The 72,089-nt window shown below is 34.6% G+C and overlaps 1 protein-coding gene and 1 long non-coding RNA gene across 3 annotated transcripts; both read right to left on the bottom strand.

The window, feature by feature from the left end:
* Nucleotides 1-14,794: 14,794 nt before the first annotated feature.
* LOC150032570 (putative F-box protein At1g44080) lies at nucleotides 14,795-33,988 on the bottom strand. The gene is made up of 2 exons (XM_090306946.1): nucleotides 33,188-33,988; nucleotides 14,795-15,028 (listed from the first exon to the last, which is right to left on the bottom strand). The coding sequence occupies exons 1-2, from the start codon at nucleotides 33,956-33,958 to the stop codon at nucleotides 14,795-14,797; spliced, it is 1,005 nt and encodes a 334-aa protein (XP_090163072.1). The 5' UTR covers nucleotides 33,959-33,988.
* Nucleotides 33,989-35,766: 1,778 nt separating this feature from the next.
* On the bottom strand, nucleotides 35,767-38,476 carry LOC120091779 (uncharacterized). 2 transcript variants are annotated; one of them, XR_005485832.2, is made up of 4 exons: nucleotides 38,383-38,476; nucleotides 36,353-38,261; nucleotides 36,169-36,268; nucleotides 35,767-36,014 (listed from the first exon to the last, which is right to left on the bottom strand). It is a non-coding gene; the product is annotated as an uncharacterized LOC120091779 (long non-coding RNA). The 2 variants fall into 2 exon arrangements; XR_005485831.2 differs by lacking the exon at nucleotides 38,383-38,476 and having other exon boundaries at nucleotides 36,353-38,349.
* Nucleotides 38,477-72,089: the final 33,613 nt, after the last annotated feature.

Below are 72,089 nucleotides of genomic sequence, written 5' to 3'. Positions count from 1 at the left end.
AACACTTATAAATTTCCTTCACTTCAACATAGGATTTAACTTTTACTTAGTTAATTCTTTTAATCAACTGCTTAAGTAGAAAAAATGGAAATCTGTATTTTACAAGGGTAACAAAACCTAAAACAAAGCCTACAAGATAAGATCATAACAAAACCAACACAAAAAACAAACTCGCAGACCACTAGAGAGAAAGCCAGAGAAAAGAAACCAAAATCCCACAAACAAGGGACAACAACAGAACAATGTCCTTCTACTAATTTTAAACCTTGACGGGATAAATATAGATTAAAACTAATTCTCCTCAATTGGCAGTATATATTCACAAATTTAAGGGAAAATAAATATAAATGATCTAAACATTAATCTAATAATATTTTAGGACTTCCATTACCTCACGATCACAACTGTGGCCGACATCTTTTCAACCGCTTCATTCTCTTCCTTTTAGATCCTTCTCCTCCACCAAATCATCAAATCCTTACTACCATCAAAAACAACAACATCACTATTTCCAAACATCAACCTCTCCCTCTTCAATTGAGAGGATTTTATCCAAAAACCTCCTTGTATTTCATGAAATTTTTACCAATGATTCTTGTCATCCTTCCCGTTGAACTCATCATCAGAAACCCTAATCTACTACTTGATATTAAGATACTGGTCGCACATGTTCTGAACCTTGAATGATACATTCTGTCATGTCCAACAGAGAGGGAAGGTAAGAAGATCCTGAAGATGGTGAACAAAATTGACATAGTCGACAATGGGCTTGAACTTCTTCTAGTAATTTTTGAGCTTCGCTAGGGTTCCATAGTTGAGATGCTCTACATTTTTGGAAAGAATGGTTTCTTCTTCCTAGTATGAAAATGAGTGACCGGGAGAGGAAGATGACTGAGAGGGAAAACGAGAGAACGAAAATGAAATAATGAGAACATGAAGATTAAGAGGGAAAATGTAAAAACATCGTGATTCTTTTTTGGGAGACACTTTTCGTGCTTCCAATATTTAATCTCCCCGCTTTTCTCTTTTCTTTTTTTATAGCATGTTTTAAGAAATTTTATGCTCACATTTTATTGAAAGGTATATTTGTTGTAGTGGTTAAATGTTTATTATTTATAAAGTTTCGTACTAATTATCTATTTCATCGTGAAGATCTTATTGCACATGTACTCTTCATGAGATCGATGGTTGAAATGAAATTGAAGAACTCAAGCAACAAAACAATTATGAAGAGATATGTTTTTCTTATAGACTATTGGGGAGGAAATAATGCAAATGTTATCTTTACAAACTTATGAAATTTTGTAATAATTGTTGTTTTCTTCTTTTTTTTTTTCCACATGCTATCATCTATTTTGTGATTCCAAAACAACAAAATTGACATTATGGAATGAGCACCGAACGAAGGTTCATACTTAGAAAGCTTGATCCATTCCAAACCAATCGTTTTTGTATCAAACATTAAAGTTGACAGGTATGAACGTAGGTGTTTTATACATGGACATATATTTCAAGAGAAGGAAAAAGTAGTTACTAAAATTTGTTTTCTTCTTATTTCAAAAGAACTAAGCATGGGACAATAATGATAAGTTCCATCTTCATTGAACCTGATTTCGTAGATTGAATAGAGCTACAAAGAAGGTATATATAATAAATCATATTGTTTACTTTAATTGTATTATGACTTTTATATTACTAATAATAATAATTGAAAATTATGTATATGTAGGAGGCATTTCAAATTTTATGTCTCCATCTAGAAAGATGTAATATGCAAAATTAGTAAGAATTTGAGATATTATTCAAGAGTCGGCTGATGAATTGTATTATTATATTATTGCTACCAATATTGAGATAATTAACAAAGACAACCCATGATTTGAAAAATGCAAAATTCGTCTTCAACGTGTGCACCCTAATGGAAGTGAGAATACCATTGATTGTGCCATTTGCAATGATGTTGTTCAATTCACTAGAAAATATATGTTAAAGCTATAATTTCTTATGCTCAAATGACTGCACGTGCAATAGCTTTTGAAGTTACAGAAGTTATGGTTGGATGTAGTGTTTTGAATATGTAGCCGAAATTTTATAGGTAATACTAAAAAGTCAATACATGATTTTTAGTTTATATTCTCTTATAGATTGTTTTGTTTTTCATAGACAATTTTAGGCAAGGAATGGGAAATCTAAGGTGCTGTTTGGGACTCTGAGTTGAGATATGAACTCTAAATAATATACTATTATGATAACTATTTTTTAAAACTTATTTATTAAACAATTCTACCAGTCTTTGTGTTGAATAAAGTATGGATTGTAATTTTTGTTCTTTTAAATTTTTAAAGCTTTGTCTTTCTTTCTTTCTTTCCTTCTTTTTTTTTCGGGTAATGAATGACAATTAACCCACTACATTCTTGTAGGAATATAATTAAATCAAATGGAATACGAAAGAGAAATCTAAATATTTTATTCCTAATTTTTTCCATGAATTCTATCGTCATCTACTTCTTTTTCTTCTTCTTCCTATTGTTGTTCTGTATTCTTACTTTATCATGATTCTTTTAATTGAATCTCCCATATCATCTTAGTAGCCAATGGAAGGCCACTACATTTATTCAATAGTTTCACTTTCAATTATTCCAAACTTGGAGGGTCATCAGAGAAAAAAATCTCTTTTTTCGGAGCCAAAAGTTGGCCATCAAAATGGGTCGCATGAAAGTAGACGTTGAAGATAATTTTCACTGAAGCTGGTAGGCATTGTAACTTTCACTATCTAAAATTTTCTCCCTTAACCTATTTTATTGTGATGCCTCTCCAATTTATCGCTTCTTTTATTGCCTTTTTTTTTTCACATCTTCAGAATTAAAGGGATAGATTGTTCCATTGTTCTAGGTGGAAGAACTATTTGAAAGGCAAAAGGAACCTTCAAGGTAATAGTTTTTCTTAGCTTTGAATTGGTTATAAAAATGTAATTATATTTTCAATCTCATAAATCCCCTAGCATCTGCTAAGGCTTTTAAACTTTTAGATGGAATAAAAGAGGATTGATGTAGTAGTAATTTTGGTGTTTAGTAATTTTCCTGTGTATTGTTTGTTTTCACTTGAAGGAGCAGTTTGTATTAAGTTCTTCTTGATACTAAGACTTCTGCAAATGTTTGATAATCATTTGGTGTTAAAAAGTTGTTAAGTATTTGATTTTAGTTGTATGGATTAGATAAATGGAGTGGGTAAAACTTAATAGAAGAAGCAATCTTTATGTCTCATTGTTGGCTCTAATTGTTCAAAGTACTTAGGTGCCATGGAAAGGTTGGCTGAAATGAAGTTGGGGACTTTAGAAAGCCTATTGATTTCTTGTTCTACTTTTTGATGCTTCCTTTTGTAATTTTAGTGATGTAAATTTTTAGTGTTGTAAATTTTTATGTTTATTTTGGTTATTTATTACTGAAAAGGGTTGGTATCTTTCAAACTTGAAGTAATTCTTAAAGTGAAGGAAATCCAACAAGTGGATTTCCATAAGCAGTGGAATGATCTTTCCAAATTTCAATCGTATATGAACATTACAATTACAATCACAAACAAAAAACATACGGTTATGCGAAACACATAAATTACAACATGCTATACAAAAGTCAAGGACAAGAATCAACACATTTTTGTAGACTAATCTTCAAGCTTCTTGATCACAAACGCTCGATCACAGCAATACACGACTGCTACACTGCACGATCACCAAGCACTCGAACTAAGTGATCGCCAAGGTCACAAAATCCTCGAACACCGCGAATGGCCTCCACAGAACCTCGATAGTATCGAGTTAAGTATGACACCACCAAGAAGGTTACCTTGGTATTCTCGGTGTAAGAATCCAAAGGGTGGGCTCTGTGTGAACTTGGTTTGAGATAGAAAAATGGACGAACCACAATTGTGTAAATGATTGAGCAAGTGGGAGATGGAACAGCCTATCGTATAGGTCGATGCCCAATCTTTCAGGAAAAACTAAGTGTTCGTCTAGCAAAAGTTATGCGATCGTTTAGCTCATCGCTTAGCTGACTGTCTATCGTGTAAGAACACTCCACGATCATTTAGCTAACTCCAAGCTGTCGCTTAGTAAATCTTATTTACTTGATAACTATATGTGAGTAATTTTTCGAGAGTTGAAATCTCAAATCTTTTCTTTGCAAATCTTTTTCTTTTTTCTTACTAAAAATAGGAAAACATTTTTTCTTTTATCTCACGGTTACCATGAAAACCACCAATAACCTTCACTTAATTGGTTATTAGAGAAAAAGAGATAATTATCTAATAATTAATATTATTATAAATATAAATGATAACTAACTTACCATAACATATTTATAACCTATAGTTTTAATATTTCATCTCATGAAACATATAAACCATAGACATTAATTTTTATTTTGTTAATACTTTATACTAATTTCAAATATACAAATATATCTCTCGTTAAATCAACAATATATTTCTTTTAATAAGAAATGTATCGTATTTTACTTTTATTTTAATTTTTTTAGCTTTCATTCTATATTTTAAAATATTTGAAAATTTATTTTTTAACATCACAAAACATAAAATACTTTCCATGTTTATGAGATACTTAAATCATGGACTGATGTGTTTTTTTTTAGTACGAAATTTGAATTTTCAATCCCAAGCAAAAAAGAAAAATGTATTCATGTTATGATAAAATTTGAAAACGAAATTGTATTAGGCCTCTTTGCAATTTTCAAAAGAGTATTATTTTGGTAGCAAGTGGATATTAATGGGAAAAAAATCTGTTTCCCACAAATTATAAATAAAGAGATTCAAAATCTTCAACAAACAAATACTTTAGAAAAATGATTTTTCTAAAGGATAAAGCTAGAGAATATATAAAATAAATATTTTAAAAACATTTAGATATTATTCATAAATATTTTAGTTGATATGCATAATTTCATCCCAAAAAAACGTAGTAAAAAAAAGAAGAAAAGAAAAGAAACATAACACTACTTTTTAACAATATTTCTCACATACTGATGTTTTCTTCTTTTCAATTGTTGAGTTTCGATAATATGATTTACAAAAATAGGAATCTATTTACATAATATAAATATAAACATAGTTTTCAAAATTCTAAAAAAAGAAAAAAAGAAGAAGTAGGTGTGAACACACGAGGAGAAACTTGTTTCGTGGAGTTAAACTTGAGTGGGTATTGATGTTGAAGTTGATTTGATGCGATGATTCGATCTCTAATACTTGATTGATTCCTCTGATTCTCTCTTAGTTGGTGAATGCGCTTGACTTGAAGAAGAAAAGTACCGAACATTCTTCAAGGGTCTTCTTAGGTTCCTCAAAGGACTCTCCAGAATGCTTGTATGAGAATTTTCTATAAGCTTAGAATTGTTACCCCCTAAATGAGGAGAGTTCTCTATTTATAGAGTTCACAGATGGACTTGGACTTGGACTTGATTGATCCATGGGTCTAGCCTTTGGGCTCAATAAGTTGAACATGGGCTTGTGGGCTTGGTTGGTCCATGGGTCTGGCCTTTGGGCCCAATTAATTGAATTTAGGTGAGGTGACATTTGGATCAAATTCAGCCTATTTTTGGGCTTAGTTGGACTTTGGCCCAAGTAATAATATCAAATTAAGTCAAATTAATCATACCTGATTCAACAGTCATGATAAAACTACGTGACGATATCGAAATTTGTCCTTCAACTTCAATTCAGGACATATGTCAACTCCTAATTGAGCCCAAATTTAATGATTTGGAATTTCGTAAATGACGTGGCAACTTGTGATTGATCCAAAATTTCTCATTCAACAAATGCCCCTTTCCAGATTTATGCACATATGGGTGGATGAATCTCCAAAAATATAAAGTTGGAATCAAAATCCAAATATATTTATTCTTGAATTTGACCTCAATTGATGTGATAAAATTTGGAGTATCGCCAAATTTACCAAAAATTTTGAGATTTGTCCCAATTTAATTTGATTTGGATTTAAGATAAAATTTGGGATATGCCCAAATTTGAATAAAAGATCAATTGAGATTTTTTTTTTCTTATCCGCAATTTATTTTGATTGAAGATAAAAACTCAATAGGATACTTGAATTTGGAATATGGCCAAATTTTAATTTAGGATGAATTTTAGATCTTTCTCACAACTTGATTTAGAACCTAAATTTAGATGAATTTGATATAAAATTTGGAAGCTGCCCAAATTTTAATTTGAGATTTTATCCTTAATAATTTGGCTCGAGGATAAAAGTCTAATGATTTGTATTTGGGATAAAATTTACAATATGCCCAAATTTTAATTTGAGATTTTATCCTTAATAATTTGGCTGAGGATAAAAGTCTAATGATTTGGATTTGGGATAAAATTTACAATATGCCCAAATTTTAATTTGAGATTTTATTTACAATTTAATCTTAATGTTGAATAATTTGATTTTGAATAAAATTTGAAATATGGCCAAATTTTAATTTGTAATTTTGTCCACCATTTAAATTTGATTTTGAATAAAATTTGGAATATGTCCAAATCTTAATTAAAGGTAAATTTGAGGACAAAATATAATAAAATAAAATTAGATAGGGAATTTGTTTAATTTAATTTGACATTAGGATAGAATCAAATTAGGAAAAAAAATCTAATATTTTGAATCGAATCTTTATTTGATTTGGATTTCCTAATTTGTTATGGAACCTAGGAACCTCTCTAAATAGGACTCCAAGTCCTTCCATTATCCTCATTCCTTCCTCTTCTTCTAATCTTTTCTTTCTCTCCTTTTCCTCTTCTTCTTTCATTTTTTTAAGAAAATTTTGTATTTTTTTTTCCTTTTTTTCCTTCTTCTTTTCTTTCTTTTTTTTTTTTACTTGCCCACTTACTTTTTCTTTTTCTTTTTCATTTTTTTCTTTTTTTGTGTAGGTTTACTAACTTGTCCCCCTTACTCTTTTGTAGGAGCTAAAGCGTAACTCAAGGGAGTACAACCGCTTCTTATGTAGGATGACCTGGTCTATCTACTATATGCATGTTCGTGCTTCCTGATCGTCATAGGAGGGGCCCTGCAAGGCTTACAACTCTCCCATGCTTTCACCCTAGGGAGGATCCCGATAAAGTCTACTTTGTAGCACTATTCGCATATCCTAATCGTCATGGGAGGGGTCCCGCAAGGCTTACAGCTCTCCCATGCTTTCACCTAGGGAGGATCCCGATAAGGTCTACCTTGTATCACCATTCGCATATCCTGATCGTCATGGGAGGGGTCCTGCAAGGCTTACAACTCTCTCATACTTTCACCCTAGGGAGGATCCCGATAAGGTCTACCTTGTAGCACTGTTCGCATATCCTGATCGTCATGAGAGGGGCCCTGCAAGGCTTACAACTCTCACATGCTTTCACCCTAGGGAGGATCCCGATAAGATCTACCTTGTAGCACCGTTCGCATATCCTAATCGTTATGGGAGGGGCACTGCAAGGCTTACAAGTCTCACATGTTTCCACCTTGGGGAAGATCCCTATAAGGTCTATCTTGTGGCACTGTTCATATATCCTGATCGTCATGGGAGGGGCCCTGCAAGGCTTACAACTCTCCCATACTTTCACCCTGGAGAGGATCCCGATAAGGTCTACCTTATGATACCGTTCGCATATCCTAATCGTCATGGGAGGAGCCTTGCAAGGCTTACAACTCTCTCATGCTTTCACCCTAGGGAGGATCCCAATAAGGTCTACCTTGTAGCACCGTTTGCATATCCTGATCGTCATGGGAGGGACCCTGCAAGGTTTATAACTCTCCCATGCTTTCACCCTAGGGAGGATCCCGATAAGGTCTACCTTGTAGCACCGTTCGCAGATCCTGATCGTCATGGGAAGGGCCCTATAAGGCTTATAACTCTACTATGCCTTCAGCCTAGGGAGGATCCCAATAAGGTCTACCTCGTTATGTTACTCCTTGATCAAAATTTGAAGATAAGGGAAATATACCATCGATTATTGAAGATGAGGCGGATATGCCATCAAACTTTGAAGATGAGAAGAATATGCCATCAAGATTTTGAGCGGAGTCAGGTTGGCTAGAGTCGATCTCGCGTATAAGGCGGAGCCAGACAGACAAGAGTTGTCCTCGCATATGAGGTAGAGTTAGGCAAACCAAACTTGATCTCGCATATGAGGTGGAACTACACCCACATTTTTTTAGAGGAAGCGAAACTACACCAATTTTGGAGAAGGGGTGAAGTTGTACCAATATTTTGGAGAGGAAACGAAACTGCACCACGACTTTGAAGATGGAGTGAAGTCACGTCATCAGTTTGGAGATGAAGTGAAACCGCGCCATTAGTTCGGAGATGAAACGAAGCCACACCACAAGTTTGGAGATGAAATGAAGTCGCGCCAACATTTTGGAAAGGAAACGAAACCGAAACATGACTTTGTAGATGAAGCGAAGTTGCACCATTACTTTGGAGATGAAGCGAAGCCATGCCACAACTTTAGAGATGAAGTGAACCACGCCAGACTTTAAAGATAAAGTGAAACTATGCCAACTTTTGGAGATGAAGTGAAGCCACGTTATCAGTTTGGAGATGAAATGAAGCCATGCCATGACTTTGAAGATGAAGTGAAGCCACGTTATTATTTTGGAGATGAAGCGAACCACACCAGACTTTGGAGATGAAGCGAAACTGCGCCAACATTTTGGAGAGGAAACAAAACTGCACCATGACTTTTGAGATGAAGCGAAGTCGTGCCATTAGTTTGAAGATGAAGCGAAGCCATGCCACAACTTTGGAGATGAAGCGAACCATGTCAGACTTTGGAGATAAAGCAAAACTGCACCAACATTTTTTAGATGAAGCGAAGCCGCGCTATCAGTTCGGAGATGAAACGAAGCCACGCCACGACTTTGAAGATGAAGTGAAGTTGCATCATCAGTTTGGAGATGAAGCAAATCACGCCAGACTTTGGAGATGAAGCGAAGCTGCGACATGATTTTGTAGACCGAGTCATTGAAGATGGAGCCGAGCCATGTACACCGACCTTGAAATTGAAGATGGAGCGGAGTCATGCACACCGACCTTGAACTTGAAGATGGAAGTGGGGCCATGCACACCAATCTTGAACTTGAAGATGGAACAGCTTCGATGGAGTCTCTGAACTTGAAGATGGAGAAGCATCGACGGGACCTTTACGTTTGAGTTTGACAATGCATCGGCAAATCCTCTGAATTTAAGTTTGACGAAGCATCAATGAATCTTCATATTGAGCCCGACTTCGCGACTTTGAGCATTAAGATGGCATCGTAAAATCTCTAGACTTGAGCATGAAGGTGAAGCATCGATGAAGCCTCTAAACTTGAAGATGGAAGAGCATCGATGAACCCTCTGAACTTAAATTTCTTTAAGTTTCCTTCGTACCTTTAAAGAAAGCGATCAAATCATGACGTAGTTCAAGTTTTTTTTTTTTTTTTTTTTTTAACTGGACTGAACTTGAATTTTCTTTCAAGCTGCCTACATACCCTTCTTAATGATAGGGATCATGTTATAATGTAGTTCAAAAAGAATTTTTTTTATGCACGACTGAACTTAAATTTCTTTAAGATGTCTACGTACCCTTTATAATGACAGGGATCAAGTCGTAACGTAGTTCGTACAAAGGTTTTTTTTTTTTAAGCGTAAAACTTCTTGAAAAACTTGCCATTGATTGGGCCAATTCTTAGCCCACCTTGATCAACTATCTTGTATGCTCCGTTTGTGTAGACTTCTTTGACGACGTAGGGCCCATCCCATTTAGGTGTAAACTTATTCCTCGTAGTAAATGAAATGCGTGGCCCTCCTTCAAACCTCGGTTTTACAGCGGGGGTCATCTTGGAGCCTTCCATGTTCAAGGAAATCTATGATGGGTTGTCGTTAGTCTTCCTTGTCAGCTAGGTAGACTGATATCACATTCGTTTCCCCATATGCAGTCCCAACAAGAGGTATAACCCATCTCCGCCAAAGCGATATATTAAGGGCACATTATCCAAGTCCATTAAGGCAGTGGCTAGGTTTGCCAAGGCACCTGCTTTCTTGTTCTTTGTCCTCAAGACATGTTCCAACGTCACACTTTCAAACTTTTCCATCAACTAGCAAGCATAAGTGAAGTAGGGTTTCAAGTCGTCATGCTTCACCTCATACTAGCATAAGAGTTGACTGATTATCAACTTTGAGTCACCGAAGATCTCTATATAAGCTACTCCAATCTCTAAGGTCATTTGGAGACCAATTATCAAGGTTTGGTATTTAGCGACGTTGTTTGAGCATAACTCGGCAAGTGCGAAACTATAAGGGAGCATGTGATTTTTTGGCAAAATGAGGACGATACCTGCCCTTGCACCACTTTTCCATGTTGCACCATCAAAGAACATGACCCATCGCCCTGAGGTTTCTATGAAAAGAACTTCGTCATCGGGCAAGTCTTCACTTAACTCCCAATCCGATGGAACTGGGTGATCTGCCAGGAAGTCAACCAATGTTTTCCCTTTAACTACCCTTTGCGGTACATAAACAATGTCGTACTGTTGAAGCATGAATTCCCATTTGGCTAAACGTCCCGAGATGATCGGCCTGGACAGGACGTACTTGATGGAGTCGGCTTTCGCAATTAAGGGGACTGTGAAGGCCTGTATGTAGTGCCTCAACTTATTTATGGCGAAGAAGAGCGCAAGGCACGTCTTCTCTATAGGGGAATAATTGATCTCAACTCCATTTAAGGTTCTACTCAAGTAATAGAGAGCGCGTTCTTTTCCCTTTTCTCTTTCTTGTGCCAATAGTGCCCCCAGTGATTTCTCTTGCACTACAATGTATAGTATCAACGGCTTGCCCGCTACTGGGGCTCCTAAGACAGGAGGGCTAATCAGGTACCTCTTTATGCTATCGAAATCATTCTGGCAGGCCTCATCCCATTCGAATTTCTCTCCCTTTTTCATCAGTCTTTGAAAGGGTTGACACCGCTTTGCCAGGTTAGAAATAAACCTCCAGATGTAGGCCAGACGTTCCTGCAAAATTCTCAACTCATGTAGATTTCTTGGTCTTGGCATCTTTAGGATGGCATAAATCTTGGATTGGTCTATCTCTATCCCTCGTGTCTCACAATATAGCCCAGAAACTTTCCTGAAGTTACGCAAAATGTGCATTTGAGGGGGTTCATCTTTAACTGGTACTTTCGCAGGCGAACGAACACGGTTCTTAGATCATTCAAATGGTCCTGTCGTCTCTTGGTCTTGACCACAAGGTCATCCACGTAGCACTCAACGTGTTTATGCAACATATCGTAAAATACCTTTTGCATGCCACATTGATAAGTAACGTCGACATTCTTTAACCCGAAGGGCAATACCTTTATCAATATATCACTTTTGGGGTTCGAAATGTTGTCATTTCCTTGTCTGCGAGGGCCATTCGTATCTGGTTATACCCGAAAGATCCTTCCATGAAGGATAAGGCTTCATGTCCCATTGTCGCATCATCGACCATGATCTTTATGATGGGCAATGGAAAATCATCTTTTGGACATGCGCTGTTTAGGTCGCGAAAGTCTATGCAGACACGAAGTTTTCCATTCCTTTTTCAAACCGGGACAATGTTGGCTATCCATGTTGGATATTTAACTTCATGAATGAACCCAGCCTCGATCAACTTATTGATCTCAACCTCAATCTGGGGGATAAGTTTTGGCCGAAAGCGTCATTGAGCCTGCTTAATGGATACCCCTGTTTGATCGCGAGTGGTGGACTACTACTTTTAGATCTAGTCCCAACATCTCTTTGTATGACCAGGTGAAAACATCCCTGCATTCGGTGAGCAAACTCATGTATTTGTTCTCATCCCCTTCTGAGAGGGAAGCACTGATGAAAGTCGGACGCGGTTCTTCTACGGTGCCTAGATTCACCTCTTTTAGCTCATACACCGTGGATTGACCACCGTCCTCTAGACCTTGCGAAGTGTCCTCCACTTCCTCTTCGGTCATACCTTCTTCGGATTATTTGGTGATGGTGATGTGGTGGCATGAAGTTTTGCCTTCCTCCTACTCTAAATTTCCATTCTGAGGATTGGTGAAAATGACGTCGCGCCTCTTTACTTTGAGTGTGCCCTCACTTGTGTTTAGAGTAACGAACTTCATGCGTAAGGGGACGGTACTACGGATTTCTCCATCACTTCTTGCCTCTCCTGATGGCTTCTGGTCCGATAATGCTTCAGCGTTCTTAAGGTCGATTCACTACCAGATGGACGCTCGGGGTATTGGCCCCCTCTTTCTTATAATCATTTCGGGGGTGTCAGTGCAGGCTTTTCCCTTCCACTTTGTCTTACTAGGGACATATTGGTCGAGGGGATCTTTAGCCCTCTCGTGCTTCAGGCGATCAAAAACACGAGCGCGGGTTTTCCTTTGCTCTCATTTGGAACTGCGACTAGTCTCCCGAAGGCGTAGTCACTCCACCATTGGCGATTGACAGATGATTTCCTCATTTCCTTCATTCGACTGAGTCAACCTTCGAAAATCTGAACGTCGAGTAACTCTGGGAATAGTATGTGGGCTTCCCCTTTCTTCTTCTATCATGCTTAAGCTCTCGAAGACCAAGGCACGTGCGGCCGACGATCTAATACGATCGAAGGCTGAGGCTCTTTTATCTTTGCCCTTCTTTTCTCCTGCATCATCGACTTCTTCTGCAGTGATATGATTGTTGTTGGCCATTTTCCCCTTCGCCTTTCCAATTATACGAATTGGCTCTGACGGCTCATATCCAAGTCCTGCCCTCGACGTGGGTATAGCGTGTCCTTCTTGCAAAAGCTTCTTTGGGGTCAGGAGAGTTGGGGTTGCTCATAAATCTTCAAACTCTTGAACTCAGTGTGAGTTGTGAAGTCATAGCCCGCATTCGCCAACAGCTTGTAAGTCTTGGGATCGAATCCATCTTTAGTTCACCTCTCGGGCAGCTTTAACCTCGTCACTTCCACCTTCGGCTTGTGGATTTCTTGCTTCATTATCAGCGTGAGAGGTGTGACCTTTAGAATTTCTATATCACCGACCTACAAGCCTTTTGAGAATTCCATACAAGGCGACTCACCCTTTTTTCGTCTCGACAAAGGGACATAGTGCAAAATCAGAGGTTTTTAGGTTTTTTTGCCCCTCACCTCGGGTGTTTCTCCAACGCCGAGGGATGTTCTACTCTCTTTTGTGTTAGAGGCTTGTACCTTGCTACCCGCCCCTTTATCTATGTCTATTGGCAACCTCGACTAGGATCCACCCGCTTTCTTTGCCAGCAAGTTCTCTGCCGGCATAGTCTCACTGAAATTCTCGCTCTTTAGGTAAAACTTTGCATCTGCGAAGTGAGACTTGGCTTCGAAAAACGGATTAGAATTTGCTTCAACCTTCTTAATCCTGTCTTGGTAAAACTTGAAACACTGATGTAGTGTCGATGTAATCACACCATTCCAATGAATCCAAGGGCATCCCAATAGCAGCTTATAGGTGTTCTTTGAGTCTATCACATGAAACAATGCATCAACCTTCAGATCGCCAATAAGGAGCTCCAAGCGTAACATGCCTATCGCCCTTTAGCTGCCTTGATTGAAACCCTGAATTACTAATTTGCTATTTAATAGCTCTTCCATAAGTATACTCAACTGTTTCATAGTCGTCTTAGGCATTATATTGACGGCAAATCCATTGTCGATGAGGATTCGACCCACTCTCTGTTCTCGAATGTATCCAGATATGTACAAAAGCCTATTATGCAGTTTAGATCCCAGTGGTAGATCTTCATCTGAGAAGCCTATGGATGTGCAATATGAGACATAAGCACGTGCTGCGGAGGTTGATGACATAAGCACGTGCTGCGGAGGTTGATGCACCAGATGTGTTGGATTTTAACAGTGCCTCAATGAGGGTCGTCTTAGCTTCTTGTGGGAGTGAGAGCAGGTCGTCTATGTTGAATGGTGACGAACCCTTTGGTTCTCCTGTCGACTTTAATGGACTTGGAATGGTATCTTCTTCTTCTATGGTACTCACAGCATGACATGCAGCAGCCTCTGGCATCTTCTTTAAACCCCAATTGTAGAAGTTCTTCGGGAGAAAATCTACGCACGTCATTTGTCATCTGAGATGAGCAACATCATCGTCTCTCTCGTCAACAGCTTTGGGCCTCCAAGCCTTCTTTCTACCCTTCCTTTTTTGTGTCTTTCTCCCTCTCTTGTAGCTTCTATGAGAGCGTAGCTCTTTTTGGGTAAAGTTCAGTCTTTCCTTCTTACGGCGGGCCATAAGAATCTAACCTTTGTTATCGTCATCGTGAGCACGCTCTCCTTCATTTTGAGGATCTATAGCTTGAAGGTCCCAAACTGGGTCGAGCTCTCCCTTTCTTCATACTATATGATTGGTGCCACCACACTTGGAGTTACCGTCACCGTAGCATGGTTCGTTTGGACCACCTCGTCTAGATCCAGCTCTATTTTCCTCTCACGGGATAATTTGAGGATCAATTCCTTCAGTACAAAACATTTTTCAACTGGGTGGCTAACGATCCTGTGATACTTGCAATAGTTGGGATCATCCACTTTGCCGGCCTGTTCCGGTCGTGTACATACTGGTAGCTGGATAAGATGGTTCTCTAGTAGTTGCTCAAGCATATCCGCAACATTAGAGTTAGGGAATGGGTAGACTTTTTCTTGTCATTCTTTCAGGGTTAGGCGACATTTTTTGTCTCCTTCGTCTTTCTTTTCTATCTTCTTCTCTTTCCTTTTCGAGGAGAACTTCACGGGGTCGTATTAACAACTATTGATTCCTTTGTGGCACCTTTCTCAATTTTCTCGGTGCTCTTCACCTTCTTCTTGTCTTTATTCGATTCGTGGCTTAGGAAGTCCCTCATTCCTCTGTTGGCAATACTTAGCTCCATGTCATGAGTGCGGGTTGCCAATTCTTCAAAGGTACGGGGCTTTTCCTTGCAGGATGTAGAGGAGTACCCAGTGTATACCCTGTGTGCACCTTTCTATAGCAGATAATTCGGTGAGTCAATCTTTGCAATTCAGACTCAGAGCTCTCCATCGGTTGATATAGTCGACGACCGGCTCTCTTTTCCGTTGTTTGGCATTTGTCAGCTCCATCATGATAACGGTGCGCCTAGTATTGTAGAAGCGATTCAAGAATTCTCTTTCAAGTTGTTCACAGCTGTCAATCACCTCAGGTTCTAAGTCTGTGTACCAGTCAAAAGTATTTCCTTTGAGTGTTCTGACGAACTGTTTGACTAGTAGATCTCCCCTTATTCCCGCATTCTCGCATTTTTCTGTGAAATAGGTGATATGTTACTTTGGGTTGCCCTTTCCGTCGAATTGTTGGAACTTTGGGGGTTGGTACCCTGCACGCATTCTTATCGATCCTCTAGGTGTATGGCTTAGAATACTTGAAGGAAGTTTGAGCTGGCCCTCCATATTAAGCTCTTATGAAGGTCATGATCATGTCTTGCTATTGTTGGACCAATAAAGAGGCCATCGAGTCTGACTGTTGTCGTTGGTTTTCTTGTAGCACGGTCTTCCCCTTGTCAGTTGCTTTGACCGTGGGTGCTTGGCTTGATTTAGTAACCTTTCGAGACTGCATTTGTTCTCTCAGGCCAGCGATCTCATGGTCTCACTCCTCGACGACTTTCATCAAAAAGTTTATCTTCCTTTCCATTTCTTCCATGGCTGCTTCTGCCATCACATCTGCCACATGACAGAGATCACATTTGTCGATGAATCTCTTTTCGGTTTGCTGAAGGTGGAAATAGAGTTGTCAAACAGGGGGTTTTCCTTGATGACAACCCTCCCTTGTAGGGATTCTATCATTTGCCTCAAGATGTTGTGGGCGATAAGGGAGCTCTACTCTTACTCCTGCATGACTTCTCTTGAGCGGTTGCGGGTGATATGTCCCATGTATGAGTCGTTTGTGGAGGAAGCCTTGGATGCAATCTTCTTTGGTTCTATCTGCCTTGTTTGGATACTGAGAGAGAGATGGGAGGTAGAGATGTCCCACTGAGTGCAACTTCAGAAGTCTTGGGAGTCTTCTGCTTGTTGATGAATTCTCTGGGCTCTCTGAATGTAGGCCTGATTTGGACCCAACTTGATTCCTCTAATCCATGGGTCTGACCTTTGGGCCCAACTAGTTGGACTTGGGCTTGGTTGGTCCATGGGTCCGCCCTTTGGACCCAATTAATCGGATTTAGGCCGGTCAAATTCAGTCTATTTTTGGGCTTAGTTGGACTTTGACCAAAGTAATAATATCAAATTGGGCCAAATTAATCTTATCTGATTCAATGGTCATGATAAAACCACGTGGCGTCATCGAAATTTGTCTTCAACTTCAATTCAAGACATATGTCAACTCCGAATTGAGCCCAAATTTAATGATTTGGAATTTCGTCATTAATTTAGTAAATGACGTGGCAACTTGTGATTGGTCCAAAATTTCTCATAGATACCGTGGTAATGGTATGAGACGATGAGATAAATATTATAATTATGTCTCTTGTTTTTTTGTTTATATATTGGGAAGTTTTATTTACTTAGAAATGTTTTTAAATATGGAAAAGATAATATCATAATCAATTAAAGAAAATAATTCCAAATATCTTTTCCAAATTTCCAAAACAACTCTCTAATTAGGTTTTTATTAGGGATTGTTTTATTTATAACCATTTTCATTTTTATTATTCAATATATATATATATATATATATTGAATAAGACTTCTTCTATAATTGAGATTTGAATTTTATTTGAATTTTTTATTTTATAATGGTATTTTGGAATGATAATGAATTTGATAATAAAAGATGAAATTTGAGTTTTATTTCAATTTGGTTCTTGTGTTAATAGTTTTTCCTTTTAATGTCATTATATACATACATATAAAAATTATTTTTAAATATAGGAAAATACAAATACTAGCAAAAATATCATAGTTGTGTGATAGACCGCGATAGACAGCGATAGACCACTATCTGTGTCTATGACACATATAGATACATATCGTAGTCTATCTTTGACTATCGTGGTCTATCACAGATAGACTGTGATATTTTGCTATTATTCGTAAATAATTTTAGCAATTTTGTTATTTAAGATATATTCTTTGACTATCGTGGTCTATCACAGATAGACTGTGATATTTTGCTATTATTCGTAAATAATTTTAGCAGTTTTGTTATTTAAGATATATATATATATATATATTATACTTTTTTTATTATTATTATAGTTGAAATTAGTTTTTAAAAATTATACTATTGTTGTTCTCTTACATGTATACAGATATAAATATGTAACTTTTTTACTCTTTAAAATATTATTTAGGAAAATTAATTTTATACTAATATTTAGTTTTATTTTAAAAATCAGATAACTTTTTTAAATAAATATTTCAATATATCTATCAATGAAATAATTCTCCTTCTACTAATTTTCTACCAAAAAACTTGACGGGATCAATATAGACTGAAACTAATTCTCCTCCTACTAGCAGTATATATTCACAAATTTAAGGGAAAATAAACGTAAATGATCTAAAACATTAATCCAATAATAATACAAGAATACAAAGTTGTGGTCTCAAATTAGAGCCACCCACATTCTACTAACATTATACATAAGCACAAACTTAATATAAAAATTAAATTCCAATAGAAATTCCTTTTCAAAATATGTGGTCACGGATCCTCAAAATCTTTGTCACATATTGTTGGAATGATCCATATTGGTGGAGGCAAATTTCTATGTGCACGATCTATTGCATAGTGTTTTATCAAAGCTCTTGTCTTCTAGGTGGTATATTGTTGCATCTTGATGTCCATATAAAAAAGGAAATCCAAACAAGTGACAATTACCTGTGTAGTATATGCGATTGGGTAAACATTTGGAAAAATCTTGAGTTGACACACAAATGTATCACCGATAAACATAGCATCACCATCTAAACTCTCCACCTCTATAACTCTCATCATTCCATCTTCACATTTGGGAAAATCTTGTAGATTGTGTCTTATGAAAGCAAAGGATAAAAGGTGGAACTATCACAACCTAAGCAGGATGAATGGTTTTGAGGATGTTAATGTTCTCAACGACATTTTATATGTTTTGGATTAGTGGATGAAACTTTGGATTGTGGAAGTTGAGGATAGTTCAATTTATTAATTAAGTAGTAAACTTGACAAAAAGTCTCTTTTACAAAACACCAGAGTCCATAACTTAACGTAGTGGAACAAAATGCACATATGACCAAAATTATGAGTTTGATGGGTGGCCTCTTGAGCAATGTTCAGTCATACCACCTATGTTGTATCCTTACCTACAAAGTCTGTAAAATAGAATGAATATATAGTGTACCCATTAAGTAGCTCTCACTTAAGGTAGTGACCAAATGCACAATCACATGTTGTTAGAATAAGCATGTAATACACGGAAGCTAACAGAATCATCAAATACTACAATTACATTAATTTTAGCAACAAGTATGCAAATTCAAAGTTTCAAGCAATTGGGTTTCAGTTTTACTACATTTGTAGATTTCCTTTAAATCTTTGCAAGTTCTACGAAAATGGCTTTCAATTTCTTCAGTAGACTACCAAAAGTATATTCTCTACTAATTTTAACTTTGGATTGAGTGGTGGAACTCCAAATTGAGAGGGAATTTAGGTGTGTTGGAGAGGGTATGAGAGAAGAAATCTCAGCAAAAATTCTCTAAAAAATCAGTTGCATGTCCTTCAAATCCACTTAAATCTGAAGTCTTTTTTCAAATTAATCATGCAAAAACGGATTAATTAACCACTTGACACTACAAAAAGCATTAGCAAAGAGGGCTAGGTGGTTAATTATGAAAAATTCCACTAAAACAAGTGTATTTGGGAAAATTTCACTAAGATAATTAATTTTTAATTTTAAAAGAAAAACTAAATTAAATATAATTCAATTCAATTTTAGAAAATTGAATTTCTATTAACATTGAAATTAACTTAATTAATTAAATAATAATAATTTAATATCAAATATTAAATTAATAAAACACCTAATTCAAATATGAATCATATTCATGTAATCAATGTTTAAATATATTAAACTCTCCAGATACGTTTAATTTCAATAAATTTAAATGTTAATTATATCAAATATAATTATCCAAACCCTAAATTGAATTTAGACATTTCAAATTCATTCAATAGTCTAATCTGAGGTTTAATCTTTTATGAGCTAGTAGAGGGACCTTATGGACCTACAGAGCATGAGCTCCAACGATTTGAGATTAATTGGCTAAACTCTTTAACCGAATTAGTCAATATTTGTTAGCTACCGAGACATACCATTATAGCTCAGTATTTGCACTCTTCTCACTGTAAATACATTTATGTCCACTTGCTTTAACCATAATTAGTAAGTCAATCCTTTACAGATCATTCGTATTTACAACTAGGTCAAAATTACAGTTTTATCTTTGCAAATACGTCTTGTTCCTTAAGTCTCCACCGATCCTCTATTGAACAATTTGGTTCATAGTCCAACTAATAAACAAAATCTCCCTCTACAATGAGAGGGTGGGGCCCCATTATTCAAGACCTGGAATCAGTACTTAAGGGAATAACTTATTTGCTAACCCTAAGGTGAGCTAGTATATCGTCGAAAGTGGTTCCCAGAGCTTGAAGTTGATCATTGAAGTTGGCCACCTGAAGGTGGTCATTGGAGTATGTCGTCGGAGTTGGTAGTGGTAATCGACAACGGAGACCGATGGGTGGAACCATTAAAAACATTAGAGAGAGAGAGAATGAGAGAGAGTTGGGGTGAATTGGTAAAATAACGAACTCAACCCTACCAACATTTATAATTGGTGGCCAAACATTGAGTTTTGTAAAAAATACCAACTCAACTCAACTCTTCTTGGGTTATCAATGTCTAAAAATGTAAGTTCTGAAGACTCGGCAACCAAATGTATCTCTCCTTAGAAACTTGAGACTTAAGAAGGAAGAATTTTAAAAATTCTAGAACCAAATATATACATATATATAAAGATTTTCGAGTTTGTTTTTTTTTTTTTTTTTTTTTTTTGGTTAGAAACACTTAACTTGACTTGGTTAAAAAAAAAAAAAAAGAAAAGAAAAGATGACCAACTAATTGGCGCTTGGTTTTGAAAAAGTTCTTCAAAGAATCTCCAAGAAGTCTTCAGTCTCCATGAAATTTTCTCTCAATACTCTTGAGTTCTCATTTTTAGATCTTAGCTATATATGAAGGAGATGATGGAGAGCTAGCCTTGTGGACATTTTCAGTGGCATAGTGTGAGCTTGGGCTTAAATGGCCTTGTGGACATTTTTAGATTATAATTTATTAACCATTTGGATTAGGACTTCGGTGGTTGTGGGCTAAACTATGATTTAGGCACGGGTCCAAATACCATATGAACTACTTTGATTTTAGTTGATTGAATGACCATGATGAAGACATATATCTCAAACATTACAACTACCATAATTAGCACATCATCTCATTCTTTACAAATAATTCAATGGAGTTGCTAATATACCTATCACACATAAATGTCGAATATATGAAATGACAATAGGATAGTTAGACTTTTCAAATATGATAAAAATAATTTTGAAATGACCATATGCCACATGGCATGAAGATAGGAGTGCCACATTAACATGACGACTAAACAAGTACTCCATCACCATCTTTCGATCAAGCCTTGGAAGACTGTCCATGCCACTTTCTACGGCGATGAGACAAGATTGGAAACAGTGGGTATGTAAATTTTCAAGTTCGGTTTTTAAATTTTCGAAATTTGTGTTTGATAAATTCTTAAACTTTAGAAAGTATATCTCTCTCCCCATGTATTAAAAAAACTTTAAAAAGTATACAATATATTATAAAACTTTTAAATTTGTGTTTACTAAGTTTTTAGACATTAAGAATGTCAAATAGGTGTAATGTTTTCGACAACCAAGATGATTTTTTATTTTAGAAATTGACTAGAAATTCAAGTAATTTGTTTAACAAATGTGAAAAACATAATTAAAAATTTTAGAGAAAACAAACACAAATTAAAAAATTTTAAAAACAAAACCAATTACCAAACAAGACTTTAAGACATTTAATTAACACAACGCTGAAAGTTTTGAAATTTATTGGAAACAATTTAAAGTTTGAGAAACTTGTTTGAAACAAACATATAAATGGAATCACCAAACTTATAATTTAATTTTTATAGTAAAAGAAATTATAATTCAAACATTATATATTTATTTTTTATGCATATTTCAGGAGGAGCTTGTGGTATGGAAACTTATTCACAAATTAATTTATGTTTGCGTATTTATATTACCAATCTTTTTATTAAAATTAAATAGATGCTTCTAAGTGTGATTATTACTTGTTTAATTCAAAGTGAAATTATTTGTATGAAATCATTGTTCACGTTATTTATTAGCAACAAATTTATTAATTTGCTTAGTTAGGCCCATTTTAATAAAAAAAAATTAATTAGTTTAAAGAAGTCTCATTCACCTCTCTAGAGTTGTCATTTCTATCCAACGGTATAGTAAAAAGTTTTAATCAGTTTAGAGAATTCTCATTTACCCCTCTAAAATTGTCATTTCGATTCTACAGTATAGTAAAAAGTTTTAATTAGTTTAAAGAAACCTCATTCATTATCTCTAGAGTTGTCATATCGATCCTACCGTATATTTTTGTGAAATGCCTTACAAAAGTATTTTTAAATTGTGAATTTGTCATATAGATATCACCTTCACTGTTCCTAATTTCTATATAAGGTTTCTACATAATTTGTCTTTTTTTTCCTATAAATTAAATGAGTTATTAGAGTAAAATGCAGTTTCGATTTATGAGATTAGTAGTTCTCGATTTGGTCCGTTAAATTTCAAAACAACACCTCATATAATTATTTCATTGTTTAAACCTCAAATAAATGATAAAAGTTATTTTATTTTTATAATATACTAAAAATTTCATCTGAAGTGCACGTGATACAAAAAAAAAATACATAATGCATAATTACTTCATTTTATGTAGTATCTACTTCTCAAAATAAAAATATTAATAATAAAACCTCTGTATTTATAAAAAGAAATCTCATTTTATGAAATTGAAATTTAGAATAGGAAATTAATGCAATCCTGCATATTTTAGAATTTAATTTTAGAACAAGCTGGGAATTCGACATGTTATGTAAGATATATTTTTTCTCCATTGGTATTTTTCTTTAGAAACAAAAAATCAATCAATTTAAACCACAACAAATTTGAATTACATAGTTAAATTTCTCAATAAATTTTTTATTATTATTAATTCCACGTGACAATTTGAATTTAGAAAGAAATTACTCAAAATTTGACCTTATAAAAAAACTACTCAAATTCATGAGTAGAAAGAAATAAATATTAATCAAATAATTGCACTTCCAATATTTAATCTTCCCGCTTTTCTCCCTTTTTTTTTTTTTATAGCATGTTTTAAGAAATGTTATGTTCAAATGTTATTGAAAGGTATATTTGTTGTAGTGGTTAAATGTTTATTATTTCTAAATTTTTCGTATTAATTGTCTATTTCATCGTGAAAATCTTATTGCACATGTACTCTTCGTGAGATCGATGGTTGAAATGGAATTGAAGAACTCAAGCAACGAAACAATTATGAAGAGATATGACGAAACAATTATGAAGAGATATGTTTTTCTTATAGACCATTGGGGAGGAAATAATGCACATGTTATCTTTCTAAACTTATGAAATTTTGTAATAATTGTTGTTTTCTTTTTTTTTTTTTTCACATGCTATCATTTATTTTGTGGTTCCAAAACAACAAAATTGACATTATGGAATGATTTGGCACTGAACGAAGGTTCATACTTAGAAGACTTCATTCATTCTAAATCAATCGTTTTTGCATCAAATATAAAAGTTGACATATATGAACGTAAGCATTTTATACATGGGTATATATTTCAAAAGAAGGAAAAAGTAGTTACTTAAATTTGTTTTCTTCTTATTTCAGGAGAACTGAGCATGGACAACAATGACAAGTCCCATCTTCATTGAACCAGATTTCGTAGATTGAATAGAGCTACAAAGAAGGTATATATAATAAATCATATTGTTTAGTTTAATTGTATTATGACTTTTATATTACTAATCATAATAATTGAAAATTTATGTATATGTAGGAGACATTTCAAATTTTATGCCTCCATCTAAAAAGATGCAATAACAAAATTAGTAAGAATTAGAGATATTATTCAAGAGTCGGCTGATGAATTGGATTATTATACTATTGCTTCCAATATTGAGATAATTAATAAAGACAACCCATGGTTTGAAAAATGCAAAATTCATCATCAACATGTACACCCTAATGAAAGTGAGAATACCACGGATTGTGCCAATTGCAATGATGTTGTTCAATTCATTAGAAAATATATGTTAAAGCTATAATTTCTTATGCTCCAATGACTGCACGTGCAATAGCTTTTGAAATTGCAGAACTTATGGTTGGATGTAGTGTTTTTGAATATGTAACCGAAATTTTATAAGTACTACTAAAAAGTCAATACATGATTTTTAGTTTATATTCTCTTATAGATTGTTTATTTTTTTATATACAATTTCAGATGAGGAAGGAGAAATCTAATGTACTGTTTGGGATGTTGAGTTTAGATATGAACTCTAAATAATATACTATTATGATAACTATTTTTTTAAAATTTTTTTATTCAACAATTCTACCCATCTTTGTGTTGAATAAAGTATGGATTGTAATTTTTGTTCTTTTAAATTTTTAAAGTTTTGTCTTTCTTTCTTTCTTTCCTTATTTTTTTTTCGGGTAATGAATGACAATTAACCCACTACATTCTTGTAGGAATATAATTAAATTAAATGAAAAACAAAAGAGAAATCTAAATATTTTATTCCTAATTTTTTTTCCATGAATTCCATCGTCATGTTCTTCTTTTTCTTCTTCTTCCTATTGTTGTTCTATATTCTTACTTTGTCATGATTTTTTTAATTGAATCTTCCCCATCATCTTAGTAGCCAATGGAAGATCACTACATTTATTCAATAGTTTCACTTTCAATTATTCCAAATTTGGAGGGTCATCAGAAAAAAAATCTCTTTTTTTGTAGCCAAAAGTTGGTCGTCAAAGTTGGTCGCGTGAAAGTAGACGTTGAAGATAATTTTCACTGAAGTTAGTAGCCATGGTAACTTTCACTATCTGAAAATTTCTCTCTTAATCTATTTCATTGTGACGCCACTCCAATTTATCGCTTCTTTTATTGTTTTTTTTTTCACATCTTTATAATTAAAGGGATAGATTGTTCCATTGTTCGAGGTGGAAGAACTATTTGAAAGTCAAAAGGAACCTTCAAGGTAATAGTTTTTCTTAGCTTTGACTTGGTTAAAAAAACTTTTGAATTGGTTAAAAAATTGTAAATATGGCCTCCAAGGATAGATAGACCTATGTGCACAAATCTTAGATATATATTTAATATGCTACAATATATTTTATGACAGTGAATTAGATCAAGAGGAATGCATGTGAATTAACTGCTAAGATTTAACAATTTCATCTTTTGTAATTATCCAACCACTGAAATCAATTGTAAACTTTGTTTCATTGGGTTGTTTTTAGTTCAAAATGAGTCTTCTAAGCCAAGTAGCAAAGTGTGCATAATGCTATTTCTTTTCTCAGAAATTTTTAGTGAAAGTTACATTCCTTAGTTGTTATTAGTGCTCGGGACTTGGAAGATTTAGGTATTGCTTTGGATAATGTGCTTCCCTTTTTCTTCTCCTTTTAGATTGCGACAATGTTAAATGGAATTTTCGTTCAAGAAAACTAGTGAAGGTCGTTATTTAGACTTGGAAAGGATGTGCATCATTGTTCTTTAGGTACTTTTGGTAACTAAACATATCATAAAAGTGCAATGATTTTTTCAAATATTTGTAATTTGTTTCATTATGTTAAATGAAAAGAGTAACAGTTTCGAGCCTTTAAACTAGAAAGAATACAACATCGAATTAGCTAATATTTGTGGTTGATTACTTTTGTTAGATTGTATTGTGGAATTTAAAATTTATTTTCTTTCTCTGCATTGGTTTGAGTGGTTTTTTGCAGTTTTGATGGTGGTAAGTGAATGGGTTTTAATTGGAGTAAATCCCTTGTCAATGTGATGCCGAGTTTCCCGTCCATGTCGTCTTTGCATAAGGCCGATAGGTAACTTTTGTCTTCAAAAGCTTTTTGTGTTCTAAAAATTTTAAATAGTTTATATTGTGAAAAGATTTTTTTGCTTCTTTTTTGTTTTAGAGAAGAATAGTCGCATTACCCATCCAAAGAGGCAATTAAGGATCAATTTAGAGCATTCTTTTCCTGTATACCAACTGTTCGACAAAACTTATGTACTAAGTAAGACTACATTTGAGTTTTTGTGAGGTTAGGTATCACATGGGGGGGGGGGGGGGGGTGGTGGGTTTCTGTGCATTGTGAGGTTGAAACTCAGCGTGATGTTGAGAATATTGGAGAATGAAAAATGGATAAAATAGATAGCAAAGGGCTAAATTTATATAGAGTGGGAGTGACAAATTGAATTATCATAATTGGATAGAACAAATGTGATTAAAATATATTCTCTCATCTTTTCAATCTCATAAATCCCCCAGCATCTGCTAAGGCTTTTAAACTTTTAGATGGAATAAAAGAGGATTGATAAGTAATTGTGGTATTTAGTAATTTTTCTGTGTATTGTTTGTTTTCACTAAGTTCTTCTTGATACTAAGACTTCTGCAAAGGTTTAATCATTTTGTGTTAAAAAGTTGTTAAGTATTTGATTTTAGTTGTATGGATTAGATAAATGGAGTGGGTAAAACTTAATAGAAGAAACAATCTTTATGTCGTGTTGGCTCTAATTGTTCAAAGTACTTAGATGCCATGGAAGGGTTGGCTGAAATGAAGTTGGAGACTTTAGAAAGTCTGTTGATTTCTTGTTCTACTTTTTTATGCTTCTTTTTGTAATTTTAGTTATGCCTTGATGTAAATTTTTATGTTTATTTTGGTTATTTATTACTGAAAAGGGTTGGTATATTTCACACTTGAAGTAATTCTTAAAGTGAAGGAAATCGAACAAGTGGATTTCCATGAGCAGCGGAATGATCTTTCCAAATTTCAATCATATATGAACATTACAATTACAATCACAAACGGAAACATACGGTTATGCGAAACACAGAAATTACAACATGCAATACAAAAGTCAAGGACAAGAATCAACACACTTTTCTAGACTCATCTTCAAGCTCCTTGATCACGAACGCTCGATCACAGCAACACACAAACTCTCTTCCAACACGACTGCTACACTACACGATCACCACGCACTTGAACTAAGCGATCGCCAAGGTCACGAACACTCCGAACACCACGAACAGCCTCCACAGAACCTTGACAGTGTCGAGTTGAGTATGACACCATCAAGAAGGTTACCTTGGTATTCTCGATATGAGAATCCAGAGGGTGAGCTCTATGTGAACTTGGTTTGAGGCAGAAAAACGAAGGAACCACAATCGTATAAACAATTGAGCAAGTGAAAAATGGAACAACCTATCGTATAGATTGATGCCCAATCGTTTAGGAAAAACTAAGCCATCGTCTAGAAAAAGGTATGCGATCGTTTAACTCATCGCTTAGCTGAATGTCTATCGTGTAAGAACACTCCACGATCATTTAGCTAACTCCAAGCTGTCGCTTAGTAAATATTATTTACATGACAACTATCTGTGAGCAATTTCTCGAGAGTTGAAATCTCAACTCTTTTCTTTGCAAATCTTTTTCTTTTTTCTTACTAAAATTAGGAAAACATTTTTCCTTTTATCTCACGGTTACCATGAAAACCACCAATAACCTCCCATTCAATTGGTTATTAGAGAAAAAGAGATAATTATCCAATAATTAATATGATTAAAAATATAAATAATAACTAACTTACTATAATATATTTATAACCTATAGTTTTAATATTTCATCTCATGAAACATATAAACCATAGCTCTTTTTCTATTCCATGACACTTAATGTAAATCTCATTACATTAATCCTCCACTTGATGTATCTCATACACCATACCAATCATATCACATATAATCGAATTACCTCTTGTCAATTTGAATATTTCAAATCAACACCAAGAACTGATCCTCAACTTGAATCCATTGAGCTACCAAGGGGACCTTATGGACCTGTAGCTCAAATCTCCAATGGTACATGAATAACTGACTAAACTCTTTAGTCGTGGGATCCACCATCCGCTAATTGTCAGGCACTACACTAAAGACTAACAGCTGAACTCTCCTTACCACAGATATATTATGTGTCCATCTTAACAAAACAACAGCGTGACAACCCTTCACAGATCGTCATAAGTACAGCTCGGCTAATAACCGTTATACCTCTGTAGTCACATCTAACTCCTAAAGTACCATTGAATCCTCTAATGAACATAAGTCATAGTGGTACTATGGTTGAATCCTCTCTTCCAAAGAGAAGTTGTGGCCACTATGTTCAAGCCTCGGAATCAGCCCTCAAGGGAGCAATCTATCTACTTACCCCTGATTTGGGGAAGGAGTGAATTTCATCTTGTGTATTGAGTTCCCAGTTCCCAAATCAGACAAGTTCCCAAAAAGTTAGGCATGTTGAGTTGACAATCTGACCACTCTCACCCATACTAATCAAAGGACTGCCCACAAAGACAGGAGTTCCCAAAACACTCAGGATTGAGATCGTGTCACCTATGGTCGTTTAGGTGAGATGTAACAACTGCGTTATATATAGAGTCTAGTCATCTCATGGTCTGATCTTATACAAACTCTTTGTATAGGATACCCCCGCTCACATGTCTCCACATGAATGGTGAGGATCTACCATCTGTAGTAGTTTACAACACTTGTGAACCTCTACAAAGCGGGTCGTATCCGTAGTATCACCAGGATCAGATATCTCATCTTAATCCTTATACTACAGACCTATTTAGGTTATCATTTAAGGCATGATCCACTTGTATATCACATGTGCATGCTTAAGTTTATATAAGATAACTATGGAGCTAGCTTTGTTTATTCCATGAGTAAATGCCAGAATAAAATAACAATTATTTTATTCATAAAACAATGTGTATAATTATAAACCACGAGACTCCGGGAGAATTAGGACACCAATCCCAACATAAAGTTTATGTTCAATTTGCCTCCAATACAACACTCACAATTATTGTTCAAATGCCACTTCCAACTCATTTATTGGAGTTCACTTGAATAATTTTTGTCGTTTTATCATTCTAAATTTATCTAGTTTTTATGATATATTCAAAGTTAAATTTCTTGTCCTACCTCTTATTATACATTTTTGTCTATTAATATATTGTTTCTATGGTAACTTTGTCGATAATTAACGAACCACATATTTTTTAGATTGTTTTATGAGTCAAAATGGCAATTATATATTTTTTATATAGTTTTGACATTCAATTGTGATTTTGGGAGTCAAACTAATGTTAATTCACTTTTTATGTAGGTAGATGAAGATCAAAGATGGAAGCTCAATTTCATGATGCTATAATCCTCAAAACTTGATGAATTTTGTATTTTGTGAACCTTGTATAGTTGAAAATTACATTTGATGTATTTCTTGTATTATTGGATAATTTCTTTAGTTTCTAATGTAAATTAATTACCAAATTTCAATAATGAAAGGAAGTCATTGTATTTAATGTATACATTGTGAATTATTTCATGTGTCTATTTAACTTAAAACAAGTGCTTGTAATGTAAATGGACATAATTTCAATATTGTTTGTTATAACATAAGGTTAAAGCTATATATGATATAATAGCCTTAAAAAAAGGTTATCATATGTCAAAGAAAGCATAACATTTAGAGCAAGCTATTATATGTTAAAAGATAGCTTTGATGACTAATGTTATTGAATGTTTTCATAGGCATGTATACATGTTATATCTTCATACTCAATTGTAGCATCCATTATAGTTCTACAAAAAGGCTATAAAAAGTATCATACTTTTAGTAATATGGGCTGTTAGAACCTTCGAAAAAGGCTATGAAAGATTTTTTATAGCTTTTTCGTTAGCTATTGTATTCATTATTTCTTGTAATGGTTCCTTCTCTACTAGAAAAAGAAAAAACTTAGTTTAATTTCACTGTAATTATCTCTAATCTATTAGTATCCCCTCTTATCTATACAGGTTTGGGAAAAATTTGGTCGGAAAATGCATTCAGATTTTTTTTTTTTTAATTTTACTTCGAAGGGTATAATTTGTATATTATTTTGCATTTTGTTTAACTCTTCTTCGGAAGTAGGAAAAAAGAAGGAAAGTTATCCCTTTTTTCGTCCTTGAATTGTCACCGTCAATTTGAATGTGCATAAGTTGGTATTTCTGCACTCATTTTGATTTAAGCAAATTGGAAACTATTTAACTTGTTATGAATTTGTTGAAGAAAAAAGATATAATACATTTAAAATAGTATTTTAAACCACCACTACACTGTTTTCCTTTACCCTCTTTGTTAAGTCTAGTGTGTCTTCTATAGTGCAGGTATCCCTCAATCACCAATAACACATTATTCTTTGTATGGTTCGAATTGTTTTCTTATTAAATTGTTTTGATTTGAATAGTTTGTATTGATAGTTTTGGATAAAAAGTTGTCTATTGTCTTAGTGGTCTTATTCTCTATAATGAATATTGTTGATCGATGATTTTACGGGAGGTATCTTTATGAGTTGGTTTTGTAGTTAATCTAAACTATGAACTCGAGATTTGTGTCTGATGAGGAAAATTAATGATTCTGTCACAATAATTTACTTTAATTTCTGCATAATATTGTTGGATTTTTCTAATGTTAGAGAGTGGAAATGTCATTTGGGTTAGAAAGATTTAGTTTATTTTTTGTTTTAGATCTATGTAGTTTCAAATGTTAGTGTGGTATGTAACACTTATGTTTTAAGCTACAAGTACCAAATTTAGTAAAGAATATGTGTAAAATATTTAAAGTTTAATAATAACACTTACAAATAGTCATTATTTGGTATTACTACTCTAGATTAGGATTACTAAGGGAATTTACCGATTTTGACTTTTGTCTCGTGAGGTAACTTCATAAGATCACGAGACAAAAGATAAGAAATTGGCCCTTTTTAATTCATGTATGATGTCATGTCTCAATTTTGTCTTTCATATTAGTTCTCAACATTAAAGTAAAGTCTATGTCCCAAACTCCCATCTCCAACCTTAATATCCTATTTAGATGTTGGATTTTTGTAAGATTTGCATTCGGTCAAGGAGGAACGCTAGGCTTCAATGGAGATGCACATATCACTCAACATATTTGTGTAAGTTTAATTTTGTATTCGTTTTTGTTCTTAATGTTGGAAATTCTTAATTTTGCATTTAGATTTGAAAACGGTTGAATTGACCAAATGCCTAGTGCTAAAGGCTTCGACTTTTCTCTTAGGTATTGATCTATGTTTTCAAGAATACATCTTTAAAGTAAGTGTTTGCTTCAATCTTCTTGTTTATATTAAATAACTATGTAAACCCTTGATATTATAGGTTTCTTGAATCAAAGGTAAATATTGTGATTTCTTTATTTTTGAACTTTGGTATATGGTCTCTTTATTTGTATGCAGTTTTTTCCCCTTATATTTGTGTTTTACAATTGTAAAAAAATATTGTCACATTTGATGAATGAGTTTTGAGTTTGATAGTCGGGGACTTTCAATAATATGGACTACAGCATCATTATATAAGCATTCCAATTAAAAGCATCGGATGAAATAAATATTGATCTAGTTAAATTGTTACCAACTAATATATTGAGACTAAGTTACTATTTTTTTATACAAAAAAAAAAGATACAATAGTGGATCAGTAGTACATTCGGACATCTTCACTAGGTGGACACCTTCATAGCACCCTTATCATCTCCTTTTCATTAATGATATTCAATAAGTATAAAGAGATATGATACAAAAGCCAAATAAGCTATAGAAGAGGGCTAGAGATAAGTCCAAAGAAGGAAAAGAGTTAAGTATTATAAAAAGCATTGAGATTAATGGCAATGTACATAAGTTCATAATCTTTGAGACAATTAGCTCTGGGTAATCAGCAGCCAACGAGGGAGTTATTGGGACTAAATTGTTATTTCCATTCATTAATGATAAAAGTATTTGAGAGTACTTCCCTAAATGATTTATTTTGAGGTTTTATATCCAACGTTACACATTAAGAATAGCAACTTCGTAACTAGATGATTTATTTTGAGGTTTTTTAGTAAAAGATTGATAAGAAATGTATATATTTTACTTTTAATAAGAAATGTATCGTATTTTACTTTTATTTTAAAATTTTTAGCTTTTATTCTATATTTTAAAATATTTGAAAATTTATTTTTTAACATCACAAAACTAAAAATACTTTCCATGATTATGAGAAACTTAAATCATGAATTGATGTGTTTTTTTTAGTACGAAATTTGAATTTTCAATCCCAAGCAAAAAGGAAAAATGTATTCATGTTATGATAAAATTTGAAAACGAAATTGTATTAGGCCTTGCAATTTTCAAAAGAATATTATTTTTGTCTCTCATTTTTTTTGTTTATATATTGGGAACTTTTATTTATATAAAAATGTTTTTAAATATGGAAAAGATAATATCATAATCAATCAAAGAAACTAATTCCAAATATCTTTTGAAAATTTCCAAAACAACTCTCTAATTAGGTTTCTATTAGGGATTTTTCTAGTTATAACCATTTTCATTTTTATTATTCTATATATGTATAATAAAGTTTCTTCTATAATTGAGATTTGAATTTTATTTCAATTTTTTATTTTATAATGGTATTTTGGAATGATAATGAATTTGATAATAAAAGATGAAATTTGAATTTTATTTCAATTTGGTTCTTGTGTTAATAGTTTTTCCTTCTAATGTCATTATATACATACATATATAAAAGTTGTTTTCAAATATAGGAAAATACAATTAATAGCAAAAATATCCAGTTCATTTGTGATAAATCACAATAGACAGTGATAGACCACTATTTGTATCTATCATGACACATATAGACACATATCGTCTATCTTTGACTATCGTGGTCTATCATAGATAGAGTATGATATTTTATTATTATTTGTAAATAATTTTAGCAGTTTTGTTATTTACGATATATATATTATACTTTTTTTATTATTATTATAGCTGAAATTAGTTTTTAAAAATTATACTATCTTTGTTTTCTTACGTGTATACAGATATAAATATGTAACTTTTTTACTCTTTAAAATATTATTTAGGAAAATTCATTTTATACTAATATTTAGTTTTATTTTAAAAACCTTTCATAACTTTTTTAAATAAATATTTCAATATATCGATCAATAAAAGAATTCTCCTTCTACTAATTTTCTATCAAAAGACTTGACGGGATCAATATAGACTGAAGCTAATTCTCCTTATATTCACAAATTTAAGGGAAAATAAATGTAAATTATCTAAAACATTAATCCAATAATATTACAAGAATATAAAATTGTGGTCTCAAATTAGAGCCACCCACATTCTAGTAACATTATACATAAGCACAAACTTAATATAAAAATTATATTCCAATAGAAATTCCTTTTCAAAATATGTGGCCACGGATCCTCAAAATCTTTGTCACATATTGTTGGGATGATCCATATTGGTGGAGGCAAATTTCTATGTGCAGGATCTATTATATAGTGTTTATCAAAGCTCTTGTCTTCTAGGTGGTATATTCCTGCATCTTGATGTCCATATAAGAATGGAAATTCAAACGAGTGACAATTATCTGTGTAGTATATGCGATTGGATAAACATTTGGGAAAATCTTGAGTTGACACACAAATGGATTGGTTGTCACCGATAAACATAGCATCACCATCTAAACTCTCCACCTCTACAACTCTCATTATTCCATCTTCACATTCTTGAGTAACTTTGTAGACAACAAATTTGGAAGTCCTTGTAAACTTTAGAATCTCAATTTCGGATCATGTTTCCCACTCAAGTAAGATGAACCTACTAACTAATAAAAGCTCACGTTTTGAGGACACAACAAGATGTGCCATATCAACTTGATCACCATCATTTATATTTAAACTAAATATGACCTTCTTTAAATAAATTGAACTATCCTCAACTTTCACAATCCAAAGTTTCATCCACCAGTCCAAAATATATACAATGTCGTTGAGAACATTAACATCCTCAAAACCATTTGTCCTGCTTAGGTTGTGATAGATCCACCTTTTATCCTTTGCTTTCATGAGACACAATCTACAAAATGAACTATAGATGGCAACAATAGTGAAGTCGTGTGGATATAACGTTGGATCTTTGGTTAATATGACTTTATGTATGGAACAAGGAAAATAATCAGGTTCATCATCAATAGTAATTGGAGGAAGATGAATCACCCTCCCATTAAAAAGATTGAACAAAGTAATATCGAATGTCTCTTCAAGCATGATCAACCAACCAAAAGATGAACCACAACACCTTTTGTTGAAGGAGAATATGAAGTCTACAGGGTGAATTTCATTTTTTGTGACATCATAAAGACAATGTTGGTTCTCACTATCACTATCATAATTTGAGGGAACGATGAGCATGGGAAGTTGAGGAAAGTGAGAAGTAATTAGGGATCGTTGGTATTTGTGGCGTAATGCAATAAAATTCCAAGATTTACATACTCTACTAAATTGAAGATAATCATAGAGAGACACCATCTTATTGAGAATCACACCAAGGACATCGTATTCAAGTGTTGACCAATCTCGAGACTCTGAACCATCCATATTGTCCTCGTATTGTATCTTTTCGTTTTGTTGCATCTAATAACAAATGAAAGGAGATAACTTTTATGAACTACGCTTAATCGTAATATATTTTTCTTATCTTTATATTTGCAAGCATATTGATATTTTCTTTTAATATTATGTCACAAAAGGTAAGTAAATTTGAAGCAAATAATCAAAAAAATAATTATTATTTCCGAATGTTTCCAAAATCGTTTCTGACCATAATTAAGATGTCGGTAAATTTCTAATTTGAATAATTAATTCCTTGAAAAAAGAAAAAGAAAAAGTATACATAAGAGAATAAACATTTTTTTCAGCAGTTTCTTTCTCTGATTTCTCAGTATTTATCTATGGACAATATTATAATACATTTTTTTACTGTATAATTTAAATTAAATAAAGGATAACAAAGCATCAAACCAGTTATATTTTAGTCATCACACATATAAGAAAATAACATTCACACTATTATATCTAAAATTGGATTTTGTTAGTTTAGTTTTCGTTTAGAAAATAAATTTAATAATATATAAAAAAGTATATGTTCAATATGGAAATAAAGTACTAATTCTAAATATGGAAAGAAGGAAAGAAATACCTGCGAAGGAAAAATTTAAATACATAATCATAAATATTTAGATTTTAAAATTAAAAGGTTATGAGAATAATGGAAGGAAAAAATATTTGTTATTACATTTCATTCATTGTTTAAGAGATTGAGCCCATTTTATTGAGTTCTGCCAACCATTAATATGGTCTTATAGACAATATTAAAAAAGAAAAAAAAAAAACCTCTCAACTTATTATTATTTCAAAATGAAAAAAAAGAAGAAAAATTTTTATAAATAAAAAAATCTAAAAAACATTTACATTTTATAGTAATTTTTTTTTTACTTTTGGAATTTTTTGGTATAAAATGTAAATATTTTTAAATACTTTTAATATTTAAAAGGACCTCAAAAAAGAATTATATATCAACTAAAATTGTGAAATTAAATTTAAAGAAATGTTTTAGATTGATTATGCAAATAAAATTTTAAAATTACTCTCAAACATAACATTATTCATAAAAGGCATTTTTGAAAAGGAAAAAATAATAATTTTCTCAGTTTTAATTTTTATTCCATTACCATTTCAATCTCTCTTTTTAATAAACAGCCATTTATTATATATGATGTCAAGCCCTCATCTGGAATAAAGCTTTTTGATAAATAGAAGTTAGAGTTGGAGACTTGAGGTTATGCTCTTGATGTTGATCTTCTCTCTTTAAACTTAGAATATTCTTTTTTTTTCAGAACTATTTTCAGTTAATCAAATATTAAACCAAAAAAGATTTTGATTTAAATAATGAAATAGGTTAAAGGCTTGGGTTCAAATTAGCCCATAACTCAAATTTATTATATTTGTGTTCGTTTATATAATATCCTTAAACTAAACTTGCATAAAAAAGGTCACAAATACCTATGAGCAAGATCAAATATGTAATTTGTATCAAAACTTTCATCTTTTGTGTTGAATATTCCTATATTTTGAAGTCAATATCAAAAAAGAAATGGTCAATTGGAGATTATTATATGCATAAATTTTGTATAGTTTGATCAACATTTTAACATACATTAAATGATTGTCACCTAAGAACAAATCTAAACTCTACGTATCTTTGTATTCCAATTCCATAATTCCATATAATTATTAAACGTGATTTACAATTTAAATGTAAAAGTTTAATTCCAATGCTTGAAGCATCCATGCTTGTGTTTTCCTCCTTTTAGTAAGTTATGTGTGAGATAAAAATGAGACCGTAATTCGTTGAAAATATAGGAGATGTTTTACCTAAGTTTGATGCTTTAGTATTGAATTTTTCTTCCAAAAAGCCCTAATGGCTAATGCAAAGATTATTATAAGTTAAACATAATGATTTCGCAAAAAAACCTCGGCACTGATTTCCGTACAATCTTACATTCAAGCTCTAGTCTTCTATATGCCTCTCTAAGATGACATGGCCTGGTAGGTCCCAAATCATTCCGCTCTGTCATGACAAACTCTTGTCTTGCTGAAATTGGTTTAAGAAAAAAAACAGTATTGAAATTGCAGATTATTTTGTCTATGCTTCACATTGACATTAAAATTAAAATAAAGGAAAGGAAATGCATCTTTTAAGTCCTACATAAACAATGGAATTGGGTTTTATAGAAGTTTTTACATACCTGTTTCTACAAGTTCACCAACGAACATCTTTGCTATACGAGACACTATGACAGTCATCTGTATGGAAATTTTCTGCGTCCCCGAGAAGCTTGCTAACAGCTACAATTTTCAAGTGAATTGAAATAAAATGAGTGACATCCCAGGCCAAAACAAAACAAAACCACCTTTCGAACTACAACTTACCCTTATTCAATCACTTGAAGAACGTTGTTACTAACATCCATCTTTACTGTTTCTCGATGTTTGCTTGTCCCAATAATGTGATTAATTGGCTATACAAACTTATTAGAAACTTCTTTTGAAAAGGTAGTAAGAAGTTTGGGGTCACTAATATGATTAATTGGGAAATTACTACATCTCTCCAACTGAAGTGGGAGGCTTGGGTATCAGCAACCTCACTAAGAAACAATAGTGCTTTACTAGCCAAATGGGGTCAGTGATTTCTCACAGAAAAGGATGAAGAAAATTGGATAACCCTATCTTAAAGCCACACCACATTCAAAAGAAAAATATTTGGAAGAGGCATTGGGAATTTGTAAATATTCTATTGAAGAAACTAAATAAAGAACTAGTTCAAAGTCTACTCATGTCAATCAACTGATGATATCCTGACCAAATGGCTACATGCTACTCGCATTTTAAACATCAAGTAAACCTAACTGCCGACGAAACCTAGATGATCCCGAAGCAGAAAAATCAATTAAAAACAAAATGTAAACCTATATATAAGAGATCCAAGAGAACATAACTGCATCTTTGCCATATTCTTATCTGTATCACCACTCGAGGGAAATTTGGCAAGTTGAACTTGGACATTCTCTCCCTCTTCTTTGAATTTAGGGGCGGCAGAGACATTGGAGGAAGAGGAAACAAAGAGGAGGAGGGAAATTAAAAGCTTTTCCTTTCTGTTCACTTCACATTTCATTCTTTTTACTTTTAGGAAAAAGATTGTTCAGTAAAGGTTATTAACTTTTTTGACGCAAATTAACACGTTGCTGAAACGTTTGCTAGTTTGCGCCCTGTCACTATAATATGTGCACTTGAAGTTAGAATTTAGTGACATATTTTGGCTACTGCCACTAAAAAAATTGTCACTAGAAGTGAACTTTTCTTGTAGTAACAAGAATATAGTAATTAATGAGTAATATGAACTTATTGTTGTGATAAATTTCATTAACCAAATTTTGAAACCAAAGTTTGATTGGGTCAAAAATAGGAAAGGTGTAAAAGGAATAAATGTCATTTGATATAATGATAAGGGTTGGGTGTTTTATTGTATTAATTAGGAAATGGGGTTGCAAATACTGCAGTAAAAGGGAAATAGAAGTTAGAGTTGGAGACTTGAGGGGGACAAAGAGCAAAGTGGTTAGTTAATATGTGTACAATGAGGTTGATCTTGTCTCTTGTGTTGAACACCTTTAGTCCCCTGATCATATAACTATAACTAGGTAGGTATAATCATTTTGTTGCCCCAAAGCAAAATAAATACCCACCCCCCTTCCCCATTTGTTTCAATTCCTTTAGGTTTCTTCTTCTTCAAACTAAACTTTGATAATCAGTTTATCTGGATGGAAAACAAAGATGAAAGCCAAACCCAATTTCCCTGTTCATTATGTGAGAAGAAGTGCAAGAATGAGAATGCCCTAGTCAAGCATCTAATGAAGCATCATGGAAAACATCACGCTTGCCCAACGTGTTCGATCAAGTATGAATCGAAGAGTGATTTGACAAAGCATCGAGAGGAGAAGAGGCATTTAGTTATTATGTGTGTGTCTGTGAATATTCTGAATATATATATACATGTAAATGGTAAAACGTGTATAATATAAACTAGTTCTGTACTTATCTTTCAAATTCTTCAAGAAATTAAACTACACCTTCCCGTGGATGTGATTCCTTGTTATTGTTCTTCTTCTTCCCCTTCTCCTATGCATATGCATGTGAGATTTCGGCATTAGAGAGATACACAGAGAGTACAAAACAAATTAAAATTGTACTTATCTTTCAAATTCTTCAAGAAATTAAACTACGCCTCTTCCCGTGGATGTGACTCTATGATGTCCTTCCTCCTCTTCTTCTTCTTCCCCTTCTTCTATGCATATACATGTGAGAGAGATACAAGAGAGTAGAAAACAAATTAAAATCAGTGAACTATTTTTTTCTTCTTTGATTTAATCTCAATCTGCAGCAAATTCAAGAAAACTTTCTTTTACCACTTGTTTCCTTCATCAGCAACGTGGCCAATTTCTTCCCCTTCTTGGATCTCATTTGCCTTTTGCACTTGCGCCTCATTTTCAAATCCAATAAGTTAGGCCCAACACTATATTCATTTACCCATCGCTTAACAACTTAATTTTGTGTAATTTTCTTAATTTTCAATTCTCATTTTCATATTTTGCAATTCAAATTGGCACTTAAACTTTCAATTTCGTGTCTAATAACTTTCTTTTCATCATTTTTATTAAACTAATGGATAATCTATTAGTATAAGTAAAATGAATGAAAACTATTTTTACTAACTCCCAATTTATTGTCCTACTAGCTTCATGATTTACTTGGATGTCCCCATTATTCAAATCTATTCTCCACATTTTTGTTATTAATTTAAAATAGCAATATTTATATTATTGCCCTGGATTTTTGTTTATTTATTCTTCAAAGGATTAATGTCTTTACTCTTTATTTATTTATTTTTTTTAAGAATAGATGATATTATTATATAACAACAAGGAGGATCCCACAACCCGGGATCAAGGCATCAACGCAACAAAGCACAAGTAAAGACAGAGCAACAAAGCAAACAAAGGCAAGAAGATAAAACCTGAACATAACCAAACATAAATGTAACATGCTAAAATAAAAACCCCAAATAGCAGGGATAAAGTTATAGAAGAGAGACCAAAACCTCACAACTAGGGACAACAGCAAAATAAAGAGCAACAACAAGTTTAAAAAGAAGAACAACAACCGTAACATGCTAAATAAGACCAAGAAGATCAACCCGCTAGGAAGCAGTACGAGCACAAACCGTAGAGACCATAAGGTGAAACAAGGCAGACACCGACCTCGGACGACCTCCATGCAGTCGCTGATTCCGTTCCTGCCAGATGTAGTATATGGAAGCACACTAAAATACACGGAACAACTTACTACGCACCCCTTTACCCGACTCCACTCGGCTCAACCAACTCAACTCGACATCCCAACCAGCCACCCGATGCGACGAACCCAACTGTCACAACACACCAGACCACACCTCTCTCTCATACCCACACTCGGAAAAAAGATGATCCCGAGACTTTAAACCTCTCACACACAGAAGACACCCCCCTCTGACAACACGCCCCAACTCCTTAACCAATCCTTCGTACCTAACCTGTCCCTCACAGCTAACCAAGCACAGAAGGAGTGGCGCAAAATACCATCCCTTGCCCACAAAATACTAGCCCAAGACACCCTAGGACGACGAGGGTGCAAATTCTCTCAAGCACTACCGATAGAGAACTGGCCACTAGCACCTGGCTCCCAAACCTAATAATCCTCTCCCCTCACCCTAGGCCCCACTACCTGAATAAAACCCCAAATCTCAAGCAACTCCCAAGTCATTATAGGCCACCTCCAACCTCCCTCACTATCTAAGAACTCCGATAACCGGGCCTCCAAATCACTCAATGCATCATAAACCACCGTAGACCCATATGAATCTAAAATTTCACCCTCCGATAGCCAAGGATCCCACCAAACAAAACAAGATTGTCCATCACCGACCATTAAACGAACAAGATGCTTGAATCTATCTCTACAGCGCAAGATAGCCCTCACGCACCAAGACCTCCCAACCTCACTCCGAACAACCCACAAAGACCGCCCCCATAACACATACGCCTCCACCCATGCCACCCATAATGAATCCGATTTAATTAAGAAAAGCTAGAACAGCTCCATAATAGCTGCCTGATTCCATGAAGCCACATATTTCACACCCAAAACCCCCTCTTCCAATGGCAAGCACACCTCATCCCACGCCACTCATGCACCACCACGACTCACCACACTACCTTTCCATAAATAACTACGTAACAGACGATCAACCTCATAAGTTACACATGCAGGAAACATGAAGATGCTACACCAAAATACCTGAAAGGACTGTAAAACAGACCTAACCAGTTGCAACCTCCCAGCAAAAGAGAGGAACCACGCCGCCCAGCTTCTAATATGACCGTAATCCTCTGTATTAAAGGTGCATAATCCACAGTCCTTAGCTGACCAACCAATAATAGTAACCCCAGATACCTAACAGGTAGAGAACCAAGAGAGAACCCCATAAAGGCAGCCAGCTCCTCCGCCTCACCAGCTTCCACCCCGCAACAAACATGGAGCTCTTCCCAACATTTGCAACTAACCCAGATAGCCCTACAAAATTCGCTAGGACCTGCCTCACAAACTCCAAAGATTCTCTCTCCACTGCATAGAAAATCATCAGATCGTCTGCAAATACCAAATGAGTCAGGCCGACACGCTCACACCGATCATGGAACCTAAACCACACCAGAGGTTTATTCAATAACCTAAATAAGACCTCCATCATCATCACAAACAAAAAGGGAGACAATGGATCCCCCTGCCTCAACCCCTTCCTACCAGGAAAAAAACCCCTTTAGGGAACCATTAATCATCATAGAGAACATAGGTGACGTAACACAAGCCCTCACCCAACTAACAAACTTAAGGGGCGTACCTATAGCCAACAACATACCAAACAGAAAGTCCCAGTTGACTGAATCGTACGTCTTCTGAAGGTCTACCTTCAACACACAACGTGAGTTCCCTCTGCCCACTTTGTAACCTCCCATAAGCTCCTGACACAATAAAATGTTATCGAAAATAGACCTACCATAAACAAACGCAGATTGGTTATCACTAATGAAAGAAGGCAACCACAACCTCAACCTTTCAGCCAAGATCCTCGAACTACACTTGTACACAACATTGCAAAAAGAGACAGGAAGAAACTCCTTCATACGTTCAGCTCCCCATCTCTTTGGGATACGAGTAATAGCAGTAAAGTTCAGTACACCAGGCAGGTAGCATAACTCAAAAAAGTTCAGCACAACATCACAGAAATCATCCCCAACCACACTCCAAGCAGCATGGTAAAAATCCACCAAAAACCCATCGGGCCCAGGAGCCTTCCCAGACTTCATCGAGAATAAGGCCTTCTGAATCTCGTCTCGACTCACTGGACGACCAAACGCCTCCACCCCTTCCTCGGACCATCTAAACTGCACAATATCCCTAATCCGACCAGTAAGATCCCTATACCCCACCGACTGCGACCCCAAATGTCACACCCCATGCCAAGCTCACACTCTTGAGCCCGAGGAGAGGCATGATATTAGCTGGTACTACTTTGGTTAACCTACTAGTTTCTTTTAATAACATTACTTATAACAACAACGAAAAAATATTACATGCTTTAATTAGAAACTAGTTTACAAATTCAAGTTACATTTACATGAAAGATATTATCCCGACTACCAATCTCATTTAATACTATTTCTAGACTTGTGGCAGATCTTGACCAACACCGCAACCTGGACTCGTTAGCTACATGCAAGAGAAACACAGAGACAAACTATGAGCTTTACAAAGCTCACTGAGTGGAAAATAAATACAAGTCTTTTACAAGAATTATCACGAGATTCCCACGTGAACCTCCACCACACCATGAAGCCTTCACAAACCCACCTAGACACACGATAGATGGTTAACTTTTCATAACTAAAAATATCAACCTATGTGCATATATTTCTCCCTTTTATGGGCTCAGAAGCTAGGCCCGTCGGCCCTCTGACCATTGCATTCAAGGTTTTCTGTCCCATAGGCTCAAGAACTAGACTCCTTGGTCCCCTGACCATCCTGTAAGAATTGATTTTGGGCTCAGGCTCTAGATCCACAGAACCCTTGACCATCCCAACGTCATACTCATCTCATAATATGGACTACAGCATATCAACTCAAAATATGCTTAAAAGAGTAAAAGAAGTAACCACTCACAGTGATCTGTTGAGATATTTCTTCCTAGTTCACCCGGTTTCCCTTGTTCCTCTACTGGAGCCTATTTCAGGTTTAACTTTAAGCTTAGATTACTCACTCTTTCGGGCCTTATCTCAAGACATTTTCTTCTTAAAAAATGTGTGAAAATGTCTTTACTATAATACCTTAAAGTTTCACCTTGAAATTCCTTGGCAAAAGTTCCGAGTCTTAAGTTTATTCCTTCTGGCTCGACTGTCTTCTCACTGGTGAGCACCTCTTGGTTTTCCTTTAATTTAACACCCTTAGAGTTAGAATTGCATTAAGGCAGCCCTCACACTGAAACTAACTTAATTTAGAAACTTTTGGTTAAAAAATCACCTGATTTGCATGAGTAGTTTGGAAAAGCTTCTTGTTTGAATTTAACCTATGTGTTTGCCCATACAACTCTGTTCCTTTCGGCACCTTTGCTTGTACCTCTGCCCGAACACTGCCTTCCCTCCTTTGAATATCTCTTATTCTTTCCTTTCTTTGTGGTTTTTATGTACTTAACTAATGTGTGGGTTCAAGTGAGGCATTTTGTCCCTTTTATAAGCGTTCAACCCTTCTCCTTTGCCTAACACCTCTTCCCTTGATCACATCTAAGTGTTTTCCTTATCTTCTGCCAACTCCCAGCCTCTTCCACCTTCTGCTTGATGTGTCTTCACCCTACACTATCGATTCATCCCTTACATCAATGCAATCCTAAGTGTCCTCCTCTTCTATAGCCAACACTTAAGGCTTAACTTTGTATGTCTGCTCATGCACCCACCTCCTTTACTTAAGGACTAAGACTCCTTCCTAAGAAGCCACATGTCTGGATGACGTCCTTGGATGCGTCTATCCACCTCATATGCATTCGTCTAACTTCATATCCAATCATCTTGCCACAAATGCGCCCATCCAATTGTTGCCACATGCCTCTATCGCCGCATGCCATCCGTCCATCGCATTCATCGCATCCATCGCGCCGCATGCGTTGTTCTAACCTCTCAAGACATTGGTTGCCGCATGCGTTGTTCCTGGCCATATTTCAGCCTCTCTCAATGCTCAAGTAACTTGCCGCATAGCTTTTTTTACTGTCGCATCCATCGCCGCATGCCTTCATCGCCGCATGCCTCTATCGCCGCATGCCATCCATCCATCGCATCCATCGCATCCATCGCACTGTATGCATTGTTCTAACCTCTCAAGACATTGGTTGCCGCATGCGTTGTTCTTGGCCATACTTTAGCCTCTCTCAATGCTCAAGTAACCTCTCAAAACTTCATGGCTAACGTATGGCACCACACCAACGCATTGTCAGACACTTAGTCATTTTTCTCCTTGGCTTCCAACGCATGGTTATACTTAGCCAAATTTCACTAGTTATGGCTTATTTCCAAAGTTATTTAACAAATCCTTTTAATCACTTAGAAATTTCCTATTCTCTAACATAGGATCTAACTTATACTTAGTTAATCTCTTTTATTTCCTGCTTAAAAGAAAAAATGGAATTCCGGGTTTCACACCAAACTACCTTGAAAGAACTCAACCACCACCCTGCCACTCTATCATGCACCGTCTGGCGAGTCCCTCCAGCATCTGCAACAGTAAATAAACCACTGCAACTGCGACGAGAACGAACATAGCGATGAAAGAAAGTCGAGTTCATATCACCTAACTCCAGCCACCTCACTCTAGCCTTCTGTCGTAACAACGCCTCCTCCAATCTAGCGACTAACCAGAACAACTCTGAGTGAGGATCCCTCTCTACCTTAGCCTGAGCAGCCTCCATAATCTTCCTCGTCACCCACACCTACTCAGATAACACGGAGATACACCTACCAAATAATGCACGTAACACCCTCTTCACTACCTTCAAATTTCGCATAAAGCTAACCATGGGAGACACATCCTTAGACCTTCTCTATACTGACCTAATAGTATCAATAAAACCATCAACTTCTACCCAATGAGAAAAAAAGCGAAACGAAGGAGGCGGCCTACTCCTCGTCTCCCCTGTAGAAACTAAAAGAGGACTATGATTAGAAATCCTCCACTGACCAACCGTAACCTCCGAATACGGAAAAGCAACCTTCCAAGCCTCATTAGACAAGCAACGATCCAACCGACGCAAGATACCATCCCCCTGAATTTTACTAGTCCAAGTAAACCAGTTACCTATCACACCCAACTCAACCAGATATGCCTCCAACAACGTTCCATCAAATTCCTCTATCTTCTTCAAGCTAGGGCAACCTTCAAAATCCTCTGAACTCCTACGACTAGCATTAAAATCCCCCATAATAACTCTAGGTAGCTGCCACGAGGCACACACATTAATCAATTGAAACCACAAGTTCCTCCTCTCGCTCACGTGATTAGAGGCATACACAACACCAATATGCACCTTAGTACTAGAAACAATATCCACCAAGGTTCTAGAGATGAACACCCCACTGACATCTATAAAAAAATCATAGACACTCTTCCGCCACATCACCCAGATCCTCCCAACTCCCCTCTCACTATAACTACACACACACCTCCAAGCATCACCAAACCTACTCACTACCATATCAAAGTTCTCGCGACGAACCCTCGTCTCAAGCAAACAACAAAAGGCAGAGGAGGAAACCAGGAAATCTGCCACTACCCTACACTTAACAAGGTCATTCAAACCCCTAACATTCCAGGAGCACCAAATCATGAGTCTTGCAAGAAATCACACCTACCACCTCCCCCTGGGCTTTTGCCCAAACTTCCGAACATCCCCTCTATAACTGACAACAGATCAGGATCTGACTGCACTAAAGCAGGTGCCAACGAGTTTCCACCCTCATAACACAAAGCTAAATTGATTACGTTCATCAACGTGCTTTACAAACCCGTAATTCTCGGGGACCCATAAACTACTCTACTTCTCAAGGGCGCGGAACCCCACCCACTGCCTCCTCTGTGCCCTACACTTCTTCTATCATGTCGATGACGACTAACCATAGTAAACTCGTCATTACTCCTCGCACCTTTATTCCCAACCACTGGGCGAACTTCTCTCCCAACAATACCCAAAGCCTTCTCCTTCTTCGCACTCACACGTCCCCCATTCTCCCTCAAACACCCCTTATTGACGGACAATACATAACTCTTGACTCTTTGCCATACCTTGTTTCTCACACACTGCCCCTGGATGCCCAAAGGAACCACAACAAGCACATCTACGGTGTTTCCACTCATACACTACTGGAATAATAAACTCCTAACCCCGCATTCTGATAGTGACTGTAGAGGGAAATAACGAATCACCATCCACCTGAACACAAACCCTCGTATACGATAACCGTTGTTGCTCTCTTGTTGCAACATCAAAAGAGATCGGTTTACCTAGGGCACTAGCCAATACTGCTAACCCCTATCTGTCCACAACTCCAGGGGGACACGCTCCAGTTTAATCCAGATAGGAACCGAATAAAAAACAAAAATTTCAAGAACAATACCTGGAGACTACTATCGTAATAAGATGGGTTTGCCACCCAAATGCCACGGACCATTCTCCAGCACCTAATCCCATGACTCGGCCTTTTAACATTTAAAGATAATAAACCCATTTTCCAACAAGGTAATAGTTGGCATCTCTCGGCATCCCCAAATTCTCTGAATAAGGCAAAAATAGCAGAATACGGGAATTTGGCATCCACAAACTAACCAACCAAAGATTTCTCCCACAGACACACACTCGCATCAATAATCTCCTCACAAAGTTCAACAATAACTTTGTCCTTTTCAACCAAAGAGGGAATAAACTCTAAATTTTCCCTCAAATTTGACCCAAAAAGGGCCGCCCATGAACTATCACCTTTCACATCGAAACCAGAATCAACTAAGTCGTACCGCTCCTCCAAACAATCTGACTTACGTCCAAACCCCTCAGATGAACCGATTTTGAGGACCGACTCCTCCCTCCCATGAGAACACCGCTCATCCACTAAATGGCCCTCGCTTCTAATAAGCCCCTCACAACCTAACTCCTGCGCCTCCCCCCCCCCCCCGAGGCTCCCAACACCGGGCCAGCACCACGTGGCCCATCCACCAGAGCCTCCTCACCATTCAAACCTAATCCCAACCCCCTATACTAAACCACTCCCTTCACCCAGCTTTGACCCACTCCTACCAAGCCTGCTTACTCCAACTCCCTCAAGACCCGGCTCAACACCCCTCACATCCCGATTTCCTTCCGAGTACCCAACCCCCTCAACGCTCCCAAACAAACCATCCTGGGCCCCAACACTCGAGCCCAACCTCCTCTATCCAAAACCTTTCCCATCGGGTTCAAATCTCTCAACCCCAATACCTTTAGACTCCAAGCTCAACCCCTCAACCGCAGTTGGACCACCCACCAACCACCCCCACCCCCCTTCACCCTCCTCAGAGTGACCGTTAGACCCAAAACCTTTTACCTCCGAAGAACAAGCCTCCATCGATTCGGTCTCCAGACGAAGCAACCAAAGGGGATGCCGAGCAACTCGTCCTCCATTCTTCTTCTTCAATCTTAAAAGTGATCGCTTACGCACCATCTAACCTCATCGATTAGTCATACCATCCACAGAAAAAAGAACCCCTCATAGTCCTACTATCCTCTACTAACAGAATTACACCGACCAACACTGTCGGTAAACAAGCATCGTCACCGACCGTCTGAACTATAGCATAACCGATTCATACACCAAACGACCGAACAAAACCTCCACTACACAGCACAACAAACCACTACTAATGTCTACACTGAACATTGATCGACCCTCCGTTGCTAATGAACCACTGCACGCCAAACTCCCCGTCGCTACAGAGAACCCGAATCGGTAAGTTCGCTGCTACACACTGCAAAACCCCGCACACCGACCCCCCTACACACCACCACGCCCTCGAGAGAAGACCGACCCTCCGCTGCTACAGAGAAGACCGACCCTCGAAACCCAAAGTCGCTCATTTAGGAATGAAACCACTGCATACCGATCCTCTACTACTACCGTAACCCTCCGCTACACACGGACGCAACCCCTGCGAGATGGTGCAGCCCCGAACCGGCAACTCTCGGATGAAGACGCCACCTCGAAACCCTAAACGCCGCCTCACTCGAAACCTTAAACGCCAACTCTCGGATGATAAAGTTCTACTACTCTTTATTTTCTCATCCAATTTAATTCTTACCATAATTATTTATTTTGGAACCTTCCCCCTTTTTTTTTTCTTTCCTTCAATGGAGAAAGATGAAAGAATTGTCCTTCTACTGATTTTACACCAAAAAACATAACAAGATCATTATAGACTAAAACTAATTCTCCTCATATTGGTAGTATATATTCACAAATTTAAGGGAATATAAATATAAATGATCTAAAACATTAATCCAATAATATTTAGGACTTTCATTACCTCACGATCACAACTGTGGCCAACATCTTTTCAACCGCTTCATTCTCTTCCTTTTAGATCCTTCTCCTCCACCAAATCATCATAATAACATAGATTTTGAATTCCAAATCCTTACTGCCATCAAAACAAACATCAGTCTCTCCCCCTTCAATCGAGAAGAATTTATCCAAAAGCTTCCTTGTATTTCATGAAATTTTTACCAATGATTCTTGTCGTCCATCCAGTCGAACTCATCATCAGAAACCCTAATCTACTACTTGATGTTAAGATACTGGTTGCACATGTTCTGGACCTTGAATGATACATTCTATCATGTCCAATGGAGAGGGAAGGTAAGAGGATCCTGAAGATGGTAAACAAAATTGACATAGTCGACAATGGGCTTGAACTTCTTCTAGTAAGTTTCGAGCTTCACTAGGGTTCCATAGTTGAGATGCTCCAAGTTTTTTGAAAGAAGGGTTTCTTCTTCCTAGTATGAAAATGAAAGACTAGGAGAGGATGATGGCTGAGAGGGAAAATGAGAGAACGAAAATGATAGTCTGGGAGAGTGAAAGCTGAGAGGGAAAACGAGAGAACGAAAATGAAATAATGAGAACATGAAGATTAGGAGGGAAAATGTAAAAATCGTGATTCTTTTTTGGGAGACACTTTTCGCACTTCCAATATTTAATGTCCCGCTTTTCTCTTTTCTTTTTTTTATAGCATGTTTTAAGAAATCTTATGCTCAAATGTTTATGAAAGGTATATTTGTTGTAGTGGTTAAATGATTATTATTTATAAATTGTCGTATTAATTATCTATTTCATCGTTAAGATCGTATTGCACATGTACTTTTCGTGAGATCGATGGTTGAAATGGAATTGAAGAACTCAAGCAACGAAACAATTATGAAGAGATACATTTTTCTTATAGACCATTGGGGAGGAAATAATGCACATGTTATTTTTCTAAATTTATGAAATTTTTTTAATAATTGTTGTTTTCTTCTTTTTTTTTTTTTTCACATGCTATCATTTATTTTGTTGTTCCAAAAAAAAAAAAAATGGCATTATGGAATGATTTGGTATGGATGAAGGTTCATACTTAGAAGACTTGATTCATTCTAAACCAATCATTTTTCCATCAAACATTAAAGTTGACATGTATGAACGTATTATACGGAAAAAGTATTACATAAATTTGTTTTCTTCTTATTTCACAGGAGAACTGGGCATGGGATAACATGACAAGTACCATCTTTATTGAACCAGATTTCATAAATTGAATAGAGCTACAAAGAAGGTATATATAATAAATCATATTGTTTACTTTAATTGTATTATGACTTTTATATTACTAATAATAATAATTGAAAATTTATGTATATGTAGGAGGCATCTCAAATTTTATGCCTCCATCTAAAAAGATGCAATATGAAAAATTAGTAAGAATTAGAGATACTATTCAAGAGTCGGCTGATGAACTGTATTATTATACTATTGCTATCAATATTGAGATAATTAACAAAGACAACCCAGGGTTTGAAAAATGCAAAATTCGTCATCAACGTGTGCACCTTAATGGAGTGAGAATACCATTGATTGTGCCAATTGCAATGATGTTGTTCAATTCATTAGAAAATATATGTTAAAGCTATAATTTCTTATGCTCAAATGACTGCACGTGCAATAACTTTTTAAGTTGTAGAAGTTATAGTTGGATGTAGTGTTTTTGAATATGTAACCAAAATTTTATAGGTAATACTAAAAAGTCAATACATGATTTTTAGTTTATGTTCTCTTATAGATTGTTTTTTTTTTCATATACAAGTTCAGGTGAGGAAGGAGAAATCTAAGAAGCTGTTTGGGACGCTGAGTTGAGATATGAACTCTAAATAATATACTATTATGGTAACTATTTTTTTAAAACTTTTTTATTCAACAATTCTACCCATCTTTGTGTTGAATAAAGTATGGATTGTAATTTTTGTTTTAAATTTTAAAGCTTTGTCTTTTTTTCTTTCTTTGTTTTTTGCTTTTTTTTTTTTTGTAATAAATAACAATTAACCCACTACATTCTTGTAGGAATATAATTAAATAAATTGAAAACGAAAGAGAAATATAAATATTTTATTCCTAATTTTCTCCATGAATTCCATCGTCATCTTCTTCTTTTTCTTCTTTTTCCTATTGTTGTTTTGTATTCTTATTTTGTCATGATTTTTTTTAATTGAATCTCCCAATCATCTTAGTAGCCAATGGAAGGCCTCTATATTTATTCAATAGATTTACTTTCAATTATTCCAAATTTGGATGGTCATTAGAGAAAAAATCTCTCTTTTCGGAGTCAAAAATTGATCGTCAAAGTTGGTTGCGTAAAAGTGGATGTTGAAGATAATTTTCACTGAAGTTGGTAGCCATTGTAACTTTCACTCTCTAAAATTTTCCCCCTTGACCTATTTCATTGTGACGCCACTCCAATTTATCGCTTCTTTTATTGCTTTTTTTTTTCACATCTTCATAATTAAAGGGATAGATTGTTCCATTGTTCGAGGTGGAAGAACTATTTGAAAGTCAAAAGGAATCTCCAAGGTAATAGTTTTTCTTAGCTTTGAATTGGTTAAAAAATTGTAAATATGGCTTCCAAGGATAGATAGACCTATGTGCACAAATCTTAGATATATTTTTAATATGCTACAATATATTTTATGACAGTGAATTAGATCAAGAGGAATGCATGTGAATTAACTGCTAAGATTTAACAATTTCATCTTTTGTAATTATCCAACCACTGAAATCAATTGTAAACTTTGTTTCATTGGGTTGTTTTTAGTTCAAAATGAGTTTTCTAAGCCAAGTAACAAAGTGTGCATAATGCTATTTCTTTTCTCAGAAATTTTTAGTGAAGGTTACATTCCTTAGTTGTTGTTATTAGAGCTCGGAACTTAGAAGATTTAGGTATTGCTTTGGATAATGTGCTTCCCTTTTTCTTCTCCTTCCTTTCAGATTGCGACAATGTTGAATGAAATTCTCGTTCAAGAAAATTAGTGAAGGTCGTTATTTAAACTTGGAAAGGATGTACATCATTGTTATTTATGTATTTTTGGTAACTAAACATATCATAAAAGTGCAATGATTTTTTCAAATATTTGTAATTGTTTCATTATGTTAAATGAAAAAAGTAAACAGTTTCGAGCCTTTAAACTAGAAAGAATACAACATCGAATTAGCTAATGTTTGTGGTTGATTACTTTTATTAGATTGTATTGTGGAATTTAAAATTTATTTTCTTTCTCTCCATTGGTTTGAGTGGTTTTTTGCAGTTTTAATGGTGGTAAGTGAATGAGTTTTAATTGGAGTAAATCCCTTGTCAATGTGATGCCGAGTTTCCCATCCATGTCGTCTTTGCATAAGGCCGATAGGTAACTTTTGTCTTCAAAAACTTTGTGTTCTAAAAATTTTAAATAGTTTATATTGTGAAAATATTTTTTTGCTTCTTTTTTGTTTGAGAGAAGAATAGTCGCATTACCCATACAAAGAGGCAATTAAGGATCAATTTAGAGCATTCTTTTCCTGTATACCAACTGTTCGACAAAATTCATGTACTAAGTAAGACTACATTTTTTTTTTTTTTTTGGGGGAGGGGGGGGGTGGGGGGGGCTCAGCGTGATGTTGAGAATATTGGAGAATGAAAAATGGATAAGAACTATTTTTTTTTTTTTTTTTTTATCTTGATTCAAAAATAGATAGCGAATGGCTAAATTTATATAGAGTGAGAGTGACAAATTGAATTATCATAATTGGATAGAACGTAATGTGATTAAAATATATTCTCTCATCTTTTCAATCTCATAAATCCCCTGGCATCTACTAAAGCTTTTAAACTTTTAGATGGAATAAAAGAGGATTGATGTAGTAGTAATTTTGGTATTTAGTAATTTTTCTGTGTATGGTTTGTTTTCATTTGAAGGAGCAGTTTGTATTAAGTTATTCTTGATACTAAGACTTCTGCAAAAGTTTGATAATCATTTTGTGTTAAAAAGTTGTTAAGTATTTGAGTTTAGATGTATGGATTAGATAAAAGGACTGGGTAAAACTTAATAGAAGAAGCAAACTTTATCTGTACTTTTTGTTCTGTTTCTTAAATCATTAAACATGGCATCTAAGTACTTTGAACAATTTTTTTTAACTTTGAAAATAATAGTTTAATATTCATCTTTTCAGCCTTGAATGGTGGTCATTTGAGCTGATTATCTTACTATCAGGGCTGTTGCCGAATCCAGAGCTTAAAATTTCACATATAATCGAACTACCTCTTGTTAATTTGAACATTTCAAATCAACATCAAGAACTGATCCTCAACTTGAATCCATCGAGCTACCAAGGAGACCTTATGGACCTGTAGCTTGAAGCTCCAGCGGTACATGAATAAATGATAAACTCTTTAGTCACGGTCCACCATTTGCTAATTGTCAGGCACTCTACTAAAGACCGACAACTGAACTCTTCTTACCACAGATATATTATGTGTCCATCTTAACAAAACAATGTGTGACAACCCTTCACAGGTCGCTCGTAAGTACAGCTCGGCCCGTTATGCCTCTGTAGTTACATTTAACTTCTTAAGTACCACTGAATCTTCTAATGAACATAAGTCATAGTCCTACTATGACTGAATCCTCTCTTCCAAAGAGAAGTTGTGGCCACTATGTTTAAGCTCCAGAATCAGCCCTCAAGGGAGCAATCTATCTACTTACCCTTGATTCGGGGAAGGAGTGAATTCCATCTTATGTATTGAGTTCCCAGCTCCCAAATCAGACAAGTCCCCAAAAAGGTAGGCATGTTTTGTTGACAATCTAACTACTCTCGCTCATACTAATCAAAGGACTACCCTCAAAGACAGGAGTTCCCAAAACACTCAGAATTGAGGTTATATCACCTATGGTCATTTAGATGAGATGTAAGTCTCCATTATCAACGGCGTTATATACAGAGTCTAGTAATCTCACGGTCCGGTGTTATACAAACTCTTTGTATAGGACACCTCCGCTCGCATGTCTCTACATGAATGGTCAGAATCTACCATCTGTAGTAGTTTACAACACTTGTGAACCTCTACAAAGCGAGCCGTATCCATAGTGTCACCAGGATCAGGTATCCCACCTTAATTCTTATACTACAGATCTATTTAGGTTATCACTTAAGGCATGATTCATTTGTTTATTGGATATGAGTAAATGCCAAAATAAATTAACAGTTATTTTATTCCTAAAACAATGTGTATTTACAAACCACGAGACTCCGGGAGAATTAGGACACCAATCCCAACATAAAGTTCATGTTCAATTTGCCTCCAATACAACACACACAATTATGGTTCAGATGTCACTTCCAACTCATTTATTAGAGTTCACTTGAATAATTTTTGTCGTTTTATCATTCTAAATTTATCTAGTTTTTATGATATATTCAAAGTTAAATTTCTTGTCCTACCTCTTATTATACATTTTTGTCTATTAATATATTGTTTCTATGGTAACTTTGTCGATAATTAACGAACCACATATTTTTTAGATTGTTTTACGAGTCAAAATGGCAATTATATATTTTTTATATAGTTTTGACATTCAATTGTGATTTTGGGAGTCAAACTAATGCTAATTCACTTTTTATGTAGGTAGATGAAGATCCAAGATGGAAGCTCAATTTCATGATGCTATAATCCTCAAAACTTGATGAATTTTGTATTTTGTGAACCTTTTATAGTTGAAAATTACATTTGATGTATTTCTTGTATTATTGGATAATTTCTTTAGTTTCTAATGTAAATTAATTACCAAATTTCAATAATGAAAGGAAGTCATTGTATTTAATGTATACATTGTGAATTATTTCATGTGTCTATTGAACTTAAAACAAGTGCTTGTAATGTAAATGGACATAATTTCAATATTGTTTGTTATAACATAAGGTTAAAGCTATATATGATATAATAGCCTTAAAAAAAGGTTATCATATGTCAAAGAAAGCATAACATTTAGAGCAAGCTATTATATGTTAAAAGATAGCTTTGATGACTAATGTTATTGAATGTTTTCATAGCCATGTATATATGTTATATCTTCATACTCTGTTGTAGCATTCATCATAGTTCTACAAAAAAGGTTATAAAAAGTATCATACTTTTAGAGCATATTTGTAGAAGGAAGTATCATGAGATAAAGCCTAGAACTATGAGTAATCTGAGCTTCAAGTTGAATCTAGATCGTAGGGTTCAAAAGGGAGCCCGAGGTGACCAAGGAACTTCTAGAGAGAAAGTTCCTAAACGATCAAGGGGAGTGACTAAAATATTGGACTAAAATATTTACAATGTTTTAAGAAACCATGTGCTAAAGAAAGATCTTTCAGATAAAGACATGTTTTCTATGTTTTATTAAAGAAAGTCATTGTATGACTAGTTTTACTTGAAACTCGATACCGAAGGACAGTTGAGAAGGTATCCGAGCAGCTCGATACTGAAGGACACAGTTTTGAGAAGGTATCTGAGCAAAAGTACCCAAGGCATGGGGTACTTCTTTTTCATAAGAATCAGTTTTCTTGTCACTCACTGGGCTAGCAAGCTCATCCCGTTTTTTTCAAATGTTTTCTTCCCAGGTAGCGGAAGGTGAGGAGTTCTAGGGTGATGCTAAGGTCAAGGTCTGCCACAAGTCACAGTTACACTTTCGGAGGGTTTTACAGTTATTCTTGTAAACTTTGTTGCTAAGTCTTGGAGTTGTATAAATGTTACATTATTGTAATAAAATGGGCCTACTTAATCAGTTGTTGTTTGCCTCCTTGACTTAATCAGTTGGTTGCTAAATTTGTTCATTGGTATCAGAGTTATTTCTGCAAGAGTTATTAGGCAGTAAGTGTCAACAAAAGGGTTGATAGCTGTTGCAATCATGTCCTTTCCTAGGCTCAGAGAATAGTCTGGGACGAGGTGTGACAACTAAAGCTACATATGATATAATAGCCTTAAAAAAATGTTATCATATGTCAAAGAAAGTATAAAATTGAGAGCAAGCTATTATATGTTAAAAGATTGCTTTGGTGACTAATGCTATTGAACGTTTTCATAGCCATGTATACATGTTATATCTTCATACTCTGTTGTAGTATCCATTATAGTTCTACAAAAAAACTATAAAAAATATCATACTTTTAGTAACATGGATTGTTAAGACCTTCGAAAAAAGTTATGAAAGGTTTTTTATAGCCTTTTTCGTTAGGTATTGTATTCATTATTTCCTGTAGTGGTTCCTTCTCTACTAGAAAAAAAAAAAACTAAGTTTAATTTCACTGTAATTATCTCTAATCTATTAGTATCCCCCTCTTATCTATACAGGTTTGGAAAAAAAATTGGTTGGAAAATGCATTCAGATTTTTTTTTAAAATTTTACTTCAATGGGTATAATTTGTATATTTTCTTGCATTTTGTTTAACTCTTCTTCGGAAGTAGGAAAAAAGAAGGAAAGTTTTCCCTTTTTTCGTCCTTGAATTGTCACTGTCAATTTGAATGTGCATAAGTTGGTATTTCTGCACTCATTTTGATTTAAGCAAATTGGAAACTATTTAACTTGTTATGAATTGGTTGAAGAAAAAAGATATAATACATTTAAAATAGTATTTTAAACCACCATTTCACTGTTTTTCTTTACCCTCTTTGTTATGTCTACTGTGTCTTCTATAGTGCAGATATCCCTCATTATTCTTTGTATGGTTCGAATTGTTTTCTTATTAAATTGTTTTGCGATACTTGATGAATCATTGAATGTAGCTTGTATTGATAGTTTTGGATAAAAAGTTGTCCATTGTCTTAGTCGTTTTATTCTCTAGAATGAATATTGTTGATTGATGATTTTACGGGAGGTATATTTATGAGTTGGTTTTGTAGTTAATCTGAACTATGAACTCGAGATTTGTGTCTGATGAGAAAAATTAATGATTATGTCAGTAATTTACTTTAATTTCTGCATAATATTGTTGGATTTTTCTAGTGTTAGAGAGTGGAAATGTAATTTGGGTTGGAAAGATTTAGTTTATTTTTTGTTTTAGATTTATGTAGTTTCAAATGTTAGTGTCGTATGTAACACTTATGTTTTAAGCTATAGGTACCAAATTTAGTAAAGAATATGTGTAAAATATTTAAAGTTTAATAATAACACTTACAAATAGTCATTATTTGGTATTACTACTCTAGATTAGGATTACTAAGGAAAATTGCCGATTTTGACTTTTGTCTCGTAAGGCAACTTCACAAGATGCCAGTGAAGTTACTTCACGAGACAAAAGATAGAAATTGGCCCTTTTGAATTCATGTATGATGTCGTGTCTCAATTTTGTCTTTCATATTAGTTCTCAACATTAAAGTAAAGTCTATGTCCCAAGCTCTCATCTCCAACCTTCATATCTTATTTAGATGTTGGATTTTTGCAAGATTTGCATTCGGTCAAGGAGGAACGCTAGGCTTCAATGGAGATGCACATATCACTCAACATATTTGTGTAAGTTTAATTTTATATTCGTATTTGTTCTTAATGTTGGAAATTCTTAATTTTGCATTTAGATTTGAAAACTGTTGGCTTGACCAAATGTCTAGTGCTAAAGGTTTTGACTTTGCTCTTAGGTATTGATCTATGTTTTCAAGAATACATCTTTAAAGCAAGTGTTTGCTTCAATCTTCTTGTTTATGTTAAATAACTATGTAAACCCTAGATATTATAGGTTTCTTGAATCGTAGGTAAATGTTGTGATTTCTCTATTTTTGAACTTTGGTATATGGTCTCTTTATTTGTATGCAATATTTTTTCCCTTATATTTGTGTTTTACAATTGTAAAAAAAGATTGTCACATTTGATGAATAAGTTTTGAGTTTGGTAGTAAATATATGTTCTTTTTGTAGCAAGTAGGGATAAATGACTTATCCATTTTTTTTTTTTTTTTTTTTTATGTAAATACTAATGGATGCATCATTTTTAAAAGGTGGAGACTAGAAAAGGATACTGTCAGTATATATTCACAAATTTAAGGGTAAAAAAGGTGGAGACTAGAAAAGGATTAATGATCTAAAACATTAATCCAATAATATTACAAGAATATAAAGTTGTGGTCTCAAATTAGAGCCACCCACATTCTAGTAACATTATACATAAGCACAAACTTAAAATAAAAATTATATTCCAATAGAAATTCCTTTTCAAAATATGTGGCCACGGATCCTCAAAATCTTTGTCACATATTGTTGGGATGATCCATATTGGTGGAGATAAATTTCTATATGCAGGATCTATTATATAGTGTTTATCAAAACTCTTGTCTTCTAGGTGGTATATTCCTGCATCTTGATGTCCATATAAGAATGGAAATTCAAACGAGTGACAATTATCTGTGTAGTATATGAGATTGGGTAAACATTTGGGAAAATCTTGAGTTGACACACAAATGGATTGGTTGTCACCGATAAACATAGCATCACGATCTAAACTCTCCACCTCTACAACTCTCATCATTCCATCTTCACATTCTTGAGTAACTTTGTAGACTACAAATTTGGAAGTTCTTGTAAACTTTAGAATCTCAATTTCGGATCGTGTTTCCTACTCAAGTAAGATGAACCTACTAACTAATAAAAGCTCACGTTTTGAGGACACAACAAGATGCGCCATATCAACTTGATCACCATCATTTATATTTAAACTAAATATAGCCTTTAAATAAATTGAACTATCCTCAACTTCCACAATCCAAAGTTTCATCCACCAATCCAAAACATATACAATGTCGTTGAGAACATTAACATCCTCAAAACCATTTGTCCTGCTTAGATTGTGATAGATTCACCTTTTATCCTTTGCTTTCATGAGACACAATCTACAAAATGAACTATAGATGGCAACAATAGTAAGTCGTGTAGATATAACGTTGGATCTTTGGTTAATATGGTTTTATGTATGGAACAAGGAAAATAATCAGGTTCATCATGAATAGTAATGGGAGGAAGATGAATCACCCTCCCATTAAAAGGATTGAACAAAGTAATATCGAGCGTCTCTTCAAACATGATCAACCAACCAAAAGATGAACCACAACACCTTTTGTTGAAGGAGAATATGAAGTCTATAGGGCGAATTTCATTGTTTGTGACATCGTAAAGACAATGTTCATTCTCACTATCATAATTTGAGGGAACGATGAGCAAGGGAAGTTGAGGAACATGAGAAGTAATTAGGGATAGTTGGTATTTGTAGCGTAATGCAATAAAATTCCAAGATTTACATACCCTATTAAATTGAAGATAATCATAGAGAGACACCATCTTATTGAGAATCACACCAAGGACATCGTATTCAAGTGTTGACCAATCTCGAGACTCTGAACCATTCATATTGTCCTCGTATTGTATCTTTTTACTTTGTTGCATCTAATAACAAATGAAAGGAGATAACTTTTATGAACTACGCTTAATCTTAATATATTTTTCTTATCTTTATATTTGCAAGTATATTGATATTTTCTTTTAATATTATGTCACAAAAGGTAAGTAAATTTGAAGCAAATAATCAAAAAAATAATTATTATTTCCGAATGTTTCCAAAATCGTTTCTGACCATTACTAAGATGTCAGTAAATTTCTAATTTGAATAATTAATTCCTTAAAAAAAGAAAAAAAAAAGTATATATAAGAGAATAAACATTTTTTTTAGCAGTTTCTTTCTATGATTTCTCAGTATTTATCTATGGACAATATTATAATACATTTTTTTATTGTATAATTTAAATTAAATAAAGGATAACAAAGCATCAAACCAGTTATATTTTAGTCATCACACATATTAAAAAAAAAATAATAACATTCACACTATTATATCTAAAATTGGATTTTGTTAGTTTCGTTTTCGTTTCGAGAATAAATTTAATAATATATAAAAAAGTATATGTTCATAAATATGGAAATAAAGTCCTAATTGTGAATATGGAAAGAGGGAAAGAAATACCTTTAAATAACTTGCGAAGGAAAACTTTAAATACATAATCATAAATATTTAGATTTTAAAATTAAATAGATATGAGAATAATCGAAGGAAAAAAATTGCAGTGATAAAATATTTGTCATTATATTTCATTCATTATTTAATAGATTGAGCCCATTTTATTGAGTTCTGCCAACCATTAATATGGTCTTATAGACAATATTAAAAAAGAAAAAAAACTCTCAACTTATTATTATTTCAAAAAGAAAAAAAAAAAGAGAAGAAAAATTTTTATAAATAAAGAAATCTAAAAACATTTAGATTTTATAGTAATTTTTTTTTTCAACTTTTAGAACTTTTTGCTATAAAATATAAATATTTTTAAATACTTTTTATATTTAAAAGGACCTGAAAAAGAATTATATATCAACTAAAATTGTGAAATTAAATTTAAAGAAATATTTTGGATTCATTATGAAAATGAAAATTTAAAATTACTCTCAAACATAGCCTTATTCATAAAAGGTATTTAAAAAAAAAAACATTTTCTCAGTTTTTCTTTTCATTCCATTACCATTTCAATTTCTCTTTTTAATAAACAGCCATTTGTTATATATGATGTCAAGCCCTCAACTTGAATAAAACTTTTTGATAAATAGAAGTTAGAGTTGGAGACTTGAGGGACAAGGTTATGCTCTTGATGTTGATCTTCTCTCTTTAAACTTAGAATATTCTTTTTTTTAGAACTATTTTCGGTTAATCAAATTAATGACCAAAAAAAATTTTGATTTAAATAATGAAATAGGTTAAAGGCCTGGGCTCAATTTAGCCCATAACTCAAATTTATTATATTTGTGTTCGTTTATATAATATTCTTAAACTAAACTTACATAAAAAAGGTCACAAATACCTATGAGCAAGATCAAATATGTAATATGTATGAAAACTTTCATCTCTTGAGTTGAATATTCCTATATTTTGAAGTCAATATCAAAAAAGAAATGGTCAATTGGAGATTACTATATGCATAAATTCTGTATGGTTTGATAAACATCTTAGCATACATTAAATGTCACCTAAGAACATATCTAAACTCTACGTATCTTTGTATTCCAATTCCATAATTCCATATAATTATTAACGTATTTTACTATTTAAATGTAAAAGTTTAATTCCAATGCTTGAAGCATCCATGCTTGTGTTTTCCTCCTTTCAATAAGTTAGGTGTGAGATAAAAATGAGACTGTAATTCGTTGAAAATATATGAGATGTTTTACCTAAGTTTGATACTTTAGTATTGAATTTTTCTTCCAAAACCCCTAATGGCTAATGCAAAGATTATTATAAGTTAAACATAATGATTCGAAAAAAAGCCTCGGCACTGAATTTCTGTACAATCTTACATTAAAGCTCTAGTCTTCTATATGCCTCTCTAAGATGGCATGGCCTGATAGGTCCCGAATCATTCTGCTCTGTATTGAAATTGCAGACTATTTTGTCCTTCACATTGACATTAAAATTAGAACAGAGGAAAGGAAATGTATCTTTTAAATCCTATTAAACAATGGAATTGGGTTTTATAGAAGTTTTTACATACCTGTTTCTACGAGTTCACCAACGAACATCTTTGCTATACGAGACACTACAATTGTCACCCGTACGAAAATTTTCTTCGTCCCCGAGAAGCTTGCTAACAGCTACAATTTTCAAGTGAATTGAAATAAAATGAGTGACATCCCAGGCCAAAACAAAACAAAACCACCTTTCGAACTACAACTTACCCTTGTTCAATCACTTGAAGAACGTTGTTACTAGCATCGATCTTTACTGTTTCTCGATGTTTGCTTGTCCCAACAGTGTGATTAATTGGCTATATAAACTTATTAGAAACTTCTTTTGAAAAGGTAGTAAGAAGTTTGGGGTCACTAATATGATTAATTGGGAAATTACTACCTCTCTTCCAACTAAAATGGGAGGTTTGGGTCTTAGCAACCTCATTACTAAGAAACAATAGTGTTTTACTAGCCAAATGGGGTTGGAGATTTCCCACAGAAAATGATGAAGAAAATTGGATAACCCTATCTTAAAGCCACACCACATTCAGAAGCAAAATATTTGGCAGAGGCATTGGGAATTTGTAAATATTCTATTGAAGAAACTAAATAAAGAACTAGTTCAAAGTCTACTCATGTCAATCAATTGATCATATCCTGACCAAATGGCTACATGCTACTCACATTTTAAACATCAAGTAAACCTAACTGCCGAAGAAACCTAGATAATCCGGAAGCAGAAAAATCAATTAAAAACAAAATGTAAACCTATATATAAGAGATCCAAGAGAACATAACTGCATCTTTGCCATATTCTTATCTGGATCACCACTCGAGGGAAATTTGGCAAGTTGAACTTGGACATTCTCTCCCTCTTATTTGAATTTATGGGCGGCAGAGACAATGGAGGCATAAATATTGGTAGCAATAGTATAATAATACAATTCATCAGCCGACTTTTGAATAATATCTCTAATTCTAATTCTTACTAATTTGGCATATCGCATCTTTTTAGATGGAGGCATAAAATTTGAGATGCCTCCTACATTTACATAAATTTTCAATTATATTGCCAATATGAGGAGAATTAGTTTCAGAAGGACAATTCTTTCATCTTTCCCCATTTAATGAAAGGAAAAAAAAGAAGGTTACAAAATAGATAATCAAGGTAAGAATTAAATTGGATGAGAAAATAAAGAGTAAAGACATTAATCTTTGAAGAATAAATAAACAAAAATCCAGGGCATTAATGAAGAGGAAATACCACTTTTACAGTAAAACTCGGACTAAGACGTTCCTTTTTCACTATTCTTGATTCGTTAGCCTTTAGTTATTTATTATAATTATTTTAGGTTATGTTATTATTATTAAATAAATAATATAGTTATATTTTAAATTTAATTGTTTAATAATAAAAATAATATCTTTGAACTGAATCTTTTAAATTTAGAACATATTATTTCATTGTTTAATTGTTTAATAGTCATAGTATTAAATAAAAAGTTGTCTATTATCTTAGTCATTTTATTCTCTATTTTTGAATCAAAGGTAAATGTTGTGATTTCTCTATTTTTGAATTTTGGTATATGATCTTTATTTGTATGCAGTATTTTTTTTTCCTTATATTTGTGTTTTACAATTGTTAAAAAATATCATAATTACTAAAAGTAGGAGGTTTCAATTTTTATTACAACTATAATTGCAACTATATGATAGTTGAGAATGATTACAATTTGTGGAAACCAAATTACAAAGAGATAAAAGAGAGTATTTTGTTTTAACTCTCAATCTCGTTATGTCCACTTCACAAGAGTTACTTTCATTAATTCACTTTCTTTTTGGTTGATGTGTTTCCTCCTCCTTCTTACTCCATGCATGTCAGGTTGAAGAAGATGAACAAAACAATAACAAAGCAATTTTGATGACCTCATAGGCGACTGGAATAGTCTTTCTCAGTTGTAAATTTTGGGGAATAATAAAGACCATTTATGGTACCACATCTACCTGCAGTAGCCGGTCACCATCTTCCCCACCCATTATAAAAGTTCATAATCTTTCAGACAATTAGCTCTGTGTAATCAGTAGCCAACGAGGGAGTTATTGGGACTAAAGTGTTATTTTCATTAATTAATGACAAGAGTATTTGAGAGTACTTTCCTACATGATTTATTTTGGGGTTTTATATCCAACGTTACACATTGAGAATAGCGAGAGAGATCTTTTTTTCTAGTAAAAGGTTGAAGAGATTTGAACGAACCATCGACTTCGTGATCGTAGACAGATACATACATATGACAATTGAGTTATACTCTCTTCAGGGAGACAGATCTTATTCCCTTGAAATGTAAAAATACTTTCCATGATTATGTAAAAATATATATGTCAAACACCTGTTTTATTTCAATTTGGTTCTTGTGTTAATAGTTTTTCCTTCTAATGTCATTATATACATACATATATAAAAGTTGTTTTCAAATATAGGAAAATAAAAATAATAGCAAAAATACCACAGTTCGTCGGCCCTCTGACCATCCCATTCAAGGTTTCTCTGTCCCACAGGCTCAGGAACTCGGTCCCCTAGCCATCCTGTAAGGATTTATTTTGGGCTCAGGCTCTAGGTCCATAGATCTCCTGACCATCCCAATGTCATACACATCTCATAGCATAAACTATAGCATATTAATTCAAAATATGCTTAAAAGAGCAAGGGAAGAAACCACTCACAGTGATCGAGAACTTCCTTTCCAGTTCACCCGATTTCCCTTGTTCCTCTGCTGGACCCTTAAAGTTTCGCCTTGAAATTCCTTGGCGAAAGTTCTGAGTCTTAAGTTGATTCCTCCTGGCCCGACTGTCTCTTCACTGGTGAACACCTCTCGGTTTTCCTTGAATTTTACAGCCTTAGAGTTAGAATTGCGTTAAGACAGCCCTTACACTGAAACTACACTTAATTTAGAAACTTTTGGTCCAAAAATCACCTGATTTGCACGAGTAGTTTGGAAAAGCTTCTTGTTTGAAGTTAGCCTATGTGTCTGTCCGTACAACCCTGCTCCCTTTGGCACCTTTCCTTGCACCTCTGCCCAAGCGAATCACAAAATCTTCAAGACTGGCTCAAGCTTACCTGACAGCTCGACCCTTCTGTTTTGTCTTCATTCTCTAGCCTGATTTCTTGGAGCTTCTTATCCGGCAGACCTACCCTAAAAACTAGACTCTTTTAGCTTTGAGATGGCTTTGGAATCACATCAAACACACGAGTATTCTGAGAGAACTCCTCTTCCCAAGTTGATGCTAGTTTCAGACCTTCCTGTCCGACAGCATTCCTTGTTGGGTTTAATGTCCTATAAACTCGTAGTTTGTAAATCATTAAGCATATTCTATTTCCAATAAAGACGTTATTGAGGTTATTCAGTAAAAGATGTTATTGAATATGTAAGTTGCGAATATCTTATTTAAATCCAATAAACTAAGATCTTTGGTTATAACATGAATACTCGAACTATATGTAGAGACATATCATAGGATCAAGTTCAAGTATATAGCCAAAATTGTCTATAGTATAAGGATAGGGTTGGGTACCTTATCTTGGGGACACTATGGACACGACCCACTTTGTATTAAGTACAAATGATGAGATCCTAAATCATTCGTGTAGAGAAATGTGAGTGGGGTCGTCCTATGCAATGAATTTACATAAGACAGGACCGCAAAATTAGTCACTTTCTCTTTATAACGCCGTTTACTGAAGAAACTGACTATTTCACAAGATGACCTAGGTAACTCAATCTTAATCCTGAGCTAACTATGAACTCCTATTTATATGAGATTATCCTTTGATCTTCATGGGTGAGAGTGGCCAGACATCACCGACTCAACAAGCCTACAATTTTGGGGATAAGATCGGATAGATAGCTGGGGACATAGTCTCGCAAGATAGAATTCGCTCCTACCCATTTCAGAGATAGTAGAGAGGTTGTTCCCTTAAGTACTAACTCTAGGACTTGAACAAGGGGCCTCACTCTCTCCTTGGCTCGAGAGGGACTTATGGTTGGACCACAAACCGATTGTTCATTAGAAGATTAGTGGAACTTAAGGGGTAAAACGGACATTTGACCCGACTATAGCTACGAATATCCTATGAAGGATCGACTTACTGAACATGGTTATATCAAGTGGACGAAAATATATCTACGTTGAGGGGAGTGCAACTACTGGGCTATAGTGGAGTGTCCCGGTAGTTAACGAATGTGGGTTAGCTTGGTTAATGAGATTAGTTGGTTAACCTCAAATCGTTGGAGCCTATGATCTGTAGGTCCATTAGGTCCCCCTACTAGCTCTTATCGGAATAAAGCCTAAAAAAATTAGATAGGAAACATTAAATCGTTCAAAATCGGGAAAGGGTATTATCGTCAATTGTGTTTGACACAATAATTTAATTATGAATTAAATTATTAAATGAGAGATAAAGTATTTAAAAGTGTTTTAAATACTATATACATGAATAAGGATTCATATATAATGGATTGCACAAGGTTAGAATGATTAATTGGATTAATCATATGAAATTAATTGGAAAAGTTTCAAATTAATTACCAAAAATTAATTTCAATTTAGAATTGAAATTAAAATTAAAATGCAAGCTAAAGTCAGATTTTGGATCAAGGATAGTGGATTTTGTTTGAATCCCACTTATGCATGGTGATTCAAAGTGGAAAAACAACTCATCAATGGACTCTTGCATGTAATGTTACATGAACACCTAGAATCCACTATTGCTTGCATCTCCACCATGTGTCTTGCATCTTAAGGCTTCTTGATGCATGAATTCACTCTATAAGTAGAGGTAGAATCAGATTGAGAGCTGAAGACAACCATTTCCATATTGTTATGCTACTGGAATTTGGTCTCAAACTCATCTACCTTCATATATCTCTCTAGAGCTTGAACCTTCATGCATTCCCTTCCCATTCCTTATCTCTATAGACTCCCTCAAGTTGTTCTTGGCCTGGAGAATAGTAGGGAAGACACTAGAGGTGGTCCACATACCGTTCGTGAGCAAAGGAATCAAAGGGTACTTGAATTGGTCTTCAAAAAAGTTGGTACAAATTCTGCTCTCTGTTTACGGTATTTGGACAACATGCTGTCATTTTCTAAAATTGATGTAGTTAAGTGCCTCCGATCCTAAAATTTCTTCTGCATATGTTATATGAACACCTTCAATTGGTATCAGAGCATGATTAAGGCACCTAACATGCATTAATTTTAGCTTGGTGGGTAGCTTTTCATATGATGAAACTGTGTAGAAACTAAAGAAAATTGGTTTTGGGATTGAATTTAATTCTCGTTCAATTCATTGGAATTAATTGTAATTGCCTACATTTCATGGGCATTAATGTGTTCATATGAAGTCTGTAAATTTTTAGAGTCAATAGAGTCCATTTAGGCCGACAATTTGAAGAAATTCGGAGACTGTTCAAAGCTGGCCGAATATTCCAGCATGCTGTTTTTTAGTTCCAGCCCAAGTGTGTTTTTCACTTAAAGGCAAAATGGTCCGGTTCAAGCAATCCAAGGGCGGTTCGGGTCAGTTCAAATGGTTCGGGAGCGGTCCAAGCCCTATTTGAAATTATTATTGTAATATTTTTTATTTTTTTTATTGATTAAAAAAATCCCAAAACCAATTCACTTTAGTTAACTTAATTAATTATGCATTATTGAATGTATGTTTTAATTAAATAGTATTTTATGCGTATAATGTATGTCATTTAGATTTAAAATCTCACCATAGGAAAGCATGAATCATGCATTAATTAATATGTTATAAGAGTTATGATATTAATTAAATGCATGTATAAAGTTTATTGAAATTAATATAAATGTTGTATTAATTTAGGGAGGTGCATGCTTGAATGGTTATTTTCAAAATTGATTAATTGATATAAAAGTTATATTAATTAAAAGAGAAAATATACAAAGCATGAAGCATGAAACTTCTTTAGTTTGATTATAAATGTTATATTCAAATTAGACTTGTTATAGATTGTTTTTATAATTGTTATAAATGAGATAGAAATCTAAAATCTATAACAAAGATAAGGTGCATGCTCACATAGGGTTAATTTGAATCCAAATTTCGATCGATTTCAATTAGATTCGAATAGGTCGATATCTTGTAAAATCGAAGTTACAAGAAAACTCACCCGACAAGATCTTGGCAAAAATTTAGATAAAATGACTAAGCTTGAAGGTATTTAAGTTGACGGTTCACGAAACACCTACTACCTGGAGATCGAGCTGGCGTCTAAGTTAGGTTAAACCGGTTTTATGAGTATGCATGAGCGGTATGAGATAATAAAATTTGTTTATCACCTAGACATCGTAGGTTAAAAATCCAGTATAAAAGTTATACTTGGATGAATCACCTAGACTTAGGATATGTTTAGTTAGCCGAAATGTATCGCTAAGTTATTTATACCCTAGCCGTCTAGAACACTTCAGCTGGAGAGAAGTAATGACTTTTAGCTTTAACGTCCCTGAGAGTTTACACCGTGAGATTCATGCTTGGCTTTGGGCCGCCCTAGGAGCAGACTCCATTCGGAAAGTGTTTGCATGAGTCAATACCAAGGTGAATAGGGGAAGTTGTTCATAGTAAGTGGGAGAAGGAAGTGTGTCAACACATCCTATGGTGACCATTAGGTCGCACAGTGAGATTCCTATAATGCGCCTGCATGTCTGCCCTGGAGTGACCTTACCAATCAGAGGGTTGTATTATAGGATTTGAAACTCCGCGAACTCTAGAAATAGATAGGGTTTCTCAGGTCCGTTTTCATTCTTGTCTTTCCAACTTCGGGAGCATAATGATTCCGATCTTTGAGGTTTGAAAATGGAGGGTCACACTTACGAGAATTACTAAGTGTTAGTAAATTCTTGACTAAAGTAGCGATAACTGAGTTACTATAGGAATAAGAGTTATTCTGGTGATAGTATCTAGTCAAGATAGTCTTGGTTCAATAGAGGAATAGTCGATCACCCCTCGGTGGAGGTTATTCTAAACCATTAAAATATCGTTACAAAATATAATAATGAAGGGTACATTATTAGTTGTTTTTGCTAAACTTGATTGGATTTAAAAGATTAATGTTTTTTTACTAAAAAGGATATATAATTCTTTTCAGCAGGACTAGCTCTTTAGATAAACTCTTAGCTTCCGAGAAACTAAACGGCGATAATTACTCAACATAGAAAAACAATCTGAATTCAACACTAATAATAGATGACCTGAGATATATCTTAACTAAGAAATGTTCTCAGGCCCCTACTTCGAAAGAAGCACAAGGTAAATATGATTTACTAGTTGCTGAAACATGTTTAGTGGAGGATGATACCTCAACCTGGATATTAGATTTAAGAGCCACTAATCATATTTGCTTCTCTTTTCAGGAAACTAGTTCCTAGAAAAAGCTTGAAGAAGGCGAGATCACCCTCAAGGTTGGAACAAGAGAGGTTGTCTCGATCGAAGCAGTGGAAGATTTAAAGTTTTTTTTCAACGATAGATATATCATACTTAAAGATGTTTTGTATGCACCTCTTATGAAGAGGAATTTAAAATCTATCGCTTATATTATGGAACAAATGTATAAAATATCTTTTGAAGTAAATGAAGCATTCATTTTCAGAAAAGGTATTCAAATTTTTTCTGGTATACTTGAAAACAACTTATATAAGTTAAGACCAACTAAAGCAAAATTTTTCTTAAATACTGAGATGTTTAAAACAATCGAGACTCCGAATAAAAGACAAAAAGTTTCTTCTAATGCCTATCTATGGCACCTAAGACTTGGCCACATAAATCTCAAAAGGGTTGAGAGATTGGTTAAGAATGGACTCCTAAATCAGTTAGAAGAAAATTCTTTACCTCCATGTTAGTCTTGTCTTGAGGGAAAAATGACTAAGAGATCTTTTACAGGAAAAGGTCTCAGAGCCACAATACCCTTAGAGCTCGTACATTTGGACCTCTGTGGATCGATGAATGTCAAAACTCGAGGTGGGTATGAATATTTCATCAGTTTTACTGATGATTATTCAAGGTATGATCATATTTACCTAATGCATCACAAGTCTGATTCTTTTGAAAAGTTCAAAGAATATAAGGCTGAGGTTGAGAACCAGTTAGGTAAAACAATTAAGATACTACGATCAGATCGAGGTAGGGAGTACATGAACTTAAGATTCTAGGACTATATGATAGAACACGGAATCAAGTCACAACTCTCTACATTTAATATGCCACAACAGAACGGTGTATCTGATAGAAGAAACAGAACCTTGTTGGACATGGTTCGCTCAATGATGAGCTTTGCTGAGTTACCTAATTCCTTTTGGGGACATGCATTAGAGACTGCTATCTATATTTTGAATAACGTTCCTTCTAAAAGTGTTTCAGAAACACCTTATGAGCTATGGAAAGGGCATAAAGGCAGTTTACGTCACTTTAGGATTTGGGGATGTCCGACACACGTGTTGGTGCAAAATCCTAAAAAATTGGAAATTCGTTAAAAACTATGCCTATTTGTAGGTTATCCAAAAGAAACAAAAGGTGGTCTATTTTACGATCCTCAAGAGAATAAAGTATTTGTATCGACAAATGCCACATTCTTAGAGGAAGACCACATAAGAAGCCATTAACCTCGCAGTAGACTAGTATTGAATGAAATTTCCAAAAACGCTACAGATAGAGCTAGTTCATCTACTAAAGTAGTAGATAAAACCAGTACATCTGGTCAGTCACATCCTTCTCAAGAGTTGAGAATGCCTCGACGTAGTGGGAGGGTTGTTCATCAGCCTAACCGTTACTTGGGTTTAACAGAAACACAAGTCGTCATACCTGATGACGGTATAGAGGATCCATTAACCTTTAATCAGACAATGAATGATGTAGATAAGGACCAGTGGATTAAAGCATGGATCTCGAAATGGAGTCAATGTACCTCAATTTGGTCTGGGAACTTATAGAGCAGCCGAATGGGGTAAAACCTATTGGTTGCAAATGGATCTACAAAAGAAAACGAGACCAAGCCGGTAAGGTCCAAACCTTTAAGGATCGACTTGTGGCAAAGGGTTTTACCCAGCGGAAAGGAGTGGATTTTGAAGAAACCTTTTCCCCTGTTTCCATGTTTAAGTCGATTAGAATACTCTTATATATTGCCACATTTTATGATTATGAAATATGGCAAATGGATGTCAAGACGGCCTTTTTGAATGGCAATCTTGAAGAGACTATCTATATGGCTCAACCAGAGGGATTCATAGTCCAGGGTGATGAGCAAAAAGTTTGCAAACTTAAACGATCCATTTATGGGTTAAAAAGTATCAAGATCCTGGAATATACATTTTGACACTGCGATCAAAACGTATGGCTTTGAGCAGAATATTGACGAATCTTGTGTTTACAAAAAAATCGTCAAATCTACTGTAGCTTTTCTAGTTCTGTACGTAGATGATATCCTACTTATTGGGAATAATGTAGGATTCCTATCTGACGTAAAACAATGGCTAGTGACTCAATTCCAAATGAAAGATTTGGGTGAGGCTCAATTTGTTCTGGGCATTCAAATCATTGGAAGTAGAAAGAACAAAATGCTAGCACTGTCTCAAACATCATATATCGAAAAAATCTTGGTACAATATTCGATGCAAAACTCCAAGAAAGGCTTATTACCTTTTAGGCATAGAGTTCACCTGTCAAAGGAACAAAGTCCTAAGACGCATTCCCTATACATCAGCAGTTGGTAGTTTAATGTATGCCATGCTGTGTACCAGACCCGACATATGCTATGCAGTGGGAATTGTCAGCAGATACCAGTCCAATCCTGGACATGCACATTAGATTGTTGTTAAGAATTTCCTCAAATATCTAAGGAGAATGAGGGATTTTTCGCTCGTGTATGGTGCTAAGGATCTGATCCTTACAGGATACACTGACTCAGATTTTTAGACTGATATAGATTCAAGAAAATCAACATCGGGATCCGTGTTCACTCTAAATGGAGGAGCAGTAGTATGGAGGAGTATTAAGCAAGGTTGCGTTGCTGACTCTACCATGGAAGCAGAGTACGTAGCCGCGTGCGAAGCAGCAAAAGAGGCAGTATGGCTAAGAAAATTCCTAACAGAGTTGGAAATCGTTCCAAATATGCAACTGCCTATCACACTTTATTGTGATAACAGTGGAGCAGTTGAAAACTCTAAGGAACCTCGAAGTCACAAGCGAGGAAAGCATATTGAGGGCAAATATCATCTCATCAGGGAGATCGTGCAACGAGGAGATGTGATCGTAATGTAGATTGCTTCGGAGCACAACATGGTTGATCCGTTTATAAAACCCCTCACGGCTAAAGTTTTTTAGGTTCACCTTGTAAATCTAGGACTACGAGCTTTAATAGACTAGGGCAAGTGGGAGAAGTGTAAAGGTATGGTTGATGCCCTAGTTTATTGTCTTAATGTATATTATCTCTCACACCTAACTTCCTGTACCCCACAAGAGTTTATATTCCAAGTGGGAGTTTGTTGGGTTTAATGTCCTATAAACTCGTAGTTTGTAAATCATTAAGCATATTCTATTTCCAATAAAGACGTTATTGAGGTTATTCAGTAAAAGATGTTATTGAATATGTAAGTTGCGAATATCTAATCTAAATCCAATAAACTAAGATCCTTGGCTATAACATGAATACTCGAACTATATGTAGAGACATATCATAGGATCAAGTTAGAGTATATAGCCAAAATTGTCTATAGTATAAGGATAGGGTTGGGTACCTTATCCTAAGGACACTATGGACGCGACCCACTTTTTATTAAGTACAAACGATGAGATCCTAAATCGTTCGTGTAGAGAAATGTGAGTGAGGGCGTCCTTTGCAATGAATTTGCATAAGACAGGACCACGAAATTAGTCACTTTTTCTTTATAACTTCGTTTACTGAAGAAACTTACTATTTCACAAGATGACCTAGGTAACTCGATCTTAATCCCGAGCTAACTATGAACTCCTATTTATACGAGATTATCCTTTGATCTGCATGGGCGAGAGTGGCCAGACATCGCCGACTCAACAAGCCTACCATTTTGGGAATAAGATCGGATAGATAGGGACATAGTCTCGCAAGGCGGAATTCGCTCCTACTTATTTAAGGGATAGTAGAGAGGTTGTTCCCTTAAGTACTAACTCCAGGACTTGAACAAGGGGCCCCACTTTCTCCTTGGCCCGAGAGGGACTTAGGTTTGATGGTTGGACCACAAACCGATTGTTCATTAGAGGATTAGTCGAACTTAAGGAACAAGAAGTACTATAGGGGTAAAACGAACATTTGACCCGACTATAGCTACGAACATCCTGTGAAGGATCGACTTACTGAACATGGTTATATCAAGTGGACGAAAATATATCTACGGTGAGGGGAGTGCAGCTACTGGGCTATAGTGGAATGTCCTGGTAGTTAACAAATGTTGATTAGCTTGGTTAATGAGATTAGTCGGTTAACCTCGAATCGTTGGAGCCCATGATCTGTAGGTCCATTAGGTCTCCCTACTAGCTCATATAGGAATAAGGCCTAGAACAATTAGATAGGAAACTTTGAATCGTTCAAAATCGGGAAAGGGTATTATCGTCAATTGTGTTTCAAACAATAATTTAATTATGAATTAAATTATTAAATGAGAGATAAAGTATTTTAAAGTGTTTTAAATACTATATCCATGAATAAGGATTCATATATAATGGATTGCACAAGGTTAGAATGATTAATTGGATTAATCATATGAAATTAATTGAAAAGTTTCAAATTAATTACCAAAAAATTAATTTCAATTTAGAATTGAAATTAAAATTAAAATGCAAGCT

This window comes from Benincasa hispida, chromosome 11, assembly GCF_027475165.1.
Source record: "Benincasa hispida cultivar pf3 chromosome 11, pf3_genome.v1.1, whole genome shotgun sequence".
In the NCBI taxonomy this organism is placed as follows: domain Eukaryota; kingdom Viridiplantae; phylum Streptophyta; class Magnoliopsida; order Cucurbitales; family Cucurbitaceae; genus Benincasa; species Benincasa hispida.
Note: the sequence above shows the minus strand (reverse complement) of the source record. Positions and strands in the feature narration are given on the sequence as shown.

What these genes read in the sequence shown, in the direction of transcription:
- LOC150032570 (XM_090306946.1), bottom strand. Translation starts at nt 33,958, where the DNA reads ATGGATGGTTCAGAGTCTCGAGATTGGTCAACACTTGAATACGATGTC. An exon ending in CAAAACGTGAGCTTTTATTA is followed by an intron (nt 15,029 to 33,187) that starts GTTAGTAGGTTC and finishes TATCTGCTATAG; the next exon opens with AAAGGTGCACACAGGGTATA.